We start from the raw sequence: 72089 nt of genomic DNA on the forward strand, positions 1-72089 counted from the left end.
AGAAGTGGGGAGAGGCCTGGTTAACTTGAAAGGGGGAAGACTGGAGATGACTAGCCCTGGGCCTGGGGGCTTGGGGTTGGCGAAGGAGTGGTAGAATGATTAGATGTAGGGAAGCAAAACACACAGGAAATTCTTCAAGAATTGGATCTGAAAGCTTTTCATCAGAAAGCATGTGCATGTGCCAATGATGATGGTGACCATGAGAAGGACGTGGGGCAGTGCATGCTATCAGCAGAAAGAGATCATGATCCATGCTGCCTATACATCAGAAAAGCCAGCAAAGAGGAAAAACAAACCGAATTATTTAAACAGAATACTGACTTATCACTACCTAGAGGAACTGTTGACCACTTATGGTTGATTTCGTAGTTGCAGAAACCAATATGCACATTAAAAGAATGTGTCAGACTTCTTTTTTTTGGTGAGGAAGATTTGCCCTGAGCTAACATCTGTTACCAATCTTCCTCTTTTTTTTCTTTTTTTGCTTGAGGAAGATTAGTTCTGAGCTAACATTTGTGCCAATCTTCCTCTACATTATATGTGGGATGCCTCCACAGCATGGCTGATGAATGGAGTAGGTCCACACCTGGGATCCAAACCTGCAAATCTGGGCCACCAAAGTGGAGCATGTGGAACTTTAACCACTGGGCCAGGGGGCTAGACCTCGACTTCTTTTTTTTTGACTTTTTATTTTGAATTCGTTTTACACTTGTAGAAAAGTTGCAAACACAGTACAAAGAATTCTCTTATATCCCTTACCCCATTCCCCTAATGTTAACATCTTACATGATCATAGCATAATTATCAAGAATGGGAAATTAACATCAGTACAATATGATAACTAAACCACAGACCTTGTTCGAATTTCACCATTTTTTCCATGAATGCCCTCTGTCTGTTTCAGGATCCTATCCAGAACCTCACATTGCATTTAGTTGTCATGTCTTCTTATCTCCTGCAGTCTGCAACAGTTTCTCAGTCTTTCATGAACATGACGCTTTTGAATACTACTGGTTGATTATTTTGTAAAATTTGGGTTTGCCCGATGTTTCTGGAATCATGTAATGCTTTTTTGATATTGTGTTCTTCTCATCAAATCAAAGGACTCTTAATGTTAATGCGTCTTATCACTGGAGGTGTTTATATCGATCACTTGGTTAAGTTGGTGTCTGCTGAGTTTCTCCCCTGCAACAGTCTTTCCATTTGTAGTTGGTAAGTAGTGTTGGGTGCAATACTTAGCCTTTTTTTAAAAAATCCATCATTTTAAATTGATTAAAACTCTTAACCTCAAGTGTTTGCTTTCCTAGTGTAGCATTGTGATTAGCTTAAGTAGGTTATAGTGCCCTGACCCCAGACTGCCTTGGGGTCTTTGGTTTTAGCTGTAGTCCAGTGAGGATTCAATGGATATAGGTGAAAAGTTCCACCACAAGACATGACCACCAAATGCAATGTGGAGCCTTGTTTGGATCTTCATTCAAACAAATCAATTATAAAAGGACGTTTATAAGACAATCCAGCAAATTTTCACGTAGATTGGATATTGGATATTTAACATATATTGAATGATATTAAGGAATTGTTGGTTTTGTTGGGTGTGATAATAGCATTGTGATTATATTGAAAATATCTTTCTCATAGAAGTGCATACTGAGGTATTTACGGGTAAAGTGATATGATGACAGGGATTCATACTCCAGAAAAAAAGTGTGGCGAGATAGATGACAATAGGATGGCAAATGCTGATCGTTATTAAGGCCGGCGATGGGCACATGGGATTCCACTACACTTTTCTAATTCTGCATATTTTTTAATTCCCAAAATAAAAGTAAAAGTTATTTTTTAAAAACTACTTGCTTATCTCAGTTAATCTGCCTCATGATATACCCCATTTCCATATTACTATAATTTCATTCTGCATTCTATAAGAACTGGTCATTTCCCACACTATGACATCAAGAGCAAAAGTTTCCCCATTCTGAGTGTCTGAGTGGTTGCTGCCTTTGGGGTCTCAGTCTTGATGGCACTACCCCCTCAGTGGCTTTTTCTCGGAGACACTTCCCTCTTGAGCAGCTATCTTCTCAGACAGACTCTTCACTGAATTGCTGCAAACTCCATCAGTCATTGGCAAGCATTCACATAATTTTATTCCTAGTCTTTCAAAGTATAACATCATACGCCATGTGTCTGCACCTTTCTCTCTAGCTAGGTCCTCCCTATCTTCAGCAAGTGTTCTCTCTTCCTGTTGCAAACACGTTTCATTAATCTTAATGTTTGCCCAGTTCTCCTAGAGATTTCAGATGCCATCTGATGCAAAAGTTGGATTGGATACATCAGTTAGCCTCTCTGAGGCTCACATTCTCCGTTTATAAAATGGGGATAGCATGTACCTACCACATCTGTCATTAAGAGAATATCAGAGCACAGTATGCACGTTCCTGTTCTGTGCATTGTGGTACATTGGAGGCATTCAATAGATGGAACTTTTCTTCCACCCTGGTCGGGCCTGCCCCCAGAGAGCTCCGTGTGGACACATATGGGAAGAATCTGGCATTGGCATGTGGGCCCAGGTAAGGGGAGAAGCCCCAGTGCTGGCACAGCAAGACTTTCAAGGCCCAGAACCTCACACGAGTCCTGAGCAATGTGACTTGCTGAGTGGCAGAATTGTTGCCTCACTCGGTAGCGTAAGTTATTTTTGGAATCTGATGTGGTTAGAGATATAAAAGACAATGATCTCACATTTCTTTCCTTTTCACAATTTCTGGTCTTTCTAACCTGGCAGATGTCTCTGAGACCTCCACATGGGATTGTGCAGTACACAGCCTGGCACAACTGCATATGGTGGTCCTGGGCATCTCTCTCCACGGTCTGGGCTAACTCACTTCCAGCTTCCCTCTCTCTAGCCCCCCCATGCCTTTCCACTCTCCTTCTACCTTTCATCCCTTCATGTAAATAGAGATCATAGTAATTACCATGAAGTTGTTAAGTAGGTCAAAGGAGATGTGTTTAAAAGTGCTTTTTTAACTGTAAAGGGCAGTACAGAAGTAATGTTTTATTGTTTTATTTTTCAGTACGGGAACTAGCCTATATGGGTCACACACCACCAGTTAATGTGCTGGTTTTATTTATTTTTGAGGGTTTTTTTCTTTGTTTAGTTTTGGGTTTTTTTGCTTTTTTGGTTTTTGTTCTAGTTTCTGTGCGCATTCCAGCCCGTAAGGGAATTAGTGGTATTTTAAAAGCCTAGCTGGTCGAGACATGATTCTCCTGAGAGATAATTCTCACCCTGCAGCATGCTACATAGACTTGCTCAGGTGAGAATGGGCTCAGCTACAAATTCACACCTGGCAGGCAGTGTCTGTCCTTGTGACTTTTGATTTGGAGATCATCTCAGAAACTACGGCGTGTTTCCTTTTCCTAACACGTAAGATTTCTCTCTCCAGACTGGCAGGTGCATGGGCCTCTGACTGAATCTCAAATTCAGCTGCTCTGGAGGACTCTTCGAGATGCCTCCAGGGCGCTGTTGGGGGCTCAGTGATGATATTTTGCTTCCCAGCCTGAGTTCTTAAAACTACTGAGAAATACAACAAAAGCCAAGTAAGTTACAGACCAAAATATCACATTTAGCACTGATACAGGTTAGTGTGGAAGACGTAGCTTGTATCTATTGGCAAATGGAGCCTCAGCTTAGGCATGAGCTTCTCAAGGTAGTGTTGGACCAGAGCAAGCCGCCCCCTGCAGGGAGAGCCCACCCCTAGGAGCTGAGCCGAACACACACTCATGGCAGCTGAGCCTGCTCCCAAGAGGAAAAAATGAGGCACTGAGCCAACTTCCCACTGTTTCTTCCCAATTCACCAAGTGGAAGGAACTCTGCCATAGACCAGTCCTAGCCAGCAACTGTTCTTTCCCTTCAAAGTCTTCTTGACACAAATATTTACAGGATGACAATTTCCTTCAAGAGAGACATCTGGTAACCCCATGATCTATTCTATTCTGACAGCATTTGAACACCTCTCTTCCATGCTCTTTCTGGTGTTTACCACAAACCCAGGTTGCCCTCTGGCATTCACACCTCCCAACACCACAGTTACTTCTTCCGTTTACCTCACACCACCGAGCACCTACTCTCCACCAGCTGTAGTCTGAGGGCGCACGGGACGTAGTGACTTGAGTTAGCATTTCCTCTTCAACTGTTTAAATGGTACCACCAGTCCTTCTTTTGTCCTTACATAGACACATTCCATTGGCAGTTTCCATATTTTTGGACTTCAATGTCATTAGGTGTCACATGGACCCACAACAACAATAAATGGAAAACCTAATCATTGTGTTTGGGGTTTTTTTACTCAGTTCCATTTAAGTGAGTCATACCATTAAGTAAGCACACAGTTTCCTTTAAGCCTTTAATCAGTTACATAAGTACCAAACAGTTCACTCTGGCCCTGTGTGAGGTTAAAGTTTTTTCCTTATTCTGTAAAACTTTCGTTCTTGGATTACACATTTCCAGGGATGACTGCCAACTCCTCCCTTTGCCTTCAGTCCTTCTCTGAGCGCTGTGTGTGTGTGTGCGTGTGTTTTAATGTCAGCATCCTAGTCCTGCGAATAAAAGTCACCTTTCCTGTTTTCTCAGCACTTGAATCAATTCCAGTTTTTTACTGGGTTTCCCTGTTAGTGTTTGGTGTGCGTGGTTTGCTGGACTGTTCCAATAAGCTTCACACTCTATTTCAAAGGCTTCTAAAGTAAAGAGCATCACACTGGAAAGGAACTAAACTTTCCAATCCTTCTGAGGCTCAGCCCTCTCCCTTGAAGACTCAGCTTCTGGGCAGATGCTTAAAAAAACCTGACAGGTAGTTGCAGCATCCTCTGGGCTCCCATCATCTTCCCAATAACACTTTATACTTCCCGCTGCTATGTACACACCACTCGTATTTTAATGACTTGCCTCTCTGGCTTTCTCCTCACCTGTTCGGTGAACTCCTCTAAAGTAAAAACTTTGTTCTATTCTTCTTTTGATCTGTTCCAGCTTGCTCCTGACTCCTAGTGGGAGCTCAGTCAATATTTGAGAAAAGGTAAAAGAAGGAAAGAAGTGAGAGAGGTCAGGAGGGGAGGGAGGGGCCTCCGAACCCGAAATATGCTAGTACCCTCTCTAGAAAGCTGTTCCACACATTTCCCCATGGCCAGCTCCTCGCTCTAGCATTCCTATGTCCATTCAACATCACCGCCTCAAAGTGTCCTTTCCTGACATCCTTCCTAAAGGAACCACCACACTGGCATACATGTATATATACACAGTCACTCTCTATCTTCCTTCCCTGTCTTATCTGCTTTATGGCTCGTGGCTATCTGAAACTGTTGTAGCTGTACCTTTATAAACTATCAGTCTCTCTGCACTATAATGTAAGCTCCAGGAGGTATTATAGCCACAGTGTCATAAATAGTGCCTAACACATGGAAAATGCCTAACAAGTTTCAGTTGAATGACTAATGGAGAAAGAGAAGCAGGAAGGAAGGGAGTGTCTCCCCTCTGCCTTTTGTCCTATTTAGTCAACTTTAAAATGCAGAGCGGTGGGAACCTCCACAGAGGAAAAGGAAGCTGTTCTGCCCTTTGTTGACCCACTCCCTGGCTCTTCAACGTGGACTGCAGGGCCCTGGGGGCATCTTGAGTGGGAGAACAGATGAGGGAAGTGAGAAAGATCTCAAGTCATTTATCCTTCAAGATGCAAAGGAAGGATGCTGTAGGGAATGTGGCGATCCAGAGATGCAGAGCCGTCCTAGAGACAGTTCCAGCCACACTGCCTGTGTACAGTAAAGGACAGACTGAGCTTCTGATAGGATGATGGGGAACAAGGTTTGCACAGGCACTCGTGGCATTTAAGAACAGGGGAAGCTTTATTTCAGATATATTATGGCACCCAAGAACAGGTGGCAAAATGAGGTCTTGGGAGGGCCTGGAGCCAGACCTGGAAAGCCAAGAGCCGGAGGCTGCAATGCTGCTGCTCATCTGAGCACATTGTCCTCATCTCTTCTTTGCTCTGTGCATGTTTCCTTCTCCCCTCTCACTGCAGCCCTGTACACAGGAGCCAAATATGGCTGCTCAAGAGGTTGAGAGGCCAATTTGCCAATTCCACAGGGGAGAATCTGATGGCTCCAGCTTGGGTCAGGAGTCCACACCCTTTCCAATCAGGTATGGGAGGGAGGGTCACATTGTATGGGAGTGGCAGCTGGTACAAGGCTCAGAGAAGGGGAGATGTGGCTGGGGATCACCCTAAAAGTTGTTTACTGTCTTTGCTTTAGTCAACAGATGGTATGCTCCAGACTCCAATGATATCTGAGAAAAAGTTTATTATCGTTTCCTTTCAAATGTCCAGATATTTTCCATTTGTCTCCTCTGTCATTAACTCACAATCATTTAGCACTGGAAGCATAAAATATAAAAGGCTGCCCTCTGAAATATTTGCTGGGTCACTAGGGCATGAAACACTTGTTTCCAGTGATAGTGGATCTAAAGCAGCAATCATGAGTCAATGACAGAGAAACGTTTACTGCCCTACATTAGCCTACGGAAGCCAACCGCTACAGCAGTTCTGTGGGCAATGTGCCACCTTCCTCTTTCATCAATTTTGGGGCCTGAGAAAACAACTTCTGGAATGTGCCCACTGAGTCTAACCACCTCAACAAAACAAGACAGTGTTTCCTGAATGCACCCAAAACACATCTTTCCATGGGTAATTCTGAGGCCAGCTCACACAGCTTATGCCCCTCTTGCTGACCATTTCTGACTCATTCAAGTGGTTTTCTGGCTATTCAGCCCAGGTGTATGTGATACAAGATGACACTAGGTGAGGTCATATCTTGGGTTTTTTGAATACTTGGTAATTTTCAATTGATTTACTTCAGAGCAAACTGCTCCTCTGTTACGGGAAACCTACTCGATAAACCCCCACCCCCCCACCCCTGGGGAAGGGGCACATAAAATAAGGTAGCTTCAAGGAGAGAAGCTGCTGTACACATCAATGTAAGATTTGTTGTAATTGCAGACAGAGACATATTTCCCAAGGTGATATTTCCTTTGGAGAAATATTCTCACCTTAAGAAGTGTAACACAGGTGTGTGTCTGCCACTGTCCTGGCTTGTTGAGAAGTGTGGGGCCTTTTCTCGCTGGGCCCATGGTACTACTTGCCCAGATCCTACTCCATGAAGACCCTTTAGGTGACCAAGTCTTCTATCCTGGGGCTAACCGTCCTGAGCTGTTGGAAGGGGGGCTTCCCACAGGGCATGGGTGGGGCAGAGAACTGAACAAAATCCTGGGACTCAGGTAGTTGTCTTCAGACCTAGCTGACTATCACTGTGACTACAGCCCATGAGCAATACATACCAAGGGCAAACAGGACTGCTAACCTATGTCCTCAGGACACGTGGAGGTCTCCAAAGGTGTGAGCTGATGGGCCATGGGCTGTGTTCCAGAGGAGCACAGATATCTCTCTCTCTGTCCTTGAGGTCCTTCCTCTTTCCCCATCCCCCACTTGTGGAATCTTTAGTCTGGGGGCAGAGCTCTCTCCATAATTATGCAGTTACACATCCGGCTCTTTCTGTCCTACAACTGCACCAGTGACTTTTGAACTTAAACGCTACATATTCACCTCCTTTATTCTCAGGTTCAAGAGTGACATCCTTCCCCTAAAGCAGAGGGTGACTCATCTCTAGTTTTCTGGGCTGGAAGGAAGATCCTCAGGGTGCAAATGAAGAAAATCAGACAACACAGAGTTGGAAGGGTTGCGGGGGTGGAGGGGCGGGTGAGAACACAGCAATAATTCTTTAACATATTTTAAAGAATTGGATTAGCCAATCCGCATGGATGAGGCATTGTACCCATAATACAAGGCTTGTTATTGTGGAGTTGTATGTTCTTGGTTACATGGTTTCTTGCAGAGCTGTAGGACAGATACGTGGCTCTTACACAGAGGAGAAAGCAAGGAAAGCAGTTGGACTTGGCTTGATCTAGAACAATCTGGGCAGAACTGGGGATGTCCTGCTTCACAACTGACCGAGGAACCCAGATCTTGGGAAATGTACTGATGTTAGGCCTTCCATTCTTTTGTCTTTTGAAGCTCATAATGCCAGACCTCACCTCCAGCAATAAAGGTATGTTTTTCGCTTGAAGGGATGTCCCTGTCAACCATTTCTTGGATAAGCTGACTTAAAGCTGAGACAAGGGGAAAATATAAACAAATACCTTCTCCTTCTCCCCTGGGCAGGTCGGGCCTAGATTCTGAGGATGAATGTGAGTGGAGCCCCCTGTCTGGGGAGGTGGAGTTTGGTGCTTAAGATGGCCTCTGCTATGGGAGGTAAGAACGAGAGAGTAGGGGCAGGCCTGGTGGTGTAGTGGTTAAGTTTTCAAGCTCCACTTTGGTGGCCTGGGGTTCGCAGGTTCAGATCCCAGGCACAGACCTAGCACCACTCATCAAACCGTGCTGTGGTGGCATCCCACATAGAAAATAGAGGAAGATTGGCACAGATGTTAGCTCAGCAACAATCTTCCTCAAGCAAAAAGAAGAAGATTGGCAACAGATGTTAGCTCAGGGCCAATCTTCCTCACAAAGAAAAAAAAGGAGAGAGTGTACCAGGTACTGTCTGTGCCCCCCCAAAAAATGCCTCAGCACCCACAGCTTATTATCAACTCCCTGCCTAGGGCTCTCTCCAGCTTATCACACACTGCTCTGCACATGGAACCGGAAGAACCAAGGAGTTATCACCACCAGGAGACTGTTTGGCCAATGATGATTTGGAGCAAGTGGATACATATACATATACCCAGTTCCTTCAATCCTCAGGTCAGAAAATTCTGAGGCATATTCTACACCAGCGCTGCCCAATACAAATATAAGGTGAGTCACATATGTTATTTTACATTTTCTAGTTATCACATTTAAAAAAGTAAAATGAGGGGCTGGCCCCGTGGCTGAGTGGTTAAGTTCACGTGCTCCGCTGCAGGCGGCCCAGTGTTTCGTTGGTTCGAATCCTGGGCACGGACATGGCACTGCTCATCAAACCACGCTGAGGCAGCGTCCCACATGCCACAACTAGAAGGACCCACAAGGAAGAATATACAACTATGTACCGGGGGACTTTGGGGAGAAAAAGGAAAAAAAAAAGTAAAAAAAGAAAAAAAGTAAAATGAGGAGCTGGCCCCGTGGCTGAGTGGTTAAGTTCACGTGCTCTGCTGCAGGCGGCCCAGTGTTTCGTTGGTTCGAATCCTGGGCGCGGATATGGCACTGCTCATCAAACCATGCTGAGGCAGTGTCCTACGTGACACAACTAGAAGGACCCACAACGAAGAATCTACAACTATGTGCTGGGGGGCTTTGGGGAGAAAAAGGAAAAAATAAAATCTTTTAAAAAAAGAAAAAGTAAAATGAAACAGGTGAAATTAATTTTGTGTGTGTGTGTATGTGTGAAGAAGATTGTCCCTAAGCTACCGTCTGTTGCCAATCTTCCTCTTTTTGCTTAAGGAAGATTTTGTTGCTGAGCTAACATCTGTGGCAGTCTTTCTCTTTTTCTTGAGGAAGATTGTCACTGAGCTAAGATCTGTGCCAGTCTTCCTCTATTTTATGTGGGATGCCGCCATAGCATGGTTTGACGAGCAGTGCTAGATCCATGCCTGGGATCCAAACCTGCAAGCCCTGGGCCACCGAAACAGAGAGCACGAACTTAACCACTATGCCATCAGGGCAGCCCCCAGGTGAAATTAATTTTAAATATAATTTTAATTATATTTAAATAATTTAAATATTAATTTTAAATAAAAAATAGTATTTTTAATCCATATATCTAAAATATTATGTCAGTATGTAATCGATATAAAAATTATCAGTGAGATGTTTTACCATTTTTTGTTCTACATGTTAAACACTCGATGTATATCTTACATTTAGAGCACATCTCAATTCTGATTAGCCATATTGCAAATGCTCAGTAGCCACATGTGGCTGGTGGTTACCATATTGGCCAGGGCAGTTCTATACCCTCTCTCAAAGGTTCCCAATGGGATTAAGCCTCAATTGCCCACAGTGATAATCATCTTATTTATGCACCCTTATTTAGACGTCCTTCTCTTCCACGAATGACTTCTCTACTCTCTTACAGTGCTTCCTGGGGTCATCTGCCAAATGAACTACTTGCACTCAAATCCGTGCCTCCTACTCAGCTTCTGGGGTACACAATCTAAGACATGAGGAATCTAATCCTGTGAGCTCTAAGGGTAGCCACATTTCATATTAGTTGTTAAGATATTCCCAATTTTGAACTTTCCTTCTCTTATTTTCACGTGGAAGAAACACATGCTAAAAGTTACAGCAAGGTGTGCTCTATGCTGTGGCAACTTAAGGGAAGCGTCTGTCCATTCTTCAGCCTGAATAGCAAAGGATGGAACAGTGTCCCCTCTCCTGAGGCCAAAATGGTGGTAGCAGCAATAGCACTCATAGCTGTGCCCAGCAGAGGGGCAATTTCAAGAGGGTCACCAGCAGCAGTGTGGCTGAATGACAAGGAGGCTGGGACAGAAGAACACAAGGCACTCACTTGCTGTCACACAAGATGGCCCTGAGGACCCTCAGACAGGCCAGAGGACAGTTTCCAGCCACCAAACCAAGGGAAGAATACACAAACTACCACAATTTTATATTTCAAAGAAAATTTAAATGTAGACCACCTGGGTGACATGTGAGTTAAGTCTCAATCTGCTGTCTCAGTCAGAATGACTTCAGAGAATCCTCCATCCATACCTCTGAAAGCAGCTAAGAAAAACAACGGCTAGTTGAGAATTAGATCGATTCTCGTGCTGTTCATAAAGTCCCCCAGAAGAGGCGCCTGTTTCTAGGAGTCAAAGTATGACTTACAATGACGTCAAACAAAACTTAACACAGAAAACAGCTCTATCAGGGTGTGGAGCTAAGATGAGAGAGCAATTTTACGTGAGCAAGGACCAAAATATCCCTTGAAGAAGCCTGACCCCAAAATGTCTACATATATTAGCATAATCTTTTCTTGTACGTTTATCTAATGAAAATGGAAAATTCCTTCCTGCTTATTTGTACTCTGTCTCCCATTTGCTTAGGCAGAATGGAGCGGTCCTTTGAGAACCTGGTTGTATATCTCCAGGTACATTTTTTTCTTGAGCCACCATCCGCACCAAATAAAGGCCAACGTGGTTCAACTTCCATGAGTCAGACGTAACAAATGAACAAAATATCATGCAGAAAACTAGTCTAACCTTGCAGCTTTATTTCATTACCTCCCCAAACCATGTACCTTCATTACCTTTTCCAAAAGGGAATTTAAAATAACAACAATAGCAACGTTTCATTTTGGCTTCCACAACACACTCTACTGAAATTACTCTCGCTAAGGTCACCTCTTATCCTAAAACCGGGGGTCCTCTCTCCCTTCTCATTCTGCTTGAATTTTCTGTAGCCTTCAACATATTGAATAACCTTTTCTTTGTTCATTCCAATTCAATAAATATTTATAACCTATGATAAACCGAGCACTATTACAAGCACCTTGGGTAGATCAGAAAATAAAACAAAGACTTCTATCTTTATGGAGCTTACATTATAGCAGGGGAGACACCATAAACCAGAAGCCTCAGCAATCATAGAAGTATGTTGGAAGATGCAGACCAATCTGCCCTTTCTGAATAGCAAAGGAAAGGACTTGGGTTTTGGAGGCTGGAGCGTGTGAGTCAGAGGTTTGAAGATGACAGAAAGCTGAGGGGGACATGTGATTTTCACCTAAAGTACATCCCCAAACAGTCAGTAAGCACCAGTCCCCTAAGTATCCCCAAATAGCCCCCTTGCATCACAAGATGCCGAGTGCAATTGGGTTTCTTGTGCAAAACAAAGTTGGGAGTGTTGATTCACTTCTAGGTCTGGCAATTTTGCTGGTTCTCTCAAACCCACACCCCGTGTCTCTCAGAGCTGCCCCCTGTATGAGTTCAGAGCCTCAGCCTTCAAGCTGTCTTCTCTCTCCAGCTCCATCCAGTCTTACTCTTCTCCACTCTGCCCCCATATTGCTTCCAAGGGGTCATCCCCTAAAATACAAACCAATCCTGTCACTGTCTTTTTCCTAAAATAGACCTCCTGAAATTGGTAATACGCTTACCAAAGATCCCCTGATAATATATACACCGAGAGACACCGATTCATTTGTCACTAGAATCCTACCTAGAAAAAGCACAGTGGAATCATTTTTTTCCCTCAAAACAAGGGTAAAATGCTATTGCTATTTTAAAAGGGTTTACACACTTTTCACTGCTGTTGGAACTACCTGTATCTGAAACAAATGCAAGATTCTGAGAAACCACGAGTGGTTGATAAAGCTAAACCAATCTTGACAGCAACCCAGATAATCACAAATGGTTGGTTTGGGGTTTTTAGAGCCATCACCAGGCAGTTTAAAGCATGTGAAGCTAGCTCCCTGCCCGGACGTTGTGGAGCTGCAAGTTAATCCTCACCTTCAGCAGCTTGACATGACTGAGAGCCAGCTAGGCACCCTGCCCAACCAGAAGCACTGAGTCAATTCCTACTCCTCAGCAATAGTGAGTTTGATTTCTGCTCTGAAGCTACGTCCACGGTGTGGGTGCTGCCCAGAGGAAACTGGCATCCAGACAGGCAGCCTGGGGACTGAATTTCCTCAAGGCAGCATAGTCGAGGGAGAAACTGCCTGTGGCTGAGAGGAATCAAGGTCATCATCAAGAAGGTGCTGACAAGCATCAGATCTGAAGGACAAGTTCCTAACGACAGTAAGTCTCAAGTCATAAAAGTGGTAATTGCTGACATTTATTGCCTGCATGGTATATGCAAGAAACTCAGCAGTTCACATGCTTCCAGTCAATTTCTGAGATAAGATGCTGCTATTTCATATCCTTTATATGTTAGTATTTCCCAACATTCCACTTTTACTCCTCTTCTCTTCACATATATAGGCTGTTTTCCTGGGTAGATAAGAAACCTGGGGCGCAGAGCTGTTAGGAAACTTGCTTGAACTTGAACAGTAAGTAGTAAAGAAATGACTCAAGCCCAAGTGAAGTAAGGCTGAACACCAGAGAATGAGGTGTGAGTCAGACACCGCAAAGACGGAGGTCAGGTTGGAGGAAGGGAAGGGACGGGTAGAGGCAAGAGGGTTAGAGCTAAGGCTAGGAGGAGTTACAGGATTCTGAATTCTCCTTTAGCTGTGTCCTGGTATGTCATAGAATACCAATGGCTGCTAAGAGGAACCATGCAGGACTCGATGGGGGAGGGGAGAGTATGCTGACATAAAGAGGTTAAGAATTCTATTCTATTCTATTCTAATTTATTTTATTTTATTTTATTTTATTATGGTAAGAATGCTTAACATGAGATCTACCCTCTTAGCAATTTTTAGGTGTACGATACAGTATTGTTAACTATAGGCACATGAGATCTACCCTCTTAGCAATTTTTAGGTGTACGATACAGTATTGTTAACTATAGGCACAATGTTGTATAACAGATCTCTAGCACATATTCATCTTGCACGACTGAAAATTCATATCTGACTGAATCTTCATACCCGTCAAATAGCTTTTATTTAGTCAGTCGGTCATTCAACATGTGTTTATTGTACATGTAGTGTCTGAGTCCCATTCGGGCTGCTATAATGAATTACCATAGGCTGGGGGGCTTATAAACAACAGAATTTTATTTCTCACAGTCCTAGGGCTGTAAGTCTGAGATCAGGGTGTCAGCATGGTCCCGTTCTGGTGAGAGCCCTCTTCAGGTGGCACACTGCTGACTTCTCGTTGTATCTTCACTTGGCAGAAAGAGCAAGAGAGCTCACTGGGGTCTCTTTTATAAGGCACTCATCTCATTCATAGGGCTCCACCCTCATGACCTAATCACCTCCCAAAGGCCCCACCTCTTAATACCATCACATTGAGGGTTAGGATTTCAACATCTGAACTTAGGGGGGGACACAAACATTCAGTCCATAACACCTACTTTAGGCCAGGCACTGTTCTAGGAGCAGCATTGAAAAAGTAGATAATGTGCTGCCTTATTGAAGTTACAATCTAGCTGAATAATAATAGATTAAATATTAAACAATGAAAATAGTAGATCCAGTATGCTCTGCTATCATAGCCAGCTCTTTTCAAGGCAAAACCTCAGTGGAGCTGGATTAGGAAAATTAGGAGGAAGATAAAGGAGAAAAACAACCACTTCCCACGCTGCAGGCCAAGCCCCTTGCCCTGGCTAGCAGAGATCCTCAAGATGCAAGTGGCTCTGGCAGTGTGAACGTGGTCTTCCAAAGGCTTGGAGCTGCGACCACTGTCAAAACCATTTAGGCCAACAACCTTGCCTTCTGGTTTTTGAATTCCTTCATAGAAAAAGTTGTCTAGGATATGCTTGATACCTTGCAGGCAAGAAAACTTTTTGCTTCTTAATACAAACCTCCCCAGAGAAGTTCAGTTTTTGTTTTGTTTTGTTTACCTTATATTGATCCCTGTTAGAGTTCCTCTTGAGCCTGAGTCTACCATTAAAAGTATTTTACGTTCTCAGTTTTGGGTTATCCACAAATTAATTTTAAAAGTAACTGCTGCATCACTGGTTTTCAAGCAATGCTCTATAAAGCCTTGGGTATTGTGAGGAAGGGCTCAGAGGTGGTGGGGCTTGGTGGGCAGGTGAGAGAGGAAGTAGACCAGGCCTTGAGAACCCGCCCTCTTCTCAGTGGTCCCTAGAGCAGCTCCCCCTTGATCTGTTTTATCTTTTAAGCTTCCACAGAGGATTTCATTGGAAGAAAAGATTATGTAGTTAGAAAAAAATTTGAGAACTCTTGCCCCAGATATTCATCCCTCAAAGTCGTTAATATAAATAGTGAACCGAAGACTTGAGAATAGGGCGCCAAGGCATTCTACGCTTCCTCGCATGTTGACAGCAATCATTAGTATCTCAGGTATAACTGGAAAACCATCTATGACCCACCTTCACTGTCCTACCTGGATCCCCAAGGACTGTGAAATGTCTCCCTGAAGCTGCAAATGTCTCCCTGACAGTTGTCAGAGTGTGTCCTGGGTTTCACCATTCTGTCGGTATCATTGGTTCTCAGCCCTGACTATGATCCTCATGATCTCATCAGAATCAACTGGAAAGCTTTCAAAACTACCCCTTCTCTTCAAGAGGTACACAGAGAGTTACCATGTGACCCCGCAATTCTACTTCTAGGTGTATACCCAAGAAAAATGGAAACAGATGTTCACACAATAACTTGTACACGAATGTTCATAATATGATTCACAGCAGTCAAAAAGTGGAAATAATCCAAGTGTACACCAATTTATCAATGCATAAATAAAATGTGGCATATCCATACAATGGAATATTTTTCAGCTATAAAAAGGAATGAAGTACTGATTCCTGCTACAACATTTATGAGCCATGAAAACATTACACTAAGTGAAAGAAGCCAGACACAAAAGGTCGTATATTATATCAATTCGTTTATATTAAATGTCCAGAATAGGCAAATCTATACACACAGAAAGTAGGCGAATGGTTGCCTAGGGCTGGAAAAGATGGGAGGAGTAGGGTGAAGGCTAAAGGGTACAGGCTTCTTTTACGAGTGATGAAATATTCTAAAGTTGATTGTGATGATGGTTTCGCAACTCTGTGAATATACTAAAAACCATTGACTTATATCCTTATAAACAGGTGAATTGAATGTTACGTGAATTATATCTCAGTAAAACTGTTAGAAAAATTTTTAAAAACCTACTGCTACTCAGGTTTCCAGAAATTTTTTTTAAAAATTGGTCTGTGGTGGGACTTGGACATCTGCTCCCAAGTGAGTCTCATAAGCAGTCCAGTCTGAGAACCACTGCTTCTAGCCGTGGCTCACGGAAGGGGCAGGACTGACTTTGAGGGAAGCCATGCCGCCTCTCAGTGATCACCCCACCCTGCCGCTCTAGGCACTCACGAGCTACTCCTTTAACATTCCTTCCCAGAATTATGCCTGAGATCGAGCCCAAGCTGGAGATGGCAAGTATCACCTTCTTCCTCCTACTGCAACTTGTATTATTTAACCATTCCTGGTTTTCGGGCTCACTGTGGTGCCCAATGCCTCATGGATCTTCAACAAGAGCAGGCATTCTCATTTACAAGGTTCCTTCTATATACTCTAAGGTACCATCTGACGGAACCACGAACCTTCGAACTCCTGTGAAACTGTTCTATCATCTCTTCATTCACCAGGGGAGAGTGCATTTGCAGAAACTCAGTATAGACAAGTCCTCTTACTACATTCCTGAGCTTCTGCTTCAGCTTAACTAGGTTGATGCTACCTTTCAGAGTCCGGCTCTGTCTCTTACATCCCTAGGCCTAGAGCAGGGGCTCCATTCCTGGACCTTCTCCACCTTGCAGGATGCTCTTATAAAGCTGCAAGTTCAGGGTCCATCAAGAGCCTGAGAGCTCCCTTTCCAGCAATCTTGGGATGTTCTCTTTTGCATTTAGGAATGTGGAAAGTCCCAAAATAAGTTTTCTGGCTTTGCTTTTTCCTAGCTCAGGCACGGAGAACAGACCTGAATGCGTTCTACATCTTTCCTTGTCCCAGGAAATGTTCGACTAACCCAGCTCCTCTGAATCGCTATGTCCTGAAGCAGTAAGCTCAGTCTAGTAATTAAGAACACTGGCCTTGTTATCAGACAGAGCTGAGTTGAAATCCTGATTCTACTATTTGGGAGAGGAGTGACCTTGGGCAAATCATATTTTCTAAGCCTGGGATTTCTCATCTGTAAAGTGAGGATGATAAAGCCTACCTGGAAGGACTGACATAGGGATAAAATTGCAACAGCAGGTGTAAGGTGCTTGGCTCAGAATGGGTATGAAATAAATTGCTAGTGTTGATTTCTTCCCAGGCAAGTTGTACGACTGGGAGATGTAGCCCCTCCGTCAAGATTCTCCTGCTGCTATATGGGATATCGCCTCACCTCAACTATATTCGAGGTACCTTGTTCCATAAACATGCAAGCCTTTAATACCAAATTCCTGTCCTCACTCTCCAAGCCAACAGTCTTCAAGGAGGAAGGCAGAGCGAACAGTCCCTTCTCTTAGGTTCCCTCATCAGCCCCAACAATGTCCTAGTTTTAGGGAACATTTGTGAATGTCCTCAAAGCATTTGCTCAGGCCCATGCTCACCACCCTGCATCCTCCTGGTCCTTCCTTCCTAGAGCTTGGAGTCACTCCTGGGGACAGGATCATCTGGAGTCTTCACAAAGTCTCTGAGCTGAAATGTCTGAATTCCACCACATGTTGTCTTGCCATTAAAACCTAGGACCGTCTGTCTCAGAACTGGCCACTTTTGTCCTCCTACTATTTACAGGAAGTTTGTAATTCACAACCACTTGGAATAGAATTCACTGCTTAACACATCACTTGGTATCCGGCAGGAAGTTTTAAATAAATCGTTAAACAGCAGTTAGAGCTCCACCTATTAAAAAACTCCAGCCCGGTTTAAATACACCTCTTCTATGTTGTCTATCAGTCAGAAATGGTTTTCCTATTTCCTCCCTCTGCATTCCTATAATAGTTATCTTTATTGAATGCTTATTAATTTTTCCCAGCTCATAGACCTAATAATTGGCAAATCTGGAATCCAACTGTACTGGTTGAACAGTGTCTTCCCAAAATTCATGTCGACTGGAAACTCAGAATGTGACCTTATTTGATAATAGTATCTTTACAGATGTAATCAAGTTAAGATAAGGTCATACTAGATTAGAGTGGGCCCTAAATCCAGTGATCATTGTCCTTGCAAGAAGAAGGAAATTTGGGGGCAGAGACATGGGAGGAAAACAGAAAAGAAGCCCACGTGAAGATAGAGGCAGAGATTGGAGCTATGCTGCCCCCACCAAGCAATGCCAAGGATTGCTGGCCACCACCAGGAGCTAGGAAGAGGCAAGGAAATATTCTTCCCTAGAGCCTTCGGAGGGAGCGTGGCCCTGCCAGTTTTGGACTTCTAGACTCCAAAACTGTGAGAGAATAAATTTCTCTTGTTCTAAGCCCCCCAGTTTGTGGTAATTTGTTACAGCAGCCCTGGGAAACAAATTCCCCAGCCTAGGTCTGTCAGATGCCAAACATCCTCATTCTTAACCACTGTGATATGCTGCCTTATGTTTTTAGCACCTAAACTGTATCCTTCACAGCATATTTCTCAGATGCCTCATATTTCACAGTAGGAGGCAGATGGTGCACCTAGAAGTAGGGATGGGGTTGGAGGTTGGGGGAGGGAGAATTATTACAAGATAGAGAATGGACAGGGCTATTTTCTTGAAAATATGCCCAACCTTCATAGCAGTCTGACCCTGTGATTTAGCAGAGAAGGGGAAATGAGTTTGCTTATGAAGAAAGTATAATGCACTAGAAAGAAAGCAGGATTGGGAACTGCAAGGCCTGCTACGAACTAGCTCTCTGATTAGGCACGGGACACTCAGGTATAGCTACTTTGACACAGTTTGACTTGGGAACATTGAGACATGGCCTCAAAATATTAAACTTTCAGCCTTTAAAAATTCCTAAGTGCTTCATTCAGTCCCACCCAATCCCTGATCCTCATTCCATAACTCCTACTTCTGACACATAGCAGACACTTAACTTTTTAGTTGAATAAATAAATAAGGGAATGAATATTGAGGATGGAAGAAAGTTGGAGATGTCAGAAATTAAATGATGGTCAAGAACAAGGAAAGAGTCAGATGTATAGCAAGGGATTCTGAGCCAAAGAAGGCTCAAGAATCCGACACGTCTGCCATTAATGTGGTAATCAAAAGCCATAACAGAAGCAAATGTGGCAAAATATCAATATTTGTTAAATCTTGGTAATGAACATAAGTTGTTTGTAATATTATTTTTTCCTTACAGTTTAGTGTGTTTGAAATGTTTCATTTAAAAAAGAACAACAATAGAACAGCGACCTCATAATGGCTTGATCAAAAAGGGGGTGTCAAGTTGGCATTGTTCAAAGCACTTTGCTTTGATGAGTCCTGAATCCCCATCTTCATCAGCAGAGCTGCTATGGCTATTGCAAAACAGTTCATTCTCACACTCGGATGGACCAATACTTTGGAGAGAACCTGTAGAAATTTTTATGAAAAGACAGAAAATAATCATTTCCTTGGGCGCTGTATTCTTGTTCCTGGGAATTTATGCAAAACAAATGATAATTCAAAAGAAATAAGAATGAGGACTATGTAGATGAGAAAAAATTTATAACAATGAAAAATTGGGAATAACTTAAGGTAACCATGGGAGAGTGCTCTCCACTGCTGCCCTCCTGGTCACAGTCATGCCACCCTCATCTTCACCCGGATCTCTGTGGTAGTCCCCGGGTGGGTTCTCTGCTTCCGCCCTCACACCTACAGTCTACTCTCTACTCAGGAGCCAGAGCAATCCTTTTAAAAGGAAATGAAATCACTCCCCTACTCTTCAAAACGTTCTCACCACCTTCACTGCCACCAACCCTGGTCTGAGCTCCCACCTCTGGGGCTGGATTATGGTGTAGCTCCCTAACCAGTCTCCCCTTTCCCATCCTCCTTCCCCTCAAGGCAACAGTGAAAGTGCTCCTTTTCAAATCATAAATCGGATTATGTCACTCCTCTCAGCTCAGAACCCTCCAGTGGCTTCCCTGTCTGACTCAGAGTAAGCCAGTATGACTCAGAGCAAAGTCAGAGTAAACTCTTACAAGGACCTCAGCTCCTTCCCAGTCACACTGGATCCTTTTCGTTGGCTGTTCTGTCTACTCATATATTCTTTCTCCATATGTCTGTATGGCTCATTCCCTCCTTTCCATCAAATGGTAACTCAAATCTCCCCTTTTCAGTGAGGTCTTCATTAACCAACTATTTTAAATTTTACCACTTCATACCGCCTCATCCTACTTACCTCTTTTATATTTTCTCTTGATATTTATCATCTTCTAACATAATAAATAATTTACATAACATTTTTCAAACGTCTATCTGCCCTGCCCCAAACACACAGACACTAGAATTTAAACTCTGGGAGGAGAGAGATTTTTATCCACTTTGTTTATTGCTGTTTCCCCAGCACCTAGAACAGTGTCTGGCACATAGTTGACATTCAATAACTATTTGTGAAATGAAAGAACAAATGGTTAAGTAAATTGGGTTATACCAAGGTGACGGAAGCTTAAGCAATCAGAAAAAATGCGGTGTATCAACGTGGAAAAAGACATACGATGTAATGTTAATGTTAAAAGCAGAATCCCTGTGTTGTGATCAAAACTACATTGGTGTGGCTTTGGCAACACTGTTCTTTTCTGGTTCTTTTGGTTTCTCTTCCTTTAAAATGTTAGGATTCCCAAGTTTGTCTTCCATCCTTTTTTCATTTTTATCTCCCTTGTAGCTTCGAATACCACCTCGATTAATTTGCACGCTGTCCAAACAACCGTTGGGCCAGGGCTGTTTGAGCTTCTCACCCGCATTACTCACGTTGCTTTGCATACACCTCTGTTAGAATACCATTCTGGGAATAATTGTCTGTTCATCCGTCTCCCCCAACAAAATGGGAGAACTCTTACAGGATAAGACGCCTAGAGCACATTCGCAAGGACTCCACAAATGTTTGAGCAATGCAGCATAATAAATAACAAATTGAGTGCGTACTATGTGCCAACTTATCTCTAAGAACCTTACATACACATATCATTTAATTCTCATAGGAGCCCTATGAGGGAGACATATCATTACACAGATGAATTAATAAGGAAATACGTGTGTTTATAATAAACAGTGACCAAAAAGTATGCGGACGTTAAATTAGATGTTAAAGTGGTGGGATCGTAGGTGGTTTTTATCTTGCAAAATTTCTTTAATATTGTAGTTAGGCTATCTGTGTGTGTGTCTGGGCGTATGTGTGTGTATGAGTTAGCGCGTAAGCGCGACCGTCGGTGTGTGACCAAATAATTTAAAGACTTGTGCGGGCAAACACAGCAACAGGAAGTTGTAGGGCAGGGTCTGAGAAAAGGGGAGGAACCCAAAGGTACAGACAAGCCGCGACCAGACTCCATCAGCCAGCAGTCTGCGAAGGCGGGGAGCGCCCGCCCGCGGAGCAGCGACCTGTCCCACCCACGGAAACGATTCCTTTCGGGGAGGCCAACCGGAGGCCACATGCAAACGACCTGGAGGCTGTGGGCGAAGCCACTACTGAAAGATTCCGGCCACAGGGCGGGGACAGGATTGGCTCTCGGGCTGGCCCCGATTGGCTGCCGCAGAGACGGGGCGGGCTCTGCGGATGGCCCCGCCCCACCAAGGGGCGGTGCCTGCGCCTGGGCCTCTAGGAGAAGGAGGCAGTGGGACTCCGAGCTCTGCGTCGGGACGCGTAGGTCTGCGGCGCCGTCGGCCCCGGAGGCAGAGCCGGAAGCGCCACGGTTTGACCCCGGAGCCCTTCTGTTTTCGAAGGGGCAGCCCTCTTCCTCCCGGCCCTGCCCACCTCCCCTTCTCCCCGCTCATCCGGAGGCCGAAGCCCCCAGCCTAGGCGGGGCGGCGCAGCCCGAGCTCCCAGACCCGGAAGAAGCGCCATCTCCCGCCTCCGCCATGGAGCCCACTGCGCCGTCCCTCACCGAGGAGGACCTGACTGAAGTGAAGAAGGACGTGAGTAGCACAGCACAGCCTGGGCGCCGCGGTGGGCCGGGGGCGGGCGGGGTCGGGCTGCAGCCCAGCGGGCCAGGAAAGCGGAAACCCGGAGTCCGAGTCCGAGTCCGAGCAGGAGCCTGCGGGTCGGAGGAGCGGAAGGTCCAGGCACCGCAGCGCCGCGGCGAGCCCTGAGTTCGAGGGACCTCGGTGGAAGTGATCCCCGGGTGACCTGTTAATCGACGTTTTAAATCGCTCCATGCAGGGCTTGGGTTTCTGAAACCTTGCTCGGTGGAGCGTTTCTCCGCCGCCAGCTCCTTGCCCACTCCTCGCCCGTGCCCTGGTGATTGTCCCCGCTGCACTTTGGGCTGCGTTGTTAGGGATCGACGGCTCAAGTGCGTCCTTGAGTCAGATTGCCTTGGCTGCTGGCTCAACCTGGAGCAAAAGCCGGACCGGACAGAGGATCCCAAGCAGTGGAGCAGATGTGTGAAACTTTTGCAAAGGGGGTTGGGGGAAGCTCAACAGCTGAAAGCACAACCTGGAATTCCCCTAGTAAGCAAACGCCCACATATTTAAATTGAGGGAGGGGATAAATACATGTAGCCGAGAATTAATTTAGAAGTAAACGTTGAAAATATTCAGCAGCTAAATTAATGCTCTTCTGCAGAACTGCACAGATCTTAGTGTTTATTCTTAAAGATTGGCTTTCTTGAAGTATGACTTGTTTCTTTTTCCTTTGCTTTTAGTTACTTGTTTTGCCATATGAGGCCTATATGAGTACCACTAAAATGCTTCATATTAATTGAAATTCAAAGCAGGAACTCCACATGAAGTGTGTTCTGGCTTAACACTGCTCTGCTTGTACAAAATCATCTTTGTGAACTGGACAGGACAGCTGCTTTTTAAATGTAATGTTCATCTGCTTCAGATCCCTTCCTTTTCCCTCCCCTGTAAGGTTTATTACACTGTACTCATCTTTACAGTTGGTATGACTCATTAGCAGAAGGAAACTAGATATGACTGGGACTTGTGCCTTTATTTCCTCATTCAGCAGATATTTATGGACCACTTACTATATGGAAAGTAACCGTTCTTGGGCCTGGAAAGATACAGAAAAAGACCATCAGGCCTCTGCTTTACATTCTAGTTGAGATAAAACTGGGACATTGATAACTACCATAGAGTAAATGAGCATTGTCTTATTCAAGATTTGTGCCAGTAAAGCCATGAACTTCAAGAGCTAGGCTTGCTGTGTTCCAGATGGTGTGTCACACCATTTACATTGTTCCCGTTTAATCTTTACAGCAACCTCTAAGGCAGATAATTGTCATTGCCATTTTACGGCTGAGAAAACAGGCAGTGCGAGGTTACACTGTTCACGTTTGTACACAAACACAGATGTGAACAGTGGCCTCCAGGCCTTTATTTTTTTCTATCAGTTCATTGATAGTATCCATCTCCATGACTTGAATTTATACAGCTATATAAGAAATTCATAGCCCTGGGGAATCATGGGTGATTTATGACCTTAGGAGTTTTTAAATTTATTATCCACATATTTGGACTTCCTTCTCTCTCAAGTCGAGGCCCTTATTTCCAAATATCTACTGGAAATCCACTTTTATCTCCTTCAGATCCCTCACCTTGTTTGAAATTGAACTTTTTATCCTCCTCCCCCGAAGCTCTCGCCGTGTACCACCACGCGGCCTGGAAACTCCTGCTTCTTCGCTGTACTCCTCCTCACTGGCCCCATCTAGTTGTTTGCCTCATCTTTTTGGTTGAATTCAGTTCAGTTTCATAAATATGAATTAGATGCTGTTGTGAGGCTGATACTGTAGTTGATTCTAACAGTTCGAAAAGTAAAAACTAAGACACAATCCTACTTTGAAAAGAGCCTGATTTCTTGGGGAGGGGGCAGGAGGAGACATGTGTAAAATGAAAATTGCCAATCACAAAATAAGTGCAATTTTACATTCATCTAAAACACTATCTACTTGACACTCCGCTAAGTGTGAGGTATACAGACTTGAACAAAACATACCTGGTTCTTGCCTACTTCAAACATATAGGTCGTTAGGGTTGAAAACAAATGTATAATTGCAAATTGTGGTGAGTACTATGAAGGAGACAAACAGCTGTTGAGACACTAACAGGGGAAATCTACTTGAGATAGGATGGTCAGGGAAGGTTACATTTAAACCGGTTCTAGGGGCCGGCCCGGTGGTGAAGCAGTTAAGTTTGCCCATTCTGCTTTGGCAGCCCGGGGTTTGTCAGTTCGGATCCTGGGTGTGGACCTACGCACTGCTTGTCAAGCCATGCTGTGGCAGGTTTCCCACATATAGAGTAGAGGAAGATGGGCATGGATGTTAGCTCGGGGCCAGTCTTCCTCAGCAAAAAGAGGAGGATGGGCCGCAGATGTTAGCTCAGGGCTAAACTTCCTCAAAAAAAAAAAAAAAAAGTAATCCACTGGTTCCTGAAGGATATGACATAACTGGGAGAAGAGCGTTCTAGGCAGAATAGAGTTTGCAAAGGACCTAAAACAGGCAAAGCCTCGGTGAATTGGGGAATTTGGAAGAAGGCAGAGGGTGCCCTGAGGTGAGGTTAGGAAGGTGGGCTAGAGCCAGATCATGAAGGGTCTTATAGATGGTAGTAAAGTGCTTGGTTTTTTCCCCAAGTGTAGTAGGGACCTATTGAAGAATTATGTTATATTTTATAAAGATCCCTCTACCTCTTCTGTGGACTAAGGAGAGCAAAAGTGAGAAGAGGGAAACCAGTGAGGAGACTCTTGGAATTTATATAATTGAGAGATGCAGGTGATGTGGATCAGGGTGAGGGCAGTGGAGATGGTTGGAACAGCAGAACTCCGGATGCGCTTTTGAAATAGAAATGATAGAACTTGGTGATGGATTGAGTGTGGGAGCTGAGGAAGAGAGTGAAGTCAGATTAGTACGTGGAAATGCCAAATCAGACCCACAAGTCTGAAGGTCAGAAGAGAAATCTGAGCTGGAAATGTAAGTGTGGGATTGGATGAGTTCACCTAGGAAGTTGAGAGCTAGAAGAGAAGAGGGAGACTGTAGAAGAGTTTTTAAAAGTGGGAAGTTATAGCCACAGAGATGGGAAGAAAGCCAGGAGAGTGTGGTTGGCATTAAGAGAAGACAAGAAAAGAATATTTCATGGAGAGAGTGGTCACTTGTGTTCATGCTGCTGAGAAGTAAGATGAAGACTGAAAAGTATCAGATTTGGCAATAAGGGGATCACTGGCAACTTTGAGAAGAGTAGGGGGACAGAATGGAAATGTCTGGGAATGAGTTGGGAGATAGAAATTGAGTCCTGGTATATAAAAAAGTGAAATGTATGCACAAGGTGCTACACAGACAGAGGAGAGGGGTCCCTAACTTATTTTGGGGAGTTTAGGTTTATCTACCTGAAGGAGATAACCACTGTCCTAAGTTTTAAAGGATGAATAGGGACATGTGCTAGGAGAAAAGAAACCAATACAAAGGTAATATAAAGAAATGTAGTGACAAACAGCAGTTTTAAGTAGAACATAAAGTTCCAGAACATATAGAAGTGGTGAGAGATCAAGCAGAAGAGGCAGGCAGGACCCATATTGTGAAGCACCCTGTCTGCCATTATCAAATAGCTATTTACTGAGCACCGCGTGTGTATCAGGGACTGTCAAGCATTCGTATGTACTGTCCCATTTTGTCTTCTTACATGTCCTGTGAGGTAAGTACTAATCATTATTTGCCAATGAGGAACCTGAAGCTCAGAGAGTTTAAATAACTTGCCTCAGTTCTCACAGGAGTATGTGGGAGATTCAAGATTCAGGATTTGAAGATTTGAGGTTGGTCTGAGTCCAGAGCCGTGCTCTTAACTTCTCTACTATTCTGCCATGGTTGAGGAACTTTATCCTTGAAGTTGGGGTGGAACATAGTGTTTTAAAATTTTTTAAAAATTAACAAACAACATTTCAATATTAATAGAATTTTTATAACACACCAGATTTCCATTTTCTCTTGAAAAATGGGAAGATCTGATGGATGTGTGAAGGAGAAATTGGCGAGGAGAAGAGGCAGAAGTATAGCTAGGTGTCTGTTGTTTATAGTCCATGCAAGGTATGGTAGGGACCTGAACTAGGGCAGTGCTCATAATAGAGCTGAGGCGAAGGGGCAGATTAGATAAATACAAGGGGTAGACAGGCAGAACTTGGTGGGTAGGTGATTGGATGTGGCAAATGAATGAAAGCAGAAAAAAAGGTCAAGGATGAGTTGCAGATTTATAGCATGGTTGGATAGATGGCCATACTCCCAAATGAGTTGAGAATATCAGAGGAAAAGGATAGGAGAAGGTAGCATGGGCGGAATCAGAGGGTTTTATCCTAAGTGAAATAAGTGAGATAAAGACAAATACTGTATCATTTCATCCGTACGTGGAATCTAAATAACAAAATGAATGGACAAACAAAACAAAACAGCAACAGAGTCAGAGATACAGAGAACTGGTGGTTGCCAGAGAGGAGGAGGGTGGGGAGTTGTGTGAAATAGGTGATGGGGATTAAGAGGTACAAACTTCCAGTCATAAATAAGGCACGGGGATGTAATATACAGCATAGGGAATATAGCCAATAATATTGTAGTGTCTTTATATGATGACAGATGGTTACTAGACTTATTGTGGTGATCATTTTGTAATATGTATAAATGTCGAATTACTATGTTGTACACCTGAAACTAACATGATATTGTATGTCAACTGTACTTTAATTTTTTTGAAAAAAGAAAATTGGTTTTGGACACTTTGAATTTGAAGGACCTTTGCAATGTCTAGGTGGATAAAGTCTTTTGTGTGTGTGAGGAAGATTGGCCCTGAGCTAACATCTGTTGCCAATCTTCCTGTTTTGCTTGAGGAAGGTTGTCACTGAGCTATCATCTCTGTCAGTCTTCCTCTGCTTTGTGTGGGATGCTGCCATAGCGTGGCCTGATGAGCGGTGCTAGGTCCTCACCCGAGATCCAAACCCGCAAACGCTGAACTGCTGAAGCGGAGCATGAGAACTTAACCACCTCACCACCGGGCAAGCCCCTAGGTGGGGAAAGTCTTGATCACGTGTGCAAATTTAGGAATCATCAGCGTGTAGGGAGTAGAAATGACAACAGACGAGGTTTTCAAGGAGTTCATCTTTTAAAGCTGGTTTCCTCTCTCCCCATCCCTGCAACTCATATTCATGCACTCAGTGTATCTTATGTAAGATGTCCTAGCAGTCTTCTAATTGGTCTCCTTTGAGTCCAGTTTTTGCTTCCCCTAGTACTCTGCAAAAGTTTTATTGCCTCTTATTTATAACCCTTTGATGACTCTTCCTTTTGGCTACGGGGACTTGTATGTTCCTCAGCAAGTTATGAAGATTCTTCCATGATCCGACCCCAGTTTGCCTTCCCAACTTCATTTCTCGCCGCCTTCTTACATGTACTCTGCTTTCCAATGAGAAATTCCAATACTTCTCCGTATTTCCCCACTGTGCCCCTTCATGCCGCTAGTTCAAGTGTAGCCTCTGTAAATTCCCCAGGTCCTGGAGGCAGTTAGTTGCTTATTCTATGCTTTCCCAGTACTTGACCTATAATCTTTTTTCCCCAGTCACACCACATTGTTGTATAATTATTGGCTTGTGTGTGATGTGTACTCTCCAGCTAGACCATGTGCCCTTTGCATGCAGGATTCAAGTCTTGTTCATATTTGCACATCCTGGGTCAGCACCTGTCATATTAGGTATTTAGATATGCGAAATGTTTGTCATGTGAATAAATAAATGACTGAGGACCATAGGAACCCTTCACCTAGCCTACTTTCCTGCCACCATGTACTACTAGAGAACTTCTGAGATCTTCTATTGCCTATAGCTCATCGCTGTAAATGTAAGTCAAATTAGTCATCACTGTCATCGTCACTAACATTTGCTGATCACTTACTGTGTACCAGGTCCTTCTCTAAGTATTTTACATGTATTAATTTATTCCTCATAACACTCAGATGAGGAAACTGAGGCACTGAGAAGTTAACTTACTTACCCAAGATCATGTATCTAGTACATGGAAGAGCTCGAATACAGTCACAGGCGTCAAATTATTAATGCTGTTTACTGGGACCCACATCGATATTCTGCTAATTAAGCCCCCTCAGCAGTTCTCAGGTCTAGGCTTGTTTTCTGTGATTTCCTTTTCTTCATTTCTTTAATTTCTTCCAGTAATCACTATTTCTTTAGATTTATTTCCCCCCACACCTTTCCATCCCCCTTCCACCAAGACTGACTGAGTTAGGTTGTAGTCTCTTGAACTGACTCCAAAGATAAGACACATTATGGACCCTTTCAGTTTAGGTTCTTCTTCTTTTTTTTTCATGGTTTTACTCTCGAAAGATAGAAAATTAGTAACAAACATGACAAAGTTGTAAACTGTGAGACCTCTCACTAATTTACCCTCTCTGGTCCTGACCACTCCTGGATTCCTTGGTAAATGTTAATTAAAATGTCCATGGCCTCTGCTCTCATCCTTACCCCCGAGGGCCCTCAGCAGACCTCCCTATCTCCACAGACCCAGGCCCTCTACCTTTGGTTGGCCCCTCCTCAGAGTAGCCTGGTCTTGGTTTATAGATGTGAAGATGAGATCAGAACAGGACAGAATCTCTGAGGAATGTCTAGTCTGGGACCTACTTCTGTCTACTTGGCCCTTCATCTTAATTAGCATGCATAGTAGGCATGATCCTCCTGACTTCAGGACCTTTTCTCACACCAGCTAAGATTCGTAACTAATAATCAGTCACCTATGTGATTTCCTTAGGTATTAAAAAAAATAATATTGAAGCATATTTTGTGTCTTTCAGGCTTTAGAAAATTTGCGTGTCTACTTGTGTGAAAAAATCATAGCTGAGAGACATTTTGATCATCTACGTGCAAAAAAAATACTCAGTAGAGAAGACACTGAAGAAATTTCTTGCCGAACATCAAGTAGAAAAAGGGCTGGAAAACTGTTAGACTACTTACAAGAAAACCCCAAAGGACTAGATACCCTCGTTGAATCTATTCGGCGAGAAAAAACACAGAACTTCCTGATACAGAAGATTACAGATGAAGTGCTGAAACTTAGAAATATAAAACTGGAACATCTGAAAGGTAAGCTATCTCAGGTATCCAAGAGTTCATGTAAGTGTAACAATGCTTTTAAAAGTAAAGTACAAAACAAAAAATCCAAAACAATAAACTTTTTTATTCAAAAGGTTTAAGCTTCAGAATTACACTCCATTTGCATTTTTTAATTTTATATTGATGTCATTACATTAGAAAAGTGGAATATGACTCAATATTCTGTATTTATGTTCATTTAATAATACTGTTTATAGAAAACTTGACTATAGTGAAATCCCAGTATACACAGGGGTTTGTTTCTAAAGTCAGCAGAATGTAGGATTAATCTGTTCAAAAGTAGCCCCTGAAAATGCTCATCACACATCATGAATAGTGTCTAGGCAAAGTGTTTTAATAAGTCCACTTCTGATAGTTTTTCCCCACCAGTTGATCACAAGCTGAAGTGCTTAGCTTATGTTTATACGAATCGTGTTGTATAAAACTTTAAACACTAGAACCACACTCGGTCTGGCAAGAAGAGAGAGGCCTGGGGACTGTGATTAAAGGAATAGCGAATTCACTACTCTCATTTCACCCTCACCCCAGAGCACAAGCTCACTAATTGGAATCTTGCATCATATTGCCCCTACTTTTTAAATCCCCCACTTCCTCTAAATCTCACACTGTGTCTCTGTCTCTCTCTCCAGAGCACTTAAGATAAACACGCATGCGATGTAGCTCTACTCCAGCTGTTGTAGGCACTGGGGGCACAGAAATGAGTAAATTGAGGGCTCTGCCCTTAAGGAACTCAGTCTGTAAGTCCATACTGGAACACACTGGAAGTTTCCTCCCCTGAGCCATATTTAAGAAAATAGTTTCTGTAGCATGGGACAGAAATGTTGAATGCATTGTGGAATTGAAGAACTAGTGGGGAAAATGATATATAAATGTACTTTATAGACTGCAGGTTTTACATAAAATTAGTCAACTCATAAGATTCTGTGCCTATAGATAGTCCAATAGATAGCCTAACAGAAAAGTAAATTGTGTATATGTTTATTCTTTCCACCCTGAGGTTAATTGTTGGCTTTACCCTTTGACTATGGTAAAATTCTTTGATGAGAACCGCTGTCATTTAACTAAACTGTTAGGTTGAGGTAGGACAGTTATCTATGTACTGTGAAGGGGCGACCTGGGTTCTAGTTCTCTTTCCCAGGAAGTAGTCCTGGAATGCTGGACGTGACATAACTGTTCTGTGCTCTTTTTTCTCATGTCTAATAGCGAGAGGCTATCCCAGATGTCCTCTAAAATCCTTTCCACTTCTGACACCCTATGATCCAAGAATCAGTAATGAATGTTAATTAAATAATAGAATTTTAGCATATGCCCTGTTTAAATGTTGTTTTTATTGGGTAATGGTTTTTGTGCCAGAATGCTAAAGAATATTTATTAGCTGTGAAAGCTATTTCTTAATTTATGAAGAATTTTAGGTGCTACTTAATTTTTTCCAGGTCCTTCAGTGGTTAAGAATATAAGTATGCAAATTAAATATGAATTATGCATGTTGTTTAGCTTACTTGAGACTTTCTCTTTATCTAGAAAATGTAAATAACAGTATATTTCATGATTGTTGGGAAAAGCAAATGAAATTTGAAATGGATTATGACAGAATTTATAAATTACTATTTAAATTTTGGTTGTGTGGTAACTGGTTTGTAATCTTTAAAAAGTTACAAGATGGGCATGGTCTCGAGTTTTTAAATTACTTTTTTACTTACATCTGAATAATTTTATTGTAGGACTGAAATGTAACAGCTGTGAGCCTTTTCCAGATGGAGCCACAAACAACCTCTCTAGATCAAATTCAGATGAGAGTAATTTCTCTGAAAAACTGAGAGCATCCACTGTCATATACCATCCAGAAGGAGAGTCCAGCACAGCCCCCTTTTTCTCTACTGATTCTTCTCTGAATTTGCCTGTTCTAGAAGTAGGCAGAACTGAAAATCCCACCTTCTCTTCCACTACGCTCCCTAGACCTGGGGACCCTGGGGCTCCTCCTTTGCCACCGGAGCTGCAGTTAGAAGAAGGAACCTGTGGAAACTCGAGTGAGATGTTTCTTCCCTTAAGATCACGCGCTCTTTCACGGCAATGACAGCTTACTGCCTTTTCATTTTTTAAATAATGACAGAAGATATTTGAAAGGATATGAATCTTTTTATAAAATTGCTATAATGACTTATTAACATTTGATATATGTCTTTTAAAATGCAATGTAAACATACCTTGTAAATAGAATTTTTTAGAATAAAGCATACTTTTAGATAGCTAGTCATGTTGATCATGTACTTTTTGGTATTTTCTTTCACTTTTCAGGTTTTTAGTGTTTTCACATTTTTTAAGACTAATTTTAATAGGGAACATTTCTCTATTTGAGAATAGGGTCTGAGACTGGGAATAGTGTTTCTTCCCAGTGCATTTGTGCTAGTAATTTTCAATCTATTAGTCCTTTCCAACCATTCAGCAGTAAGTTTTCAGGATTAAGCTATTCCCATTCGGTAACAAAGCCAGTCACTCCCGGGAAAACTGCCAGTGTACTGAAAAGAATCTTTCCCCGCTCAGTCAGGCTCACAGGCACTTCCAGAGTCCCCTTCTGATGCGGAGGAACATCTAGTGGAATTTGAGCCACTGAAGATCTCAGTTTGCCAAGAGACATTTCTTATTAACCTTACTAATTAATACCACTTTCCTAAGATTTTCACATTCTTTGCTTTATCATTTTCATTCCTAAAGAAAAATCTTGGCAAAAACCTTAGTTATTATGTAGAATTTGATGTTTCAAAAAAATACTCTTTCTGTACTTTTCGTTCTCTTTTAATGAGGACTACTGTACAGTTGAAATAACTAGAAGAAAATGGGTTTTTTGGTGTGTATGTGATGATTCTATTTTTAAAACTATTTGGAACAAGCAGGCCATTAGCCAGATTTGTCTTTTTGTTACATAACAAAGTTTCACTAACTTTATGCATTTATAAATGTTATGCTTTTGTTATTTTCATTTAAATTATAATTCTACCTATTTCCTAATAATCCATCTCATATATATTTCCATTACTTGCAAAAAGCAGAGATGGAATATTAACAATAAAAGTTTTTAAATTATACTGTTAAGTTTTGGAAGTTTCAGATTTTTCAATAGGAAATAAATATCTAAAACACATTTTTAATAGAAAATATTATTTCAGGTTGTGAGATCTAGTTGTATTTCTGAATAGACTGATAAATTTATCAATCCTAAAGATAACTGGCATATCGGCTTTAAAAATTTTTAAAGACTGGGTGATTTTTGCAGTATAAACATTTTATAAGAGTTATAGAGAAACATGTTTCACCTCCAGCATAGCATAAGAAAATAAGGGCATTACATTTAAAGAAATCCCTTTTAAAACAGAAGCAGGCTTTTCATTTCATTAAGATGAAATTTGATATGTGGTTAGTTTTTTTTTTACTTAAATAGGATGTACTCACAATCGAAGATCATAATTTAGAGATGCTGTAGCACCTATATTTATAGTTTATAAAACTGACTTTTCTTTCAAACTGTTGGCTAACTATATAGACAATAAAATTACAGTTTTAACAGACGTAGGCTTTTGGGTTTTCTGAATCCTATAAAGTCAATTTTTTCCTTTAAACACTGAAAAGCAGCCATTGCTAAAAATGTATCAATCAGTAATGATAGACTAACATGATACAGTAGAATTGGTTACTAAGTTGATTAATGCAGCAGTGAAAAAGTTACTCTTCACAGATACTGTATTGTCAGTTAGTAAAAACAAACACCTTTGAGCTCACTTCTTTTATTACCTTTTAAAACAATAGGCTTTATTTTTTAGAGCAGTTTTAGGTTTACAGAAAAATTTGAGCAGAAGGTACAGAGTTCTCATATGCCCCCTCTTGCCCTGTTTTCCATATTAATATCTCACATTACAGTGGTATGTTTGTTGGCATTGATGAACCCAGTCTTGATACATTATTAACTGAAGTTAATAGTTTACATTTGGGTTTACTCTTTGTGTTGTACAGTTCTATAAGTTTTGAGAAATGCATAATGTCGTGTATCTACCATTATAATATCATGCAGAGTAGTTTCACTGCCCTGAAAGTCCCCTGTGTTCCATTTATTCATCCCTCCCTCTTTCCTCCCACTTCCAATCCTGGCAACCACTGATCTTTTTATTGTCTCTGAAGTATTATCTTTTCCAGAATGTCATAGAGTTGGATCACACAGTATGTAGCCTTTTCAGACTGGCTTCTTTCACTTAGCAATATGCATTTAGGGTTCCTCCACGTCTTTTCGTGGTGAGCTCTCTTTTTCGTGAGGTGCTTATTCATCTTTGGTCAGCATGTTGTTCTTAGTGCAAAGTCAAACACTGACAAATTAGGGGCAGGCCAGGATAATGGCAGGTTTTTTAGGGGTTTTTTTTTTTTTTTTCAGTTTTTTTGTTTTGAATCTTTTTGTTTGGGAGTTTTTTGGTTTGTTTATTTTGATAAACAGTTCCTTAATTCCAATTTATCAATCTTTTGTTTTTGTGATTAGTGATTTTTGTCTCCTGTTTAGGAAATTTTTGCCTATCCCAATATGATGATATTCTCCTATGTTTTCTTCTGGAAATGTAGTTGCGTTAGTTTCACAATTAGCTCTGTGATCCCCTGCAAAGAAATTTTTGTGTATGGTATGAGGTGGAAGTCAAGTCTCATAGCTGTCTTTTGCCTAAGCAATGTAAATGGAGCGGGAAGTTTCAGTGTCTGGCCTTATCTTGTATCACTGGATAAAGATGTACAAATGTTGACTTTGGGGGGGAAAAGCAAGCCAAGAAGCAAATCAATGGTTAATTGTTAAATGTAATCTTATGAGGGCTTTCTGAAGGGAGAGCTGAATTTAAGCACAGATAGTACATGGATAACTTGAGTGCTGCTCCTGAAATCCTCACTCTGAATTTGCCATGCTATTTAATTTAATTATCGGACAATTGTCCTATATTGCAGTGGTTCACAAACTTTGCTGCCCATTTTAGAATCACTTGGAGAGCTTTTAAAGATTGCGATGACCAGACTACACCCCATTCCAATTAAATCAGAATGTTTTGGGTGTGGAAGCTAGGCACCGGAAGTTTGATTCCAACATGCAACAATGTTTGGAAACCACAGACTTACTGGATGCCAAATACCGTGCTTTGCTGCCCATTTTAGAATCACTTGGAGAGCTTTTAAAGATTGCAAAGACCAGACTACACCCCATTCCAATTAAATCAGAATGTTTGGGTGTGGAAGGTAGGCACCTGAAGTTTGTTAAGATTTCCTGGTGATTCCAACATGCAACAATGTTTGGAAACCACAGACTTACTGGATGCCAAATACCGTGCTTGGTGTTTCCACATGTGTAATCTTGTTTTTAATCCTAATAACCCTGCAAGGGAGGTTTTATTGTCACCTTTTTGTACACATGAGAAACAAACTCAGAATAAAGTAAAAGACTCAAAAATCACACAGCTCTTTAGGATTAAAATCCAGGACTGATTGACTCCAAGATCAATGTTCTTTCCACAAGTCCTTGCTCTCTTATTAGCGTTTATTAAATGACAGAAAGAGCAGAGATTATCTATTTTTTCACTCATTCATTCAATAATTATTGAGTACCTATTGTAGGTGCTGGAGATACAGTGCTAAACAAAACAAAGTCTGTGTTCTCAGAGAACTCACATTCTAGTTGGTGGAGACAGTTAAAAAATAAACAAGGAAACCCAGATAATTCTGTTTGCCATGGATACAAAATAGGGCATGTATGAGCTACAAAGTAACTTGGGAAAAAGTATTGATAGCATTATCAGGGAAGCCTTCTCAGAGCAGGTGACATTTGAGCCGAGACCTAAATCGTAAGCAGGAAGAAGCCAGCTGTGTGAAGTTCTGGGGGAAAGTTAAGGCAGAAGTAACATGGAGTACAAAGGCCCTGAGGCAGGAATTAGTTAGTGAGGACCACACAGGCCTATGTGGCTGGAATGGAAGTGTGAGAGATGACAGAGGGGAGCCTGGATTGAAATGACGTTTCACAGATAGGATCAAATGTGGAAGGGCTTACAGATCATTGTAAGAAGTTTGATTTTCTTCTAAATTGGGAAACAATTGGAGGGTTTTAAGCAAGGGAGTGATAACTGATGTGTGTTTTAAAGTACACTGTGGCTGCTATATGGAGAATGGATTAGAGGGGGACAGGATGGAAGCAGAGAGATAATAGAAGGTTATTGCAACATTTCAATTCTCTTTCCCTTCCTCTAATTGTACCTTTCATTCTCTTCGCTGCACTTCTTTAACAATTCAATCCACGAGCCATTCGTTATGTGGGGCCAAGCGCAGTAAGTGTCTGCACCAGCAGGGCTTGGGAGAAGTAGTAGGGGTCCAGATTAGAGTGTAGGAGGCTGAATAGGATGTGGATGGCATGGGGTAGGGGGTGGATATAGGGTGTTGAGACTCAAATGGAATGAGAGTATCAATTCTGATGGGTAGCCTGGCAAAGGCTGTCAGCTTGAGTGCAGTAAGAAAGGTGTAGACATGGCTCAGCAGAGTGTCAGGGCCCAGAGTAAGGTGTCCACTCGCAAGATGTCAGAGCCCAAGCCTGGTGAAGAAGGTGTCTGTAGGGGTGTCCAACATCAGAGTCTGAGGTTGTAGGTAGGAACAGGGTGAGGAGGGCATCTGTAGAAGGGCAGTCCAGTGCAGGATATCAGATCCAAAGTAGGGTAAGCAGGGCATCCATGTGAGGGAAGGGCCAGCAGCGAAGATGGAAGATTGGCTTCATACTTGGGGACTGATCAAATAAAAACATATTTAGGATAATGGGAGCCACATTTCTCAATCTGGAAATTGAGTTATGAGTATGGAAAGAGAGAAAACTGAAAGGAATCCAGTAGTATTGGATTAAAATTAGAAGTATCAGTGTGAACTCAAAGTTTTCAATAGATACAGAAATAAATACATTTGTTAACTTTGTGCCCTGAGAGAACCTGGAACATTAATACCTCATTATCAGTGAGCACACTAGGCACCCAGATCTTGGCTTCTGAGTACCATTCTCCATTAAAAGGAATCAGAATTCCTTGGCAAAATGTCTAATTCCAGGGCAACGTATAAGATAAGCCTGGAATATCTTGTGTCAGAAAGCAGGCAAATGCTCAAAGCATGGTGGAGCATGTCCAAAAGGCATAGAAGCCAGCTTGAAGGGGCTCCCACAGGCTAAATCTGGGACAATTTCAACATCAAAATAATTAATGATAATAACAGATTGCCACTCATTGGATGAAATAAGAAACCATGAGTCAATGCTTATATAAATAAATGAACAAGTAACAGTTTGACGAAGAATAGGATATTGACATAGTCTCAAAGTACCTCCCTCTAAAATATGTATCGATTAGAAAGGAGGAAAAACTATAGTAGAGAAGCCTGGCACATACCATCTTAAACAAACAAATCAAAGTTAAAATCATGAGTAGCAGAGCAAATGGAAATCACATGCCTCCTGACAGAGTTCAATAAGAGCACAACACTTCCATGATCTTCCTGCCAAAGATTCGTAACCTGAATCTAATCATTAGGATTAGGTTCTGAGGCATGTTCTACAAAATAACTGGCCTACAATCTTCCAAATATCAAGGTCATAAAAGTTACAGACTGAGAAACCATTCCAGGTTGAAGGAGACTGAGACACGTGACCACTATATGCAATCCATGAATCCGAACCAATTTAAAGATTATTAAACATCAAGAAAAATTAGCAATAAAGAAAGAAGACTACTGCCATCGTCCAAGCGAAAGATGAGGGTAGTAGAGGTAGAATTGGTAGAAAGTGTTTGGATTTGGAATATATTTTAAACTTGAAATGACAAGACTTTCTGATTTTTCTCCTGAGCACCTGATTAATAATGGTACAATTTAGAGAAATGGGGAAGACTGGGAAGTGGGAAGTATTGAGGGTAGGGTATGAAGAGTTCAGTTTTGGACATGTTTTTCAGTTATCTATTGCTGCATAACACACCAGCCAAAATTTAGTGGCTTAAAATAACAGCCATTTCTTTGTTCATGATCCTGAAAATTAGGCTGGACTTGGCTGCGTGGTTCTTCTGATGGTCTGTCATGGCATCATTCCTGGAATCTTCTAAAGGGTCAACTAGGACTGGATAATTCCAGATGACTTCACTCACATGTCTGGCAACTTACTGGCATGGATGCACTAGCTAGGAGCTGGCCAGGTTCTTTATCTCTTCATGGTATCTTCAGCAGGGTTGCTGGACCTCTTTACATAGCAGCTCAGGGCTCCCAAGAGAACAAAAGTGGAAGCATTTTATTCATCAAAGCAAGTCGCAGGCCAGCCCAGGTTCAAAGAGAGAGGAAATAGACTCCACCTCTTCATGGAAGGAGCGGCATGCATGCACAGGGATGGCAGGAATTGTTGGCAGCCATCTTGGTGGATAACGTACTGCAAATATGTTAAATTTGAGGGACCTGTTAGACATCGAAGTTGGAAATTGGATACGGGAGTTTGATGTTCAGGGAAGGCCTCTGGACTGGTTATATAAATGTGGGAGTTCTTAATGTAAAATGATGTTTAAAACCATGGTACTTGATGCATTCAGCTTGAAACGGAGGGTTGACAGAAAAGAGAGGAAGGTCCAGGACTGAGCCTGAGGTGCTCTCACATCTGGAGGTGACACAGAGAAGAAGGCAACAGAGGAAACTGAACAGCGCCCTCGCTGTGAAATAGAAAGAGAACTAAACGGGCTATGATCTAGCAAAAGGCAAGAGAAAAAAGCGTCTCATGAAGGAGGCCTATCTTGTTAAAAGGTCAAGTAAGAAGTGCCTCTTGGACTTGCTCACATGGAGGCTGTTGGTGGCTTTGAAAACGGGGACTCATGCTATCTAACTGGGGTACCCCAACCCCAGAGGCATTCAACAGTGGGCCAGTTCAAAAAGCAACAGAATAAATGTGATTATCTTCTTAGAGTGTCGGTTTTACTCAAGTAATTTTAAATATTTTTGTATATGAAAATAAAAGCTATATTAGCCACTAGGATATAACATTTGCATACATCTGCAAGATATTATGCTGTATTCCCCCAAATTTTTATGCTCATGGGGCTTTGGGCCACATGGTATCAGTTTGACCTATGGAGGGACTGAGACTGAGGTCAACCACGTAGGCAAGCAACTATGTCTGCATGACCAAGCCCCACTCCGGACACCAAGGTTCAGTGAGCCTGCTTTGTTGGCAAGCTCCATGCGTATTGTCACATACCTTTGCTGCAAGAAGTTAGTACTGTCTACAACTCCACTGGGAGAGGACAACTGGAAGCTGCAGGTGGAAGTCCCCTAGACTCTGCCCCATGCACCTCTTCCTGTGGTTTATTTTAACCCATATCCTTTTGCCCCAATAAATCATAATGATGAGCAAAACAGCTTTCAGTGAGTTCTGTGAGCACTTCCAGAAAAATTTGCAATTGGTGTCAAAGTGAGGATGGTTTGGGGTACTCCCAAATTTTGCACTTTGGAACCATCATTTTCCTTGGTCAACATAGGCACTTGGATGGAAAAATTTGAGAAACATTTATCTAGACCTACATTCTCATAAATTATTATTATTTTTTTAAGATTTTTAAAATTTTTTTTTCTCCCCAAAGCCCCCCAGTACATAGTTGTATATTCTTCGTTGTGGGTCCTTCTAGTTGTGGCATGTGGGATGCTGCCTCAGCGTGGCTTGATGAGCAGTGCCATGTCCACGCCCAGGATTCGAACCAACGAAACACTGGGCTGCCTGCAGCGGAGTGCGCGAACTTAACCACTCAGCCACGGGGCCAGCCCCTCTCATAAATTATTATAATAGACAATATTCATTGATCATCTGTTTAGTGACAGGCACTGAGCTGGGTACCAGGAGTTTAAAAATGACCAAAGTACAGTCCAGCTCCTCCCTTCAAGGAGCTCACAGACATTGTGCTACAGGACTGGGAAAGAGGAGTGAACAAGACAGACATAGCTCTGCCCCCCAGGAGCCTACCTCCAGCAGGAATGGCAAGTTATAAATGAGTGGGAGTATCATCTGAATTAGCAGGTATCTTCACATAGGGTCTATAAAGCTTTTCTCTGATACCAAAACTTTATCACTTTCATTTGAGTATTATTCCCTCTTAGTTCACCAGGAATCCTCAAAGATTTCTAGTTTCCCTGGTAACTAGGCACATGGTTGTGTCATTTACTAAGAGGGGGAACACAAATGCAGAAACAAGTTATATGGAAAGACTAGTTACAGATCCAATAAATGAGGGTTTGAGGCCCCAGCAGGATGTCCATAGGGAAAGTTTAAGAGCCAGGTGGAGGTCCAGTCCACAGCTTGGGGGGACAGATGGGGGTTGGAAACCCAGATTTAGGAGTCACAAGCATAAGGTAGTTAATGCCATGGAAAGAGATGGCTGATTTGCTTTGTAACACCCTCTACAAGATGTTAGTATTGCTGAAAGAAGGTATATGTTGGGAAACACCAACGTTTAAGGGTCATACAGAGAAAACAGGCATCGAAGGAGGCTGACAGAAGCCAGAGTTTGGAGGACCCCCCAGAGTGGTGGGATGCAATCCAAGAGCAGTTTCATCAAAGAGAGGTTGTTCGGAGCGCGCTAGATTGAGGTCAAGCAGGAGAGGATTCAGTTTGTGACTTGATGAGTCCACGGCCCGTAGACGTCTTCCATGACGACCCAGGGAAGCACACTGAAAGTAATTTTTATTTTGAAGAGGAGATGCCTAGTCTTTCTGGGCAAGAGCTTAAGTGAGGCGGCAGCGAAAAGACAAAATCCTTAGCTCCTCTGTGCCTTTAATAAATTCTTATTGAACGCTGAAAGTTTGGTTGGGACCACTGGCTCAGGATCTCTCTCACCTCAGGGTTCCTCAGGAACGAGCAAAAGAAGCCGCAGCCTGGGGATGGGCGCGGCCCCGCCTCCAGCCTCTATCCCTCCGCGGGGGAGCGGAATCTCGGCACAGCCGCCAGGGGGCGCAAGCCCCTAGCGCATCTGCGAGCCTGGGGGCGGGGCCAACGGCGGGGCGGGCCCTGGAGCAGCTTCCGGCTTCCGGCGGAGCGTTTGGTCGTCGCGCGCAGCCGTCATGGCAGCGGAGGAGAAGGACCCGTTGAGCTATTTCGCGGCTTACGGGAGCAGCAGCTCAGGCTCCTCGGACGAGGAGGATAACAGCGAGCCAGAGGAGACGAGTCGCAGGGCCCCGGATCCCGCGAAGTCGGCGAGCGGCTGTGGGAACCAGGCGGAGAAGCGCCTGCCGGGACCCGACGAGCTGTTCCGGAGCGTGACTCGCCCGGCCTTTCTCTACAATCCGCTCAACAAACAGATCGACTGGGAGAGGCACGTCGTCAAGGCGCCGGAGGAGGTGAGGTCCCCGACCCCGGTTCCCTATCTCGGTCCCGGCCTCCGCCCCCCCTTCCCGAGCCCCCTCCTGGGGGACCGGCTGTCCATTCCCCCACACGCAGTCACCCCCTGCGGGATGCCGCGCCGCCCCTCCCACCCCCAGCCCTGGGGAGCCCTAGCCCCCACCCCAGCCTGGGGGGTGTCAGACCGACCCGCAGCCCCCGCCCCCTTGTGAGGAGACCCCATCCTCCGCGCTCGGTGCCCCGACCCCGCGCTGCGAGGACTAACGGTGGTGACTCCCCGCCCCACCCCGCTGCAGCTTCTCCCCGAGACCCCTTCCCTTTGACGCCGAAGTGCCTGCGGTGCTGCCTCCAAGACAGTGTCTGCTGCAACCTCCTGAAGGGGTCAGCCTTGGCGTAGTATCTCTGAGACTGGATGCTTCTTTGGTAACTAAAAGTTATTAGCTTTCTTCGTATAGGGAACCCTTTGGCTTTTCACTTAACAGTATTGTGATTTTTTGATGGAAAAATGTGTCTTTAAACCTTAAAAAAAAAAAAAAATCAGCCTGAACAATAAGCAAACGGCAGGGAGGTGCATGTGCCCATACAGATTATAGGAACCTCGGTTCGTCACAGTGCTTCTCAATGTGTTTGCTTAACAGCCTCCAAAGGAATTCAAAATATGGAAGTCAAACTATGTACCACCTCCGGAGACCTACACTACCGAGAAGAAACCTCCGCCTCCAGAGCTGGATATGGCAATAAAATGGTCTAACATATATGAGGACAATGGTGACGATGCCCCACAGAATGCTAAGAAAGCTAGGCTTCTACCGGAAGGGGAGGAGACGGTGGAATCCGGTAAGGAGAGTCCGACCTCGGCGGTAATACCTTTCAGTCCCTTTGATGGGTTTAAAAGGAACGAGATATTTAATGAATGAATTTAAATCTAGCAAGTTAACAAACTTATTTTGATGGTCTTTAGATACTTTCTGGTGTGTTTTTGAGAAAGATTGTATATATTTGGCTTTAAAGTGAAGGCTAATATCTCAACCAGTAGCATTTGCTATCTTTTAGAGAAAGATCGTAAATTATTCAGGCTTTAAAGTGAAATCGTCGGTATCTCAACCAGTAGTATATGTGATTTATGATGCTTTGTTATTAGAACAACAGGAGTTAATTCACAGCTTCTTGGGATTGCAGCTGTAAAGTGCTGAAGGCTTCATTTTATAATAAAACAGTGTGCTTTAGAGCTAAAATTAGTGTGACAAAATGAATTTGAGTATTATTACATAGTAATAGGAAGAGGATGACTTAGTTGTCATGTTCATAATATTGTAATTTCCTCTCTTACTTGGACTGTAAGTAATCGCAGTGTCTCTACCTCCACACTTTTAGCCCCCACCCCCAGTTCCGCTTCACACTGCAGCTAGTGTTCACTCTCTAAAAGTCATGTCTACTCAAAACCCTTCACCAACAGGGTAGAGTCTAAGCCTTCTGTGATGGGCCCTACCACCCTCATTTCGCATGGCCCTCTTTCCAGCACTTTAAGATCTTGGAATTCAGAAGTGAGTAGGCCATGCTATTTTATGGTTCCGTGCATTTCAGTATATGTTGCAGCTTAGTCTGGAATATTCTCCCTTCCCTTTTGGCTGTCAAACTCATTCATCTTTCAATATCCAACTCGGAAGAAAAGAAAATCTAAGATGTGACCTCCCTCTGATGAATTATTTGCTCCTCCTTACCTTGTATGTGCTAATGCTGTTGATTGCACTTACCACCTTTAATGGGATTATTCATAAGTGTATGAGTTCCTTAAACAGCAAGGTCCAGGTCTTATTTAAGATTGTATCACAGTTTGTAGTACGTTGTATGTATTCAGTGGATAATTGTTGAATTGAACTATGTATTTTGGACTATCATTTTTATAAAAGTGTGTACCATTTTTGTTACACAGATTTCTGATCTTGTCATAATATAAGGGCTACTTACTTACCTCCCTTTACAACCATGGAGAGAGTTTTGTTTTAAGAGAAAGAGTAACTCACTGGTAGGAGTTCTTATTCCAGTTTTGGTTTTTCTGTTTATTTCACTGGTTTCCCAATGTGGATTAGAAGTCAGTAAGGAAGGCCTAACTTCAGTAAATGACTTCTTTTTGGAGACGCCAAATGAAGTAGTCATTTATATTACCTCAAATTGTATAGTATTTGATATAATTAATAAAAATACTTTGTATAAATAATCCTTAAACCTTATGACACATTGTGAAACCAGACAGGGAACTGTGGAAATGAGAGCTTGTGTGGCTTGTCCAAGCTCACAAAACTAGAAAATGCCAAGCTGTAAAATAGGTACTTTCACACAAGTTTTTTATTTAGCAACTGACTACAGAAGTGGTACATGATTCATTATTACTATTTTACAGATAAGAAAACAATCTCGGATTAAAGAATTCGCCCAAAAAAATTCACCCAGCTAGAAGAGGCAGAATAGGCATTCAAATTCAGGTCTTTAAGCCGAAGTGATACCTTATTAAACTGGGGTAGTCTCTTAATGTTTTCCAGACTAGAGTAATTGAGAAGTAGCTGTCCTGAGGGGAGAATGGCAGTAAGGGCACTAGAGTTGATGCTCAGACTAGGCTGCCATAGGCTGCTGCTCTTCTGTCTGTCCCTGTGTGGAAAAGGCTGGGATTATATACCAGGACAAACAAGTGGAGAGAATTCTCTTTTTTCCAGCTTGCCTAGTGAGTTCAATTACACGGAGTTCCAAATATGTGCAAGTCACACTGCTCTTCCCATAGATAGTTTCTCTCCTTTTGATCATTTGATAGTTCTCCATCAGCAAGTGAATGTAGACAGTATCAAAAAACAAAAGGACCCAATGCTGAACCAGGTTAAAGCTGGATCATAAAATTAAAAGAATTCTGGAATCTTCAATTTTGACTTTAATGTTGATTATTGAACATAACTGTCTTCTTTTTGTAATAAGTACCTCCTTTTTAGAAGTGGCTTTTACCAATTCAGATTCCCATAACATGTTCACAAAATCACTGTAAAGTCAATTTCCCCGACATCGTTTTTACTTCATTTTTTTTTTCTTTTAAGGAAGATTAGCCCTGAGCTAACTGCTGCCAGTCCTCTTTTTGCCGAGGAGGACTATCCCTGAGCTGGCATCCATGCCCCTCTTCCTCCACTTTACGTGTGGGACGCCTACCACAGCATGGCTTGCCGAACGGTGCCATGTCCGCACCCGGGATCCGAACTGGTGAACCCAAGGCCACCGGATCAGAACGTGCGAACTTAACTGCTGCTAGGCCGGCCCCATACTTCATTTTTTAAATTCATAAAGTATTTTGTATTGGAAACTCCACACTCTTTAAGTTATCTAATTTTTATATTAGATTTGTTTTTACTTTTTTCTTTCCATTTTTTCCCTTTTGGCCTTTTTTGCCAGTTAGCATCTTCCAAATATTTTAGAGGAGGAGCTGGGAAAGATTCAAAACTCGTCGTTGAGTCTTGCTACTTATCAGCACTTCTTGTTTTTTTGGTAAAATGTAGATCAGTAAGACTTAGATATTAATTGTAGCTTTATTAACATGTAATTAATCCTGAGATGCTAGCTAAAGTAGCTAATATTTCTTTAAGAATTTAGAAAGTTATGGGGCTGGCCCCGTGGCCAAGTCGTTAAGTTCGTGTGCTCCGCTACAGGCAGCCCAGTGTTTCATCAGTTCTAATCCTGGGCGTGGACATGGCACCGCTCATCTAGCTGCGCTGAGGCAGCATCCCACATGCCACAACTAGAAGGACCCACAACTAAGAATATACAACTATGTACCGGGGGGTTTTAGGGAGAAAAAGGAAAAAATAAAATCTTAAAAAAAAAAAAAGAATTTAGAAAGTTAGTTCGTATTAATAATTTAAACTTCTTTACCTTAGGTGACGTGAGTTCCATAGCAAAAAAATTGTTTGCTTACTAGTGCATGGGTAGTAAATTGGCACATCAGTAAAGTTGGTGAATGAATATTTCAGATTTTTTTCGTGCACTGTTTCTTAAGGCAATGCCTTGTTATGTCACTAGATGGCATTAGCTCTTCTGTTCAAATCACTGTTAGGAAGTTATTTTTCCAAACTCAGTGATTTGTGGTTTTATTGTTAGTACATTTTTACGTATAATAAGTGGCAAACAAGAAATGTCTCAAGATCATCTTTTTAATATGCGTTAACTGGATTTTATAGTAGAGTTAGTAATTTCAATTTTTGTATTATTGCTACTGAAAATAATCTCAGAAGTCAAGCATGGTGGTAATTAAACTCCAATTAGAAAACAAAAACCTTGGCGTATTTGAGGTATATGTGCCATATCATTTGGTTTCCAGAGCCAATATTTTTGTGTGTACATGATAAACTACTGACTAAAACTTTGGTTTGTAAACTCCTGGGGTGAGTCATTCTTCTGAATTGTATGTTATCTTCCTGTCTGCATAAATCCATAATGCTCCTTGAAATTTATGGATAACACCACCATGCTGTGTTTGAAGATGAGTGAAGGTGAATCCCCTGCTGTTGATACTAGTTATTGTCCGCATCCAACAAAGGAGATATTCTGAGTGTGGTACAGTCCACAGAAGAGAATTGAAGGCTTAAGGTTTTAAATATATTACCTCCATGAAGAGTTCATGATCTCATATCACTGGTTGCCCGATTTTTCTAATCTGGGCCCCTTTCAATGTCAAAATATTTTATAGGCCACCACATGACATTTGTTGAACTTTGAGTATCTGTTGATCAAGAAAATAAAGTCAGAAGCTACAAGGAATTCAGTAATGTGCTTAAAATAAATTTGTATTTTATAAATCATAACATCCTCTACATTTTTTTTGTCTGTATGGTATTCTTAAAATAAAGCCACTCATTTCTTGAGGGACTTGGGAATTAGCAGCTGGTCTGTGCTACCCTGCATTTTATTGCACCATCATGTAGCTGGATTTTTGTAATTGAATAAAAGGGTCCACGTTTTCAGGTTTGACGTTTTTATTAATTAGAAATTTTCTGTGGCTACAGACAGTGATAACATTTTGGGAAAGTGTAAAGGACATTGTTTTAGTGTGAGGTTCTTCTCCACTCTCGCTCCCCCAAATTCTCCATAATATGAAGAGGAGGAAGATGTCAGTTTTTCTGTTGCCATTAGAATATTTCAACCCTCCTAGGAATGGGGGTCAGCAGGAGTAGAACTAACTACATAGGACAAAAGTGAAAATAAAGTGTCAGTGAAATGTCTGTGCCTGTGAGCGCTTTTGTAACTTCAGAATATAAGGACTGGGAGAAAGGGGGGTGAGATAGGGAGGGGAGTTGTTTTGGAGGAAGAGAAAGCAGATTGAAAAGGAAAGAACAGCTGATAGCCATGTAAATGTCATGGTTAAATTAATAGTTTTTGGAAAAAAGAAAACAGAGTATGTTCCATTGTTACAAAATGTAGATTATATATTTAAATATACGCAAGATATATACCGTAGAATATTTGGGAGCAGCTTTTTCAGAAGAAATATGATTTTTTTCATTTTAAGCTACCTTAATACAGTACTGAAGGCTTACTTTATGAATTTTATGTAACACTACAATTGAAGAAAATCTTTATTTTTACTTACACTTTAAATCAGAGTTCTAAAAGTTAATCTTTGGTCTTTATCGGGAATCTTTGAAAGAAACAGTAGTTGATGAGGGTGATGATTTTGATGTGACGTCAATGAAATTTTAATACCTAATGTGTTTTTTGTTGTGTTTTCTTAAAGTTACTGATTGAAACTTTTCCTTTCCTATTTAAAGATGATGAAAAAGATGAGCATACTTCTAAAAAGCGCAAAGTAGAACCAGGAGAAACAGCAAAGAAGAAAAAATAGGAAACAAATGACAAGAATTTCTGGACTGCAAAACTTATTGAAGTGGGTTTTTTTCAGCAGATTAAGTTGGTATTGTAAATTACTGTGATCCAACATCTCCATGAAAGTACGTGTCAATTAACTATAAGTATTGCTGCAAGAACTTTCCACTGTAGAATTCATTTCTTATTTAAAACTTTCTGTATTTAAAACTGAAATGGTGACTTGTGATTGTGCAATTGACAATACTCGGAAGCATTCTTGGTATCACAGAATTGGTGACATGCTTTGAGAGTTTTGTCACATGTTGAAATGCCAATGTTCTATGAACCTTTTATAAAGGAATCTATTTTTAAAGTAAATATATTGTAATGTACTGTGAACTTGTAGGGTGCTTTTCAACAGTGTTTGTACAGTGTAAATAGATCATGGAAATAAAATTACTTATTCAATATTACTATTACAGCATAACATTAACATTTAAATATTTGTGACAAGTATGCTGTTTGCCATGTGACGTTTTAATAGTAGGTATTACCATTTTTGGAGTGCCTCCTGTGTGTTCCAGGTGCTTTGTGCATGTTGTCTCTGATCCTCAGAGAGCCTAGTAAAGCAGGTATGAGTAGCCTCATTTTGTATTAAAGAGAGATGAACTTGTCCAAGGTTACATGGCTGTGAGATATGAATTTGGGATTTAACTCAGGACACTTGAACTCCAAAATCATCGCACTGAACCCTCCCGTCCATCAATCACAATTGACTTGGCCTTTAGTAACTGTAATTGCCTCTTCCAGGTGCTCTGCTGTGGCAGTTAGTGGAGATCTTTTCCTCCCCTGGTTGTTTGTATTACTGCACTTACCATCTATGCCTTGTATTATGATTGCTCATTAAATTCCCTGTTAAATAGGTTTGCTGTAGATAAGGAATCTTCTATAAGGAGTTGCCAGATATAGCAAATAAAAATACAGGACACCCAGTTAAATTTGAATTTTAGATAAACAACAAATAATGTTTGAGTATATGCAGTATTTAGGGCGTACTTACGCTAAAAATTTGTCTTTCTGAATTTCATGTTTAACTGAGCATCTTCTATTTTATCTGGCTACTCTATTTCTACATGTTTTCTCTACCCAGTTCCTATTTTAATGCTTTGCATATAATCATACTCAAGAAAATGAACAAGAGGTAGTTGGAAGATATAATCTTTGATTTGAGTTCTACAGTCCAAAATGCAGTGCAGTTATTTGTAACATTTTGAATGATAAAAAAGGAGAGGTTGCACACTGCATCAATCTTTCCATGATTCTTATGCCTTTAAGATTCATTTCAGGACACTGCACATTTAGTGTATATGAAAAATTAAAGACATCAGTCTTTGAGTTGTAAAAAGTTCCCAATCTAATTATTTTCCCACATGCTGGAAGCCAACATTTGAAAAACTATATAAAATTTGTTTGGTTGAGAACATGGATCAAGTAGATTAAAATTTGTAAAAGTCATTAAGAGTGAGTGTGCCAGCCGTGGTGTTTTGTGGAATGAGAAAGGAACATAACAGTATGATGGCTTCCAGTCTATCTCAGACACAAAAACTAATTCTCCAGCTGCTCCTCCTCTAAGTTTACAAATACAGTCGTGCGTGGCATAATGATATTTCTGTCAAGGACAGACTGCTTATACAACAGTGGCCCCATCATAAGATTAGTACCATACAGCCAGGTGTGTAGTAGGCTATATCATCTGTGTAAGTACATTCTGTGATCACATAATGACGAAATCGCTAGCAACTCATTTCTCAGAATGTGTCCCCATCATTAAGTGACACATGACTGTATATGAATCTTGAAATTGATCAAGAAACTTGTAAGATTGAAGTCTTTGTATATGAAGAATTTGGAGGGTTTTGGAATCCTATGCTGGTAAAGCATGACCCCAGTGTGACATCAAACTAAACAAACAGTGATAATTATGAGGTTGTGATTCCTAAATCTGGAGAAATCTGTAGTCTGGATGCATGTGTTGATGGAGCAGATATCTCAGAAGTTACTGAAATATTACAAGGTTTTTAAATTAGCATGAAAGCAACCCTTATACAAGAAGTCCAGCAAGCCACTGCCTGAAACTCTTTTTAACCTCCGTTTACCATTCATTGGTTCAACTCCCAACTTAGATCAAATAGTTTATGGCAGAAAACAAAAAGCTCACTAAATCAATCACAGTGGTGCTTTGAGCCTCCTTTCTAGATGGTAACAGAAAGGGCAAACAAACATCACTTCTTTTTGGCAGGCAGGGTGTATGTTGTGTTTTAGGACAGGTAGTGGCTACACTTGGGAGATTATTAAGCAACTGCTGGAAGATGTGCACCTCTGCTAGTACAGGTCAGGCTAGTTTTAATTTAAGTGGGGAGAAGAGAATTCAGGAAGAAGGAGGCTAAATATTTTGGAGTAGTCTGACTCAGCCATTTGTATTTCGTTGGGTTTCTTTTCAAAATATGGCCAAAAAATGGAAGGGAAAAGGAACTTGCTCATGGATTGCTTAACCTTCCGCAGAAGTATCCCTGGTTGGAAAATGTACTTTCATGTCACTCTTCTACACCCATCACCACATTAGAGAATGGGTTCTTCTCTTCAGAGATGTCCTGGGAACACGTTTGTGAAACAAGTGTCCATGTGGGTACTGAAGTCAGGAGCTGTTTGGTTCAGCTAGCGAAAACCCAGTGGAGAAGAATCTTACAAAATCCATATAGATAAGAAAAATCCTGTATCCAAGTTGCTTCCTTTTTAGGGAATAAAGTCACTTGATATTTCTGATTGTTTTCTTGTCTCTAAAATAAAGAAGTTGAGCCATATCAGGCATGAATGACTTTCTTTCCTACGAGGGTAAAATTTGAGAAAAGAACTAAGCATTTGTGGGCCATATTTTAAAATTCAAAGTGTAAAGAGCTTTGTAGAGTTTTATGGAAAACATTCTGACTGGAATCAAAGAACATTACTGAGGAAATTGCTTTTTTAAAACTGCTTTTTAGCCATTAAAATACTAATATTATCTGAAATTATTTGCAAACTTGTCTTACTAATCTTAACCCTTAATGCTGTGTGATGCTTTTGAGTTCACATAGTTCAATCACATACTAATAGTTTATTTTCCAGAAACCTAATGAGGTAGGTTTTATTTCCAAATTAGAGAATGGAAAATAGGCCCCCACGACGAAGCAACATACCCATCGATAGACCATGAGTTAGCTTCAGAGCTCACGCTAGAATCTGTATCCTGTTCCATGCACAATTTATAGAGTGCTTTCTGGTGCAGAGTATTGTTTTAGGAACAAAGGATCCATCTTCATTTCAGCCAAATCACCTTTGGTAGCCGTGGGGAGGATGGATATATAGGGAAGAGGTCAAGTCAGAAAGACCCACTGCAATAGTCCAGCAGAGTGATGTGTCTGAATAAGGCATCGAAGAAAGGGCTATGAGGAACTGGCAGTGCTCGGGTGGATATAGTGGCTGAGAGATTTTCTTTTATTGCAAACTATTTTTTAATTAAAATATGAATGGACTAACTCGGGTTTGGACATGATCTACGTATAAAACATGTTACCACACAATCAAAGCCCTACAGAGAGATTTGAAAAATGTAATTATTTTTACAGGTGTCTGAATGAACGTAGCAACTCAATTCGATAAATCAAAAACTTTGACTACGTCCACAACTGGACTTGAAAATGTATTCTTGGTGGTATTTTGGATTTTAGTGTTTTGTATCCATACATAACTGCTTCCACATTTCACCCCTCCATTATCACTTAGGGCAGAGGTTCCAGACAGTCCTACAAAAAGGTGTTAAATTCCCAATGTTTTGGACTTTTCATTAAATTCTAAAGCTTTCTGTCTTCATTTCCCTCCACTTAGTTTTCCCAATGGGAAGCACTTGTATGTACAGTCTGCAGAGGAGGGACTTTTTGCTTGTTTTGTTCCTTGGCTGGAACGATGCTCGGCACATAGTAGGCACTGGATAGAACTGCTCAGGGTTGATGGTAAACCAAGTTCCTCACCCCCAGCTTGGGAGTGAGCCTCCAGAGGTTTGTGTTTTCAGTTATGGGCCAATAAATCTTGACAATTTAAACCTTAGTTTAAGTTTTCTGTCGTTTTCCATCAAACATATCCTAGTTGATGTGAAACTCTTTTTACTCTTAGCTTTCTCCCAGGGCCCCGTGGCATGCTGGTTCTGTTCTGTTTCTTCTCTCTGGCTCCTCTTCCAACGACCCTCGAATGCCCGCATAGCCTACGTTGTTCGCTTCTCATTCTCTAGCTGGTTCTTGAGGATTTCAGCCAAGTTCACAGCTACCACAGTCAGGGACACTCTGATGGCTCCCTAACTGTGTAGCTTGCCAGAAAGCTCTTGTGAAGCGGCGGATTTGTGTGAGAGTGAGGAGAGAGAACCCTCAGGATTTACTGACCAAACCCACATGATGGGAAGTGTGGCAGAGGGTTCTCTGTCCTCATCCTCACACACCTCTTAATCCAGCCCTAACGAACCATTTACAATTCCCCAGTTACGCTATTTAGTTTGATAGTTCTGTGCCTTCACTTGTACCATTTGCTTGGCCTGGCCCTTTCCATCTACTGAGTGAACTCCCTCTTATGCTCCAGGAAGCAGTTCAAGCATCCCTCCTGGATGCACCTTGTTCTGTTTATCTCTGTATCTGCACTTGGACATAGCTTTTCTCCATGTTCAGTATGAAACAGCCAACGTTTATTAACGCTTACTTTGTGCCAGGTGGTGTTCTTGGCACTTTATATGTATTAACTTATTTAATTTGATGAGGTAGGTGCTATTACTACTAGCAATAGTAGTTTTCAGGGAGAAAACTGAGGCACAGAGAGGTGAAGTGATTGGCTCAAGGTGGCAGAGCTGGGAGAGTCAGTCTGTCTGGCTCCAGGCCCAGTGTGCTTCCTCTCTGTGCTGGAGGGGAGGAAGGAGCGCCCCCACAAGCCAATAGATTGATTTATCAGTTTGTGTGTTTGATTCAAAGAATGTCTCACCCCTAGAAGGCACTCAGAATACACATTTGGAGAACTAATGAACCCCAAACCAGTTCACTAACCAGAAGCACCGCATTTGTTTAATATGCCAGAAACATCTTTCAGATAGATTAATGTAAAAGTAAAGTGAATATGTAAATGCTTTAGGAAAGTTAATGCATATTTCAATGACTTAGTAGCTTATGTATCATATTTGGAATGTTTTTCATCGAAAGCCTTAAAATAAAGCAACAGAGGTGAGGATATACCCTGCTACCTCCCAAAATATGTTTTAGCTTTTTACTTGTTTTTCAAAGTCTACATTTTTTTAAGTAATGTGAGGTAGCTCTAAGCCACAAATTTTGCCTCAAATTTCATTGCTTTTCTCTAACGTTTCAAATGAGGCTTAGATTTGACTCCGAACACCTGGGCGTGGGAAGGCCTCCAGAAGGCCTCCAGGACAGCCTTCCCAGAACATAGGAGTGTCTTCCGTGTGATCCTTGCCCCTCTTTTCTAGGCTCACAGACCAGCCTACAAAATGACAGGTTTACAGGCTGGAGTTGAAAAGTCGTTTCCTGTATGTCTGTCATATTTTGGTTTCCCAGGGTCTGGAAGTCGTCTTCCTTTCCCTGTGTTTACCATTTTCTGAAAAAGGAGAAGGTACGGAGAATTTGGTGCATATTATTCAAGTAAAGTGTAGCTCTATTCCTGGCATAATTACCTGTCTCCATTTCTAAATGGACCGAAATTCTAGCAGCCTTCCCTGGCACACTGGGGAGTTTGTGTTAACATTTTAAATTTAGAATTCCGGAGAAAAACTGCCGTGAAATACCAAAACAATCACTTCCACCTAAGGAGGTGACTTATCTGCCAGCAAAGCTATAAGCAAGCCAACTCAGAAATAACTCCTCTGAGGCTCACGTGCGAGGGGGATTTTTTTTAAGACCCTGTTGCTAGTTTTTAGTCTGAACACACATACACACACACACACACACACACACACAAACACACCCTGAGGCTTTAACAGTCAACAGAACCTTCTGCACCTCTTTTTACTCTTCTTACCATGCTCTGCTCTCAGGTCCTTCCAGTCCTCTTCTTAACTACAATACGTTGCCCAGAAGCCTTAGCAGTAAAATTTCTTCCATAACATCTGGAATCCACATGTCAAACCTGTAAGGCATCAACTCTTCATTTTTTTCCTTTTAATTTAGGCTTAATTACTTCAGGTCCAAATCCCCCCTGCCCTTGCCTCCCTCTCCATACCAAACTAATTAGGGCAATTATCTGAGCCATCCGTGGCTACAGATCTGGTAAAGCCTGTTATTGAGGTTAACAAATGAGAGGGTTAATTTCTCTAGACTGCTCCATAGTTGGGGAAGAAAGATAACAAGCTCCTATATTTGTAGGCTGCTTTTGAGTTTCCAAGCTCTTTTTTCTCTACTCCAAGCTGCCACCCAGGAGAAGGGCTTACTTCGGGGTTCCAGACTGTCTGGAACCCTGGGGTGAGTGACTTAATTCTGAACTGAAGCACTTGGAATTCACTACACATGGAAGACGCTCCCCCAGCCTTGCTGCTTGAACTGTGTAAAAAAGATTTTGGTGCCTTTTTTTAAAGAAATAGGATTGCCAGGCGCCAACTTGGAGATACTGACTTAAAACCTTAGACAGTAAGTGGCATTTTCCAGATAATTTGACCAGGGCCCTGTGTATTTTTAACTTATTTAGAACGTGCTGAATTTGTCCAGTTGCTTTGTCTAATTATGAACTGCCCAGGTTTTTCTCTTCTCTTCCACTTTTATTTCCGCTGTAACAGTAGCAAAGCTATCCTATGTTGGTCTTGCTGGGTAACTAAACCAGAGTTCCTAATTTAATCTTTCGCCCTGGAGGGGTTTTTTAGATCACACAGCCTAGTGTTGAATTTTATTTTTAAACCCAGGAGAGTTAGTTGAAGGAGAATTAGATTTTCTTAGCATGACCGTGATTTCAACTAATTTTTCCAACAGGGATTTGTGAAAATGGGATAAACAGTGATGGAGCACAGGTTTTCAATTGCCTCAGATAAGTGCCAAAAGTAAGAAAAAAATCTGTATGTTGCAGAAGTACAGAAAACAAAAACATATGCTTTCTTTACTACAAATATATTTAGCCTTTTCAAGGACAGGAACAATGTTTACATCCAAAATGCAATAACAATTAATTGTATTTAATTCACATTGTTCTTTATAATAGAATGGTTATTTTTTAAAAATTCTGATTGTGAAAATGATACATGCTCACTGTAGAAGTTCTGCAAAAAGCAAAAAGAAAATAGAAATCACTTTCATATTCTATATTTTACTTTACATTAAACATTATCAATTCCATTAAGAATTCTTCAGAACCCTAACTTTTAATTTCATTTATCTATTGGACATTAAAATTATTTCCATATTTTTCACCACTATAAATAATGCTAAGCTGAATATCTTTGTGACTAAGTATGTGGTTGTAGTATTTGATTATAGAGCTGCTTTCATGGTTAAGAATTCAAGATGGGGTCATATGTAAAGTTCACTCAGTTTGCTTGACTTACTGCTCCTGACTTCATGAAACCACATTTAAACAAGTACTTTCAGAATTTTTGGACATCTCCTTGAAGTCCTAAATGTTAAGTCCCTTGTGGGAAGCCAGCTCTTTATAACAGCAATTTGGCATTTCTAATATGTCCTCTTTTTAGCTGCTCTGAAAAACCATGTTTCTTTTTAGACTGCTCCAAAAACAGATTCCAAAAAGCTCCTCACCAGTGCTCAAATTGAGAACCTGGTTATTTTGCCTTCAGCAAAAGGATTTTGTGGCCACTATGAACTAAAGACAAATTTGGAGATGAAAAGAGGTCTTGGGGAAAAAAATAATAAGGTAGACTCACTCCTCCACCCCCGCCCCCCATTATTGACAATATTATTGCAATTAACAGAGAAAAACCTTAGGTGGAGCCAAAGGCTGCTGAAGAAATACCCACTGCACTCAGGCCGGCCAGGCCTCTGGGAGTCCCCACCGCATCTGGCTTGTCCCACTGCAGGAGGCACCAGAGCTAGCCAACTAAGAAGGGAGAGTGCCAGGGAACAGCTCCTCCTAAAAAAGAAAGAAAGAAAATGCCTCCTTATCTTGGTTTGTGGAATCGGGGAAATTCCACAGGGAGAGCTCCCAGGAAAGCATTAGCAGTGGCTTAAAAAGCAGACTCCCAAGAGAGGAGCTCCCTGGGAGAAGTACCATTAGCCTACCTCTCATCTTATCGCTTAACAACACTTAGATTGTACCTCACTGCTGGGGATGTCTTATCTTCCTAACTGGATTAGAGGCTGCTAGAGAGTCAGCAGGATCTTACATTTCTTGTGGGACAAATTTAGGGACCCAGCACAAAACAGTGAAGTGTTCAATGAGTAATTGAACAAATGAACCAACACTTAGCATCTTAGAGCAAATGAGTTTTGAGGTCTTTGCTTGTCAGCCTATTTTCAATGGAGGATTGAGCAAGCAGCCAAGGAGGGAAAGAGGACTAGTAAAGAGCAGTTTACCAATGTCCCTATTTCCCTGCGCTGGCCCCCAGGGAAGCTAACCAAGTCTAGACTCTGATTCCTGTACCTCAGTTAATCCAATTAATTAATATTAATATCCTGTTAATTAATAACCTTCAAATAATTGAGATGCTCAGCCCTTTTCAATTTTTAGAAAAAAATTTTTAAGAAAGCAACAGGGATTTTTAGTTAAAAAACAGAAAACCAGAACCGTCACTCAGGTTGGCCACTGACTAGCTATAAATCCAATCTAATCTTCTAAAGCTTCTCCATCAACATTCCCAGACATATGTTCCAAAAATCTACCAGCAGATGCTCTGAGAAAAGCGCTCCATTGACAAAGTCTAGGATTCTTGCCTGCTAGAAATTCACAGTGAACATGAGTCTTACGAAGGTTCTGAGGAGTCATTCAATAAAGAAGCCTCTTTACCTTCTTGGCCCCAGGGTCTCAAGTTTATTTGAGCACAGAACTCTTTTGAGGAACTGTTGGTAATATCTGTAGAATGAACCTGGAGACCTGCTACTCTCCACCATGTAGAATGACAATACTCAGTGGAGTTTATACCAGTAAGGGGGTGGGGTAGGAAGTTGATCGCTGATTATTCAAGGGGTCAGTTTCTTCAGTAGAGTCTATTTTCTAAAGTATTTTTCAAAATAGTTGTTGAATCAAAAGACATTTTTAAGAGAGATTCAAATATTACTATGAGATACTACTATTTTTCACCAACAGGATTAGAGAAATTCCACTTGATGACACATTCTGATAAAGCTATGGGGGCACAGCATGCTCATACAATGTGGGTAGGAGGAGAAAATGATCCAAGCCCTATGGAGAGCAATTTAGCAAAATCCACAGAAATTACAAATATATTTACTTGTTGACCCAGCAATCTTCTGGGAATTTATCCTGTAGATCTACCTGTACATACACAATATGATATACATTCAAAGTTATTTATTGAAACATTGTTTATAAAAGCAAAATATTAGAAGTAATTTAAGTGTCTTAGGGGACTGGTTAAATAACTCTGGTTTATCCACAAAATGGAATAGTATGCAGTGGAAAAAAATGAGGAGAGTAAGCTCTCCGTATAGAAATGAAAAGATATCCAGGATATATTATAAAAGGAAAAAAGGATGGGGCCAGCCCAGTGGCATAGTGGTTAAGTTCACACACTCCACTTCGGTGGCCCAGGGTTCACAGGTTTAGATCCTGGAGGTGGACCCAGCACCACTCCTTAAACCATGCTGTGGCGGCATCTCACATAAAAAAGAGGAAGATTGGCATTGTTGTTAGCTTAGCAACAATCTTCCTCAAGCAAAAAGAGGAAGATTGGCAACGGATGTTAACTCAGAGCCAATCTTCCTCATACACACACAAAAGATAAAAGGAAGTTGCAGAAGGTATATATACTGTACTACTATTTACTTTTTGTGTAAGAAAGGGAAGGATAAGAATATATATTCACCAGACAATAGAATATTATTCAGCACTAAAAGAAATGAACTATCAAGCTGTGAAAAGACATGCAACAAACTTGTGTATATTACTCACTGAAAGAAGCCAATCTGAAAAGGCTATGTACTGTATGATTCCAACTATATGACCTTCTGGAAAATGTAAAACTATGGAGACAGAAAAAAAGATCACTAGTTGCCAGGAGTTGGGGTGAGTGGGAAGGATGAATAGGTGAAACACAGAGGGTTTTTAGGGAAGTGAAACTACTCTGAGCGATACTATAATGATGGAGCCATGTCTCTATACATTTGTCCAAACCCATAGGATGTACAACACGAAGACTGACTCCTAATGTAAATTATGGACTCTGGGTGATTATGTCCTGTCAACGTATGTTCATCAGTTGTGATAAATGTCCCATGTTGGTGGGGGATATTGATAAGGGAGAGGCTGTGTGTGTGTGTGTGTATGAGGGCAGGGGGTATATGGGAAATCTCTGCACCTTCATTTGGCTGTGAACCTAAAACTACTCCAAAAAAGTCTTTTCTTTAAAAATAAGAATATATAGTTATATTTGCTTGTGTTCGTATCAAGAAATACTGTAACGACACCCAAGAAACCAATAAAAGTAGTCACCTATAAAGGGCACAGGAAGTTTAGGGTAAATAGTGACAATATTGAACTTTACATGAGCTCTGTGTTCCAGGAAAACAGTGAATGTTAAGAAATCCCTCAACTTTTTTGTGTTTCAGGAAACAGCAAAGGACGGCCCTGCTGCCTGAAATAAGACGTATCTTCACCCCCTCTTCGTGGCTCCTTTGTTTCTCTGCCCCCTTCCTCTTCTTTGAGACATCCCTCATTAACGAATGTTCTCCCTGTTGTAGTAGCCAGAATAAAATCAATCTTCTCCCTATTATAGTAACCGTTATCGGGTGCATTTTCACAACAGGCGTGGGAACAGGGGTGGGAGATTTCTCTGGGTAAACATTTTTGTATCACTTTGATTTTCAAACCATGTGGCTACATTGCCTACTTTAAAATTTTTAATTTAATTTAAAATACAAAGCAAGCAAAAGATATTTCCAATTAACTAAGGGTTAAATTGAAAGTTCCGTTAACCAGAATCCCTCAGTCCCGGCATCCTGGTTAACTACGTCAGGATACAAGTTTGTCCCACTCTTGAGGCGTCTTCTCTGCTGACTGATGAGGGTACTAGCTCACTGACACTTTCCAGGCTTTTCCTTCCTCATAAGTCCACCTGTAATGAGAGAAAGCAGAGAGAGAGGAAAAAGAGGGAATAGGCAGGAAATGGTACTGTCCTCTCACATATATTTTTTTAACCTGTGGCTGATAAAATTCCCTTCTTTGAGCCCATAATCTCTCCTCCTACTGCAGAAACAAAGGAATGACATTTTCCCTTTTCTTTACCTGCATCGTGTCTTTTGGGTCTTCTTTCTCCTGCCCCCCTCAGTTTTCTTTAGTGTCTTGGAAGCCTGAGCCTGCACGTACCTCGTGCGTGTTCTTTTCGCCCTAATTTCCGACTGGAACTTGGATGTGGCAGCCTCGCTTTGAGGACCAGCCCTAGGAGAGGGCACGACAATTCCCTGGAAGGGACCTGGATCCCTGAGTGACCGTGAGGAGCAAAGCTGCCCTGAAGACCTGGACCATTCACACTGAGACTGTTACATGAGAGAAAAAGAAACTTCTAAGCCACTATGAGGCTTAACTTTATCCTAATGAGCACAGTTTCTTTTCAAGAAGAGTTCTACCAGATAATCGCCAAGAAGCTTCCCAGCGCTAACGTATGTGAACCAAAGCCTAATTGTGCCTCTTTAAAGGGTTACAGAGGCTTTGAAGGATAGCTGTGTTTATGGAGCGTATCATTGGGCACAGCTGCAAGCCACTTGCTACTCTCTGGCCTGATGGATAAGACCTGGACTTTGGGTTCAGCCCTCATAAATTCAATTCCTGGCCCTGCTTCTCACCACCTGTGACCTTGGGCAAATTGCTTAAGCTGTCGGAGGCTCACTTGTTTATCTATAAAATTCAGATAATACTAGGAAGTATTTCACAAAGTGAGATAATTCAGAAGTTCTTGACTAAATAATAAATCCTTAACAAATTGTAGTTGTTTTATCTTTGCTGTTGTTAACGTAATTGTGATATGACCTTTACCAAGACTATAAACCCCAACTATAATACTTTTCGTATTGACAAATTTTATCCAAATTCTGATTATCTCCATTATATCATCATTTTAAAGAATTAGTGGACAGAAAGCATCATAACAGATTGAAATCACTGCAAAGAGTGAGGTGAATGGATGTGGTAGAGATGGCTACTCTTTGCCTCTGCGTGGTTCTCCTCTCTCCTGGGAACACGGGAGGGATATACATCCCAGTCCTCTTGCAATTAGGTGAGGCCTCATGACTAGTTCTTGTCAAGGGGCAGTGAGTCAAAGCACTGCATGTGATATCTAGTGCAAGCTATTTCAGAGTGGATGTGAATTCTCCCTGGTCTCTCTTCCCGTAAAGACACTGGTTGAGCTGGTAGTATCATACAATGATGGAGCCCTCATTGACCTGGGTCCTTGAGTGACTATCTGGAGCAGGTCCACTTCTCATCCTTGACTCCTGCTAACTCACCATGGACATGTGGAATGAGAAATAAACCTTGTTGTACTGACGCTGAATATGTATACTATCATATTACCTACCCTTTTCTAATGAGTAATAACCAAGTTGCCATAACATCTAGAATACCTAAGCCTTTGAATTTAATTAAAAAGTCAAAATGCCCACCATCTGTTGACTGTGATGGCTCTTGCTAGAAATTTCCATGACTAAAATCCCTAAAGGTGATTTAAAACATAGAAATTTTAATTATTTCATTAACAAATGTATGGAGATAGAAAGTTCCCCAGAGTAATTAACATAAAGCTTCTGTGATTAGAACCCCTAGTAGTATAAAGAAAAGCTATTATTGTTTTTTACTGAGTGTATTGAGATGATTTTTTCAGTGCATATTTATTGCATAGTGGTAAAGAATACTCTAACTCTAATTGACTCTAGACTCAGACTGCCTAGGGTCCAATCCTGGCTTCACTTCTTATTTTGGGCAAGCTAAATTAATTTCTCTGGTCCTCAGTTTTCCCATTTATAAAATGGCTTAATGTACCTCATTATATGGTTCTTATAAGAATTAAATGAGTTTATATATACAAAGTTCCCAGAACATACATGACACATAGTAAGTCCTATATAAGTGTTAGCTATTATTATTCTGATGATTATTTCTAATAATTTTAATGATTTCTGAAATTAGAAATTATGTCATATGATCTTGGCATGGGAATAGACCAATAAGTCATTGAAACAGAATAGAGAACCCAGAAATAGATTCAAGGCAGGACTGCTATCCACTAGGTTTGCATGGTGTCCCTGTAGCAGTGATTTACAGACAGCATCTGTTCTGACTGCTCTGTGCCCATGTTATTTTGACTGCTTGTATTTTGAATATACCCTGGTCCCAGGACCTATGGAAATTTAGTACATGCAAAATGCAATATTTCAATACAGTGCTTAAGGATGATTTATTTCACGTATATGACTGACAAACATCTTGCTATACATGTGGTAGAATAAAAAATGAGACCAGGGCCAGGCTGGTGGTGTAGTGGTTAAGTTCGAGAGCTCCACTTCTGCAGCCTGGGGTTCGTGGGTTCAATCCCAGGTGTGGACCTACCCACCACTCATCAAGCCATGTTGAGGTGGTGTCCCACATACAAAGAGGAGGAAGATTGGCACAGATACTAGCTCAGGGACAATCTTCCTCAACAACAACAACAACAACAAAGTGAGATCACTACCTTATATTATATAAACATAAATTTCAGATGGAGTTGAGATTTAAATGTAAAAAATGTAACAATGGACATTTAGCCCTAGACGTTGGAGAAACTTTTAGCAGGAAACCCAGAAACTGTAAAAGTAAAGATAGGTAACAATTCAAACATAAGAAATATTTATAGTATGGAAAAAATACCACAAACAAATTCAATAGACAAATGTGAGACTAAGAAAAATATTTCCACTGTACGTGAAAAATGAAGGGTTAGGAGTTTTACTCTACAAAAAAAGGTTAAAAAAAAAGGTAACCTAATAGAAAACGGACAAAGAACGTAAAAAGGCAATTCATGTAAGAGCAAATCCAAGATGGCCACTAAACACAGAAAAAGATGCCAAGATGCTCACCTCATGAGGAGTCAGGGAATTGCAAATTAAAGTAACAATGAGATATCCCTTTACAGACAGCAGATTGGCAAAAATAAAAAAGAGATAACAGCTACTGCTTTCCATGTAGAAAGGGACAGTCTCATAAATTGCTAGTGGAAATGTGAATTGTTACAGAATTTTGGAAAGCAAAATGAAAAAATGTACATACCTTCTTCCTAGCAGTCCAACTCATAGGAAGAATTTTCCCATTTCAATAAAAGCACCAGCATGAAAGGGAATACATACAAGGATGTTTATTGTATCTTTGTTTGCCATTGGAAAAAAACTTAAAAATTAGGTTCTAGGTAGAAAAATGATTAACTAAATACGGTTCATCTATACAATGAAAAAATTATGCAGTCATTAAAAAGAATGAGTTGAGAACTATCCCAGTTTTCTTGGAGGGATCTCCATGATATAGTTTATGTGAGACAGATGAAATGCAGACAAGTGTCTGTTACACACACACAGAGAATAAATGTATCTGATTTTGTGAGCATGGGAAAGAAAAGGATATATCCACATCATATTTTTATATTGATCCCCTAGGATGAAAAAACAACCAACCACTTAAATTTTTAAGTGGCACAACAAAAATAGCACATATGATATTCCATTTACATGAATTTGTATAAATATAGACATATGAGATGCATAAAAGGATGGGCACCAAAATGTTAATAGTGCTTACCTCAGGCAGGGTGATGAGATTTCAGGTCATTTTTATTTTCTTGCTTATCTGTTTACGTATTGTCTTCAGATTTTTAAAAATGTCTTACTTATATAATCAGAAAAAAATAAAACTATTTTCATTAGAGGGGGAACGAATGAAAATCAAGAAATTTCTAATTAAATTAGATCTTAATTTAGGGAGAAATGAAATGTCATGGAAATACTTAAGTAATATTGAATAATCTCCAAATTTATTTAAATCTGATTTAAAACATTAAAAATATTTAACTATCAGGGCTGGCCTGGTAGCGCAGCGGTTAAGTGCACACATTCCGCTTCGGCGGCCCAGGGTTCATCGGTTCTGATCCTGGTTGCGGACATGGCACAGCTTGGCAAGTCATGCTGTATAGGCATGCCACATAGAAAGTAGAGGAAGATGGGCACGGATGTTAGCTCAGGGCCAGTCTTCCTCAGCAAAAAGAGGAGGATTGGCAGCAGTTAGCTCAGGGCTAATCTTCCTCAAAAAAAAAAAATTTAAATTTAAAAAATAAAATAAAATAAATGTTTAAGTATCTTTAAAGACTTTTTTCCAGTTTTTGCCCTTGGGTAATAAAATATAGCAAAAAACCTCAGTTCATTTGACCTGAGTTTTTGTTATCGAGAGAGAAATTTTTCAATGTGATTTGAAAGAGCACTATTTGTTAAAAGATTTATTTTCTTTTCATACTTTTAATTAAATTCTTTAATTTTCTTCTTTGATGGCCCACATCCTTGGATCCTGGTGTTTTCCTCACTTTTGGAGACCTGCTAAGTAATTTAATTTTATTCCTCCACCCTGCTTTCTCAAATTTGATTGAGTTTTGTGGTAATCAAATTACTATGGTAAACTTACCGTTAGAGCACTTAGGCTCTCTAGGGCCTCAACACAAAGAATTCAGAGTGTTTTCACTTATTATCTTGTGAGTCCATTCACATGTATATGTCAGTTCTTTTACACAGATGAAAGGCTGTTCGTAAAAGAAGAGCTAAATCGTAACCCTGAAAGGAACCCTACCCCTCACCCTAGAGAGTGGTATCGCAGGGAAAGGACAGCTGGAGGTGAAAGCACCATCAGAATAGGCCCATGAGTGATCAGACACAGTGAGACAGGGCACTGTTTCCAACAGCTTAGCTAGACACATCCAGCACATTTTTCTCTTTTCTGGCTCCCTTGGGCTTCTACATTCCAGCCCTCTGACCGCTGTCTACCCACTCAGTCTTTTGCTCTCTTCTTTGACTGAAACTTCTTCATGGTTTTCTGGAGTATTGTGTTCCAGGAACTTTCCTTTCACAATGAGAGGCTTATTGGTAGCTAGTTTTAATAAATAGTATTCTCTCTTCAGTGACCAGGGTTTTGAAAAGCAAAGAGTATAGACCCAGCAGAATTTCTGGAGCATTCTGTTGTCCCTGAGAGGGACATGTTAGTCGGAGCCGTGGATCAGGTCAGCGTTAGATGACTCCGTTCCTCCTCTGGCTGGAAGCCTCACTTTATTACGGGGTTGTGGGTAGGGCACTCTTTGCTCCCTGATCTAGGCCCATTCTGCCTTTCTAGAGGCAAGAAAACTCAGCTAATGTCAAAAATGGGATGTACAGTACCAATAGGGAAATTGTGAAACTTAAGCCATGTTTTTATAGCATTTTCCAACCCATTGCTGAAAGAGCTGTGGAAATCCAATGTTGGTCTTGTTTTATGGCTATTGTGACTCATTTTGCTTCAGTGATGAAACAGGTAAACAATGGTTGCTTATGATCAAGATAAGTTTGAGATTTGCATATGACTTAAAGGAGCAAAAAGAATTGTTATCCAACTTTTCTTAACAAAAATCTTCTTTAAAGGGCTCTCTGTAATGACTGAGCATCAACACTCCATCAAATCAGAGAATCTGTTTTGATGATCTGGAAAATTCCAGTTGCTCTCTGTAGTTTCCTTCTTAACAAGGGCTATCAGGCTTTCCAAGAGGGTCTTATCTGCAAGCTGCAGCAGTGACTGAGAGAGCTGCCAAACAGGTTCAGTGGGATTACACAGCTGCCGGGGAGCTGGAGGCCAGGCTGGCTGAGCACTGGCTTTCTCCTTTCAAGGCCTGCAGGCTTTGACCTGTAAATAGGTGCCTACGCAAGGTCTAATCTGTCACACAAATATGCCTTAGCAAAGTGGTAATGCCCCTTATTACCTGGCTTAGCAACAATCCCAAGACACACATTTAGAGAAGTACTTGTATAAATTGCTATGCTTGAAACTATGCCTGGTATTTCTATAAAACCCTCTTAAGAGATGATATAATGATTCAGATTTTATTTATAACAGCCAATGGAAACAAGTCCCTGCCTATCACCCCAGCTCTCTAGAGCAGCCCTAAAACAACAAACCAGCACGTGCACTTGATGGATGCCCTTTCAGGCAGAACTCAAGTGTCCTGTGCTTGGGGATTGTGTTTTACTCATTTGAGATGAATTTTACCATCTCTGCCTACCATGATTTATGATCTTTGTGCTTCCATTAAAAAGCAGATTTTTAGTTTTTTCTTGATAGTTCAGAGAATTGTTTTCAATTTGCAAGAACAATTCTCTAAAATTGGAGTGACCTTTGACATTCACGATTGGAAAGTAAATTCCTAGCTAAAATTTGTTCTTTTATTTCTAAGAGGGAGAGGGGTTGGGTAAAAACTTGAAAGCACTATGAAAATGTAAATTATTATTATAAAGACCATTGGCAGGTTATTTGGGGGGGGGAAGTAATTAGAAGAGAGATTAGGGCTTTCATTCAACAAATATTGTAAATATTTTTAATATCTCCAGCACTTAGCGCTTTCTAATAACAAAGCCCTTATCAGAATAGCATTCTTCTTTTGAAGGCAGGAGAGTAACAACTGGCTCCTTCTGTTGTGCCTTCTGAGGTCTCAGCTCTTTATCATGACTGATATAAACTATTAAAACATTACCTTCCTTCATGTGCATTTCATTGATTATTTATTAATGTTAATATTCTATAAAGCAAAACAGAAGTTATACTTACAAATTGTTTATAAAATATTTAGCATTTGATATATATGGCAAGGTACCCTCTTCTTAAGAGATGTATTTTAATAGAACTGGTTCCCTTGTGGTGGAAAATAGTTAATTATCCAATGTTAAACAATGACTTATTTACCCCCTCCTTTTTTTAAAAGACAGTCTTTCTGAGGATATTACTTAGTGGCTTATATTCAAGTTGGAATAACTTTACATTTCCTCCCATTGTTAGCTCTGTGATGGAGGGAGGTGGCAAGTATTGTCAGGTTTTCAGCTGAGACCTGAAGGATGAGCAAGAGCCAGCCATGCATTGTCTGCAAAGAGGAATTCTTGTGCAAGTCCCTGAGCAGGAAATGCTTTGCAGGTCAGAGAAACAGAAGGTGGCTATCACGGTTGGAGGGTGAGGGGGAGAGTGGTATGAGATGAGGATGGAAAGGAAAGTAGAAGCTACATCATGCGGGTCCTTGTAGGCTGAGGAAGGAAGTTTGGAATGTATTCTATGACCGATAAGACCCGGAAGGGCTTAAGCAGGGGAGGGTCAGGTGAATGTGGAGGGGTGAGGTGTTTAGGGTCAAGGGACAGTCACATGCCAAGATATGAAGATATGAAAAAGTGTGGCAAAATTCTTAAAATTCAGGAAAGAGCCTCACGTTTAGAATCTCATATGGAAATAGATATGGTGACTAAGTCTAGCTGCTTTCTATACCAAAATTCTGTCACTAGTCAAAATGAAATGGCAGCTCCTTAAGTCCAAAGCCCCTTGGAACATTGCACTATGCCAGTGAAATCAAACTCATTTTTTTTTTTTTTTGAAATTGATTTACCATGCTCAAAGGACATATTAAATGAACCAAGAGAGAAACTTTGATTCATAACTTATCTTTCAAAGGACACAGAACAGTACCGTTCCCTTCCTTTTCTCTGGCCAGAGGTAATCAGAAATCATTAGTGATCCTTCTTATTTTTTTTTTTGATCCTTCTTATTTTTATTGGTTCAGAAATGTCTCCTCTGTAAAGGGTGCAGGAGGTAATTTATGGTGAAAGTACCCATTTCTATGTGTCAAAATTGCATTACCAGGATGGAATTTTATATTTCTAGGATGTCTAAGAGTTCAGAGAGAAATCCGTTATGCTTTCCTAAACACCTTCCATTAAATTGTGTGTTCAGTTTTAGCTTTTGCACTTGCTGCTATTCATCTCACTGATGTTGATGAATACTTTCCCCACATCTTCCCAAAGGGAGACTTTGAGTGGCTTCTTCATGGATTGCCGTGTTAATTATAACTCATCTTCCTAATTCTCCTTTGTCTTTCTGTCTTGACCTGTAATTGACCTCATTCACACATTTTCTAGGATCCTTTAGCATACCAAGCTCCTTGTGTTTCTCCAAGAGCAGTTTTGGAATGTTTACATGGAGAATTTGTTTATAGTTTGGCTCATTCTTCTGTTAACATAATGCTATGGAATGAAGTCTTTGCTTCCCTTCAGGCTTGACAGGTCTTGGCAGTAACTGCTCCTTATTTCTTTGTGATTTCCATTTGGGGAAAAAGCACTCGCTTCTCTTTTCATATACAGCTTTGCCTCAGACATTCTCCCACATGCAATATGAAACCTCTTCATCTTTCATCTGAGAATGTTTTTATTTCACTTTTACTCCTGAAGGATACCTAGGTGGGTATATAATTCTGAGTTGATAGTTCTTTCAACACTTGGAAGTGTTGTGCCACTTTCTTCTCTTCTCCATGGCTCTGATGAAAAATCTGCACTCATCTGAATCATTGTCTGACTATAGGTAATGCATAATTTTTCTCTGGCTGCTTTTAAGAATGTTTTCTTTGTAGTTTTCAGTAAGTTGATTGTGATGTCTGGGCATGAATTTCTTTGGCTTTATCCTGCTTGGAGATAGCTGAATTTCTTGAATGTGTATGTTTACGTCTTCTCTCAAACTTGGGAAGTTTTCAGTCATTACGTCTTTAAATATTTTTTCAGCACCACACTCTCCTCCTTCTGGGACTCTGATGATGTGACTGTTAGACCCTTTGTTATTAACCCACAGGTCCCTGAGGCTCTGTTCATTGTTCTGAAACTTTTTTCTCTGTTGTTCAGATTGGAAAATTTCTATTGACATATCTTCGAGTTCATTGATTCTTTTTCTGTCATCTCCATTCTGTTGAGCCTATCCAGTGAAGTTTTTATTTTGGTTACTATATTTTTCAATTCTGAAATTTCCGTTTGGTTCTTCTGTACATCTTCTATTTCTTTGCTGAGACTTTATTTTCCCATTTTAAGAGTGTTTGCAACTGTTTGTTGAAGCATTTATATAATAGCTGTGTTAAAGTCTTTGTTAGGTAATTCCAACATCTGTGTCAGCACGCTGTTGGTGTCTAATGATTGTCTTTTCCCATACAAGTTAAGATTTTACTGGTTCTTTGTACCCTAAGCAATTTTGGTTTGTATCCTGGACATATTGAGTATTATGTCTGAAACTCTAGGTCTTGTTTAAACCCAGTAGAGAATGTTGATTTTTCTTTTTTTAAACAGACAATTGATCTGGCTAGGTTAAGACTACAAGTTTCAACCCACCTTCTATGAGCTGTGGTTCCCATATCAGCTCAGCTCTTCGAGCCTTTGCAGCACTGTTCAGATCTGTCCCACATATAGGTCATCTAGTGGTCAGTTTGGACCTGAGTGGTGGTATATCTGTTAGTTCAGTTCTCAAAGTTTTTGGTATGCTGATTAGGGTCAGATCCACACGTGCATAACTCAATGGTGAGCCCAGGCATACACAGAAATTCTGTCTCAGTCTGCTTGGTCTGCTATAACAAGAATACCATAGAGTGGGTGGCTTAAACAATAAACATTTATTCTTCACAGTTTATTTATCACAATTCTGGAGGCTGGGAAGTTCGAGATCAAGGCACCAGGAGATTGGTGTCTGATGAGGACCCACTTCCGGCTTCACAGACAGCTGTCTTCTTGCTCTATATCCTCGCATGGTGGAAGGGGTGAGGAGCTCTCTGGGGTCTCTTTTATAAGGGCACTCATTCCACTCGTAGGGCTCCACCCCCAAGACCTAATCACCTTCCAAAAGCCCCACCTCCTAATTCTATCACATTGGGGGTTATGCTTCAACATAAGAATTTTGGGGAGCCACAAACATCCAGCCTATGGCACAATCTCTCAGTCGCTTTTCAGTTCCCTGGTTCTCCACCTTTTGGTCCTTGGGTAGTGGATCTGAGGTTCTAGTTAGCTCACCCTGCTGCACACTTCTATGACTGTACTGGCATCCAGAGCCAAGCAGCAGAAAGATGGAGAGAGAGAAATAGGCAATGGAGGTTTGTCACCCCCTCTTGGGGCCACAGCTCTACCACTCAGAAAGAAGAGTTTCCCTCTTTAAGGCTCCTGTAGGCTCCCACTGTGGCCTCTACCATCATCACCAAAGGACTGTTGGAGAGGTTGAGCACAAGAGAACAGAGAGGAAAAAAAAACCCCAGGGATTTCTGCATTTTCTCTGAGCATTAGGAGTTCCCTTCCACCTCCATGAGAGAGACCAGAGGGCTTCTTCTGGACTTCTCCCTTTTGGGCCCCAGTGCCACTTCCAGGTGTGAGGTTGCACTGTATTCAGGTCAAGGGATACTGGAAGGAAAAAGAAAAGGTACACTCACCATAGGTTTGGGAATCCTTTGAATCTTCGCCAATCCACCTGCTACTACTTACTTTTCAGAGTCCTTGACTAGGTGTTGCATGCCTTCTATCTGTGTTTTATAATTAAGAGAGAGAGTGTGCATTTTACCCAGAACTCTAGTCTGCCTTGTGCTTCACAGATATTTCATTGTACTTGTCAAGACTGCGTTCTAGGGAGAACTATCCAGACTTGTGGGTGTACATTCACCTTTCTTTAATACATTTTATCTCAGAAAGAATTCTCGTTTCTCCCTGTCTGTAACATGTAGACAAAATATCACCGTGATTCATATGTGAAATATGCATTTATTTAATTTATTCCTGGGGTAAACAGGGACATAAAACTTCTCTTACCTCCAGGCAGTCTTGACTTATGCATTGAACTTTCTGTAGGAGCTTTGTTCCCTTTTTACTGGAACAATCTTTGGGTATGTAATTATGAGGTTGCTGACTGGTGTGCATAGTAAAAAAAAAAAAAAGTTTTCAGATTAGTGAACTTCTGCATTTAAAGAAAAGCATTTTTTTTTTCAGTGTAATTTCACAGAGATCCTGGTAGAAAGGACATTGCCTATTGGGTCATTTGAAATTCTTGCTGTAAAATAAGTTTTTACTTTTTCCCTCCTCAGATGTGTTAGATCAAATATGCTATCAAGTACCATATCGATGTTTATAATAAAACATCACGCTCTAAGATAATTGTTTTGTATTACCAGAATATTATTTTAATACTACTAACGATGTTGTTGAAATATTGAAAAATGTAGTTTCTCAGCAGCAGCTGTCCTTCATGTGAAGTTGAATTCCACTTTAATAGTTGTTGGGGGGGGGGGTGTGTTGGGGGGGTGGTTACATGAGATTTTTTTTCACTTATTTTTGCTTTTTTATATATTTCCAAGTTATCTATGATTTTAAAGAAAGGGGCCAGCCCAGTGGTGCAGTGCTTAAGCTCACACATTCTGCTTTGGCACCCCAGGGTTTGCTGGTTCGGATCCCGGGTGTGGACCCATGCACCTCTTGGGACCAGCCCCGTGGCTGAGTGGTTAAGTTCGCAGGCTCCACTTCGGCAGCCCAGGGTTTCACCAGTTCGAATCCTGGGCACAGACATGGCACTGCTCATCAGGCCATTGCTGAGGTGGTGTCCCACATGCCACAACTAGAAGGACCCACAACTAAATATACAACTATGTTCTGGGGGGATTTGGGGAGAAAAAGCAGGAAAAAAAAGAAGAATCACTTTCATCAGATTGAAAAATGATTTTAAAAATGAAGACATTTGTATTAGAAACTTGGAAAACTGGGCTTGGATCCTCCTCAGGCCTAAATAGCCATGATTAAATGGCTTTCTCCTTCTGGGTCTCAGCTCTTCCATATGAATATGGTCATAACAATCTCTGTTCTACCTACTCCCAAAAGCTTTTGGTGAGAATCAGACTAGGAGGTGAAGGAAAAACACTTCAGTATTCATAAAGCTCATGAGACTCATATGGATACTGAGAGTATAATGATGAAAATTAAGGCAAGAGAAGGAAATTTGATCATCACTATAGACATTGGCCCTTTGCGTTGTGGGGTTGACAATAGATTATTCAAAATTATGGTACTTAGCTTGACCTTCTGGAAACAATTTTGTGTATTATTCCCTGAAGGTGAAAGGTCAAAAACTGGCAAATAGTACATGTATTTGAGTGACCCACCCAGAATTAGCCTATACAGGATTTTTTAAAATGTGAAACTCATCTCCTTAGCCAAAGGGTTTGAAGGGGAGCAGACTTTGTCACCCCAAAATATACCACCTTGGCATGTATTATTTTGAACTGAAGACAATCAAGACCCAGAAGACTCAAGAAAAACTTTTACCTCTCCCTTTAATTGCCTAAGAGAATTTAGATAGAAAGCCTAGTCCAGGAAGAGAGCTATCACCAGAGATAACTACAAAGAGTATGGGCTAGGTATGGCAAGCTGAGGGGAGCTCAGCAGGGCCTGTTTATTCAAATTCCTCTCTGTGTCTTATTCTCTCTGCATAGCATGGTAAACATTTGTTTATCAAACATTTGCTCTTTTCTTCTTCTTATGAATTGTCTTCTTTCCCTTTGAAGTCCCAGACCCCTACCTGCTCCTCCGTAGTTCAGGATGACACAAAAGCCTCAATTACCTGACTGTCTTTGAATCTCTCATGTCTATGTGAGACTCCCATACCTACAAAATTAAATTTGCTTTTCTCCTATTAATCTGTCTTATGTTGATTTAATTAATAGACCAGCTAAAAGAACCTAGAAGGGTAGAAAAAAGTTTTTTCCTTCCCAACAGGTTAAAAAAAGGAACATGAGACAAGGATAGAGGGTGATTCTCTGTAGTTTTTCACTCCTTGCGCTGAGAAAGCAGTTGTTCCCTTTTAATAGGCAGGCATGGTTCTCTGGTTGCTCTTCCAGGACTGGTACCCTCACTGGCAGGACATGCCTGATCCTGGTGGGCGCTGAGTTTGAACCCTATCGTAGATGTGCGAGACAAATTGTTTGTGCATGAAACTCTTCTTTAGTTTTTTTCAGAGCAATTACTGAGTTTTCATAGGGTACTGGGCCCTCTGTTGATCATCACAGTGTTGATGGTGACTCTATAGTCTCTTCTCTTCTCTCAATTAAGAAGCCACTTATATTTATTTGTTGAATATGCAGAATTGAGGACTCTACTGGAAAACTAGGATATGATATGTGAACGAATTTCTAGCAGTGAGTGCCCAATGAAACAGCTTTCAAGATGTTCTTATTTGCATCTCCAGGTCCATCTAGGAAAACCGTTACCATGTTTCATCTTAAATGAGTCAACAGAGAGGATGATTTTGTTTACTCTGGTGATAAAGTAGATGGTCCTATTGTTCATCTTGAATTCATTGTTAGTGTGTGAAAGAATTTCATCAACTCTTGGATAAGTTGGTTAGCAAAAATGGTAAGAAGGTGTGTTTTGTGAACAGTAGTGTGAATTGAGACAGGTGTCCAGATTTCAAAAGACGAGTAAAGATGTACAATGTTGGGCTCTGTGAGTTCACAGAACAGCACATGATCCCAGTCTTCGAGGAAAGTATAATGAAAGGAAGAATTTCTTTGGCAATTACTGTCTTGTTCTCATTAATAACCGAGGCAGAACTCTTCAGAGCAAAGAAATTGTCCTAAATTCCTGCTGTGATTTATCAGTATTATCACAAGTATGCATTAACCTAAATCTTTTACCACTTCAATTTACTTATCTATAACCCTTTGAAAACAAGTTGTTTTAAAAACTCTCCTATTGTAAAAAAAAATCACTTGTCTTAATCTGCTCAGGCAGCTGTAACAAAATACAATAGCCTAGATGGCTTAAACAACAGAGATCTATTTTCTGACAATTCTGGAGGCTGGAAGTCTGAGATCAAGGTGCCAGTATGGTCTGTTTCTGGTAAGGGTTCTTTCCTTGGCTTGCAGAGGGCTACCTTCTCACTGTGTGCTCATACTATGGACTGAATGTTTGTGTGCCCCTGATTCATATGCTAAATCTTAATGCCCAGTGTATTTGGATGGTATTTGGAGGTGGGGCTTTTGGACGGTGATTAGTTCATGAGAGTGGAGCCTTCCTGAATGGGATTAGCACTCTAATAAAAGAGATGCAGAGGGCGCTTCTGCCCTTTCTACCATGTGAGTATGCAGAGAACACAGCCCTACATGAACCAGGAAGTGGGCTCTCACCAGACACCAAATCTGCTGATGCCTTGATCTTGGACTTCCCAGCCTCTGGAACTGTGAGAAATAAATGTTTGTTGTTCACAAGCCACTCAGTCTATGGTATTTTTGGTGAGGAAGACTGGCCCTGAGCTAACATCTGTTGCCAATCTTCATCTTTTTTTTTTCCTCCCCAAAGCCCTAGCACATAAATATACATCCTAGTTGTAGGTCATTCTAGTTCTTCTACGTGGGATGCTGCCACAGCATGTCTTGATGAGCAGTGCATAGGTCCGTGCCCAGGATCCAAACCAGCAACCCCTGGGCCTTGAAGAGGAGCACACAAACTTAACCACTTGGCCAGAGGGCCAGCCCCCTGTAGTATTTTGTTATAGCAGCCCCAATGAACTAAGACAGCTGACATGGACTTTCCTTTGCATTCAGAGAGAAGGTTCAAGCTGTCTAGCGTCTCTTCTTATAAGGAAACTAATCCCATCAGACCATGGCCTTGCCATCATGACCTAATCACCTCCCAAAGCCCCCATCTCTAGACACCATCATACTGGGCTTCAACATACGAAATTTGGGGAGACACAAATAT

General features: G+C 41.2%; 2 protein-coding genes across 4 annotated transcripts; both read left to right on the forward strand.

The window, feature by feature from the left end:
• The first annotated feature begins 21067 nt into the window (after positions 1-21067).
• BCL10 (BCL10 immune signaling adaptor) lies at positions 21068-34308 on the forward strand. Its single transcript, XM_001495178.6, has 3 exons — positions 21068-21670; positions 28523-28811; positions 30563-34308. Exons 1-3 carry the CDS (start codon positions 21188-21190, stop codon positions 30913-30915), a joined length of 1125 nt encoding a protein of 374 aa, XP_001495228.3. The 5' UTR covers positions 21068-21187; the 3' UTR covers positions 30916-34308.
• Positions 34309-39541: 5233 nt separating this feature from the next.
• On the forward strand, positions 39542-58244 carry C5H1orf52 (chromosome 5 C1orf52 homolog). 3 transcript variants are annotated; one of them, XR_002808250.2, is made up of 5 exons: positions 39914-40235; positions 40875-41073; positions 46035-46214; positions 53112-53179; positions 56874-57034. XR_002808250.2 is itself a non-coding variant. In XM_001496581.5 (3 exons), exons 1-3 carry the CDS (start codon positions 39960-39962, stop codon positions 46106-46108), a joined length of 549 nt encoding a protein of 182 aa, XP_001496631.1. In that variant the 5' UTR covers positions 39542-39959; the 3' UTR covers positions 46109-48932. The 3 variants fall into 3 exon arrangements, 1 of the variants encoding a protein (XP_001496631.1); XR_290349.4 differs by lacking the exon at positions 53112-53179 and having other exon boundaries at positions 56874-58244; XM_001496581.5 differs by lacking the exons at positions 53112-53179; positions 56874-57034 and having other exon boundaries at positions 39542-40235; positions 46035-48932.
• Positions 58245-72089: the final 13845 nt, after the last annotated feature.

The sequence above is a fragment of the Equus caballus genome, chromosome 5 (genome assembly GCF_041296265.1).
Source record: "Equus caballus isolate H_3958 breed thoroughbred chromosome 5, TB-T2T, whole genome shotgun sequence".
In the NCBI taxonomy this organism is placed as follows: Eukaryota; Metazoa; Chordata; class Mammalia; order Perissodactyla; family Equidae; genus Equus; species Equus caballus.

What these genes read in the sequence shown, in the direction of transcription:
- BCL10 (XM_001495178.6), top strand. Translation starts at nt 21,188, where the DNA reads ATGCAAACGACCTGGAGGCTGTGGGCGAAGCCACTACTGAAAGATTCC. An exon ending in TGACTGAAGTGAAGAAGGAC is followed by an intron (nt 21,671 to 28,522) that starts GTGAGTAGCACA and finishes TGTGTCTTTCAG; the next exon opens with GCTTTAGAAAATTTGCGTGT. An exon ending in AAAACTGGAACATCTGAAAG is followed by an intron (nt 28,812 to 30,562) that starts GTAAGCTATCTC and finishes ATTTTATTGTAG; the next exon opens with GACTGAAATGTAACAGCTGT.
- C5H1orf52 (XM_001496581.5), top strand. Translation starts at nt 39,960, where the DNA reads ATGGCAGCGGAGGAGAAGGACCCGTTGAGCTATTTCGCGGCTTACGGG. An exon ending in TCGTCAAGGCGCCGGAGGAG is followed by an intron (nt 40,236 to 40,874) that starts GTGAGGTCCCCG and finishes TTTGCTTAACAG; the next exon opens with CCTCCAAAGGAATTCAAAAT. An exon ending in GGAGGAGACGGTGGAATCCG is followed by an intron (nt 41,074 to 46,034) that starts GTAAGGAGAGTC and finishes TCCTATTTAAAG; the next exon opens with ATGATGAAAAAGATGAGCAT.